Source organism: Cibotium barometz, chromosome 62, assembly GCF_041138505.1.
Source record: "Cibotium barometz isolate CiBa-2024 chromosome 62, ASM4113850v1, whole genome shotgun sequence".
NCBI lineage: Eukaryota > Viridiplantae > Streptophyta > Polypodiopsida > Cyatheales > Cibotiaceae > Cibotium > Cibotium barometz.
In genome coordinates, this window is record NC_141107.1 from 32552453 (window position 1) to 32624541 (window position 72089).

General features: G+C 41.2%; 1 protein-coding gene and 1 long non-coding RNA gene across 6 annotated transcripts; one reads left to right on the plus strand and one right to left on the minus strand.

Moving 5' to 3' along the window:
* Nucleotides 1-17712: 17712 nt before the first annotated feature.
* Nucleotides 17713-30230, plus strand: LOC147604377 (pentatricopeptide repeat-containing protein At3g12770-like). Of its 5 annotated transcripts, XM_086795120.1 has the most exons (5): nucleotides 17713-18135; nucleotides 18209-18288; nucleotides 28049-28350; nucleotides 28495-28590; nucleotides 28702-30230. In XM_086795120.1, the coding sequence occupies exons 1-5, from the start codon at nucleotides 17989-17991 to the stop codon at nucleotides 30201-30203; spliced, it is 2127 nt and encodes a 708-aa protein (XP_086651246.1). In that variant the 5' UTR covers nucleotides 17713-17988; the 3' UTR covers nucleotides 30204-30230. The 5 variants fall into 5 exon arrangements, with proteins under 5 accessions (XP_086651246.1, XP_086651244.1, XP_086651245.1 ...); XM_086795118.1 differs by having other exon boundaries at nucleotides 28049-28590; XM_086795119.1 differs by having other exon boundaries at nucleotides 28495-30230.
* An 18219-nt stretch (nucleotides 30231-48449) lies between these two features.
* LOC147604378 (uncharacterized) lies at nucleotides 48450-50385 on the minus strand. The gene is made up of 3 exons (XR_015265482.1): nucleotides 50285-50385; nucleotides 48594-48863; nucleotides 48450-48516 (listed from the first exon to the last, which is right to left on the minus strand). It is a non-coding gene; the product is annotated as an uncharacterized LOC147604378 (long non-coding RNA).
* Between the last annotated feature and the right edge of the window lie 21704 nt (nucleotides 50386-72089).

Here is a 72089-nt window from a genome sequence, read left to right on the forward strand (position 1 = left end):
ATGCGCTCTAGTGCTCATTGGAAAGCCAACATCGAGCTCTTCAAAATTAGTCTTGAGTGTCCGAGGGCAAAATCCATTGTTTTGGCCTCTGACCCCATCAGCCTCAAAACTCAACCCAAAAATCGAGTCAAAAATTGCCATCAAAGCTCTAAAAATCACCCAACCCGAAAAAGATTGTGAACCATATTCGGGCTACTTTTTTAGTGCCTAAAGGAAAAAATCATGAAAAAACCAAAGAGACAAAGTTGTAGTACTCCAAAAATATTACAACTCTCTAATGCAGACTTCTTCCAAATTCATTTTGGAACACATTAAAAAACGGGCTGTGGAATAGGGAAAAAATTTCTAAAAAACAAATTCATCTTGAGATAGTGATGGAAAATAGATTTTGAGACCTCCTCTTCCATCTGGGATGCTACTGGCATGCACTTTTTCTAGAAAAGTTCATCCTAAGAATGCTCACATGCACTTTTGAGACCTTGGCTTCCATCTGGGACACCAGGGACACGCACTATTTTTAGGAAAAATATCTCGAAGAGGTTGTTCACGTGCATGTAGCATCTAAGCTAATTAGGGCAAACAGACACTTGTTTGACCTAGTGCAGGGTGCGCCAATCCTCTTGAGAATGTAACGGGCTGTAAGAAAACCTAATAAGAAAAAAAAACATATGTGCTTGCTTATTAAGGAGCAATTGGGAACGTTACGATATAGCAACGATAGAGAGATTACTAGGGCTCACACCCAAACTAAACCCAATGGCTGATATTTTCGAGCCATTGAGATCCATGCCCAAATATATCTCCCAATTCCTTTTGCCATGCCAACAACAAGCATGTCATTGAGTTTTACACCCCCTGTCACATCAATCCCTCGAGGATTTGGTCCCTTGCCTTGTACTACCACAAGTCCTAAACCTTTAGGAGGGCTAGGTACCAACCCTTGCAATCCTAGATGCCCACACCATGGACATATTGACTAATCTAGGAAGGGGCGTTGCCCAAGGACTGAGTGAGTCCCTACCCACATTAGCACCCACACACAGCCTTAGTGACTCATACAAAAACACGACTGTACAAATTTCTAAAATTATGGGCAAATACGATGGAACAACTAATCCTATTCAATTCATACAAATGTTTGAACAAAGATACGAAGCCTTTGGAAATCCAAACTGCCCCACCAAGGTACATGCGTTCAACTTATGTTTAGTGGGAAAGGCCAGTCAATGGTACATCATATTGGTGCCGGTGATCAAGATGAACTTCAAGACCTTGAAAACAGTCTTTATCCACCGTGACTTTTCAAGACAAGGTGATTGGTGGAGTGCAACAAAAGAACTCTATTCAATTGAGCGTAAACAAAACAAGGCCATTAGAGCTTTTATCCTTTAGATAAAAATCTTGGACTCACGATGTGAGCCATAAGATAAACTAAATGATGCTCAATTAAAAGATGTTTCATGATGGACATACAATAAAACAGCTTACACAACTTGATCATTGTATCCAATCCAAAAATATTTGATCAATGTTGTAAAGAAGCAATAAAATTTAGATGACAACATGATGGAGGATGATCACGATATAATATGTTTCTCATCTAAAATAAGTGAAGCGATGGCTTATTTTTTTTAAAAAAATCTCGGAATTGTCATTCCTTGAATTCTATACAGCCTTGCTTAAAAGCTTTGAATCGGAATCTCCAAGAGAAAATGAGCCCCCTCAAAACCAAACATCCTTAACGCCTCTCCAGGTGATGGGCGAAACGCCTTATGTTCATTGCCATCACTAAGTCCATCCCAATCCCCAATGTGCGTACAATAGGCCTATCTTTCTCTACTGCTTATATTACAAAGCCTTTGGTGTCACGACACACCCCAATGTCTTGATTCACCTACAGTTACCTCAAAACCTCCATCTCCCATGCCTATCTTTCTGTACTGCTTATATTATAAAGCCTTTGGTGTCATGACACACCCCAATGTCCTAATTCACCTACAGTTACCTCAAAACCTCCATCTCCCATGCCCAAAAAGAAACAATCCAAAGGGTGAAAACTGCTCAAGAAGCGGCTAAGCAAACACTTTAGTGTTTCGATTATCATGGACCACGCAAAGTGGCAGAATGCATAGTTTGGAATACTACCATGCCCACAGTCACTAACACCTTGCAACCCATATGCGAACGCGATGTAGCATCGATCACATATTCCAAGATTGCCCTCGCAGGAAGACAACTCTTAACATCTTGAGAATGCAAAACGGGAAATTGTCCATAGTACCCTTGAATGTGCTTACACGCTTATAAGAAAAGGCATGAGAAAAAGTAAAAAAGAATCCAAAAGAAAACACTTCGAAATGGATAGAAGAGCATGTTTTAAAACAGAAACCAAAAGGTGAACAACAACTTCTAAACCCAAGAAAACCAAGGGGTAACAAACTGTCGACACCAAAGTTGAAATAAAGGACAAGGAAAAGGAGCCTATTGAGGACCTAACCCCAAAAGAGCCAAAAGCTATACATGATGTATCCACCTCAAAGGCTACCACTCAAACCACAAAACCCATGGGTAAGACAGAGAACAAAAAAACAAAAAAGAAAGTTCGTTCTCGTCGTATGGGTAAATCCAATGAAAACCTAACAATCCAAGGAAAGTCAAAAGATGAAACAAGTTCTAGTACGTCACTTAGTGAGAGGATGAAACAAGTTCTAATTTGTCACTTAGTGCACCTCACAGACCAATTTTCTTTTTTGGTGCTTTTTCTTGCTCATATCATCACCTCCTTTGCTCTAATCAATCAAGTGATGAAGTAAATGTTTGTTGCTGATCTTTCTCTTGATTTTGAAGAGATTCCAACCATATGAGATATTCATAAATCTCATTCCCGTCAAGCTTCAACATCAACATCAACTTTCAAGCCTTCAAAGCTTTCAAAGTGTGCTTTTAAGCACTAATTGTGTTGTTTAATACTAATTAAGCTGTTAATCCAACAAAGGGAGGTTATTATAAAGTGTTATTAAACACTAATAGTGTTATTAAACACTAATGGTGAACTAATCACCAAAATAAGTGTTATTTTATACCAAAAATGTGCTTTTTAGCACTAATTATGTTTTATACACACTAATGGTGATATTAATCATCAACCAAAGTGTTGCTTAACACTAAGGTGGTCTTAACCATCAAAGGAGGAGGTCATCTACATTAAGGAGGTTCTTCTTCATCAACATTGGAGGTTGGGCACACACCATAAGTGCCACATTACAAGTCTTCATCGTCAACCGTTTCTTCCAAAGAGAAATGGTGCAACCATGAACCAATTGTCTTCACCTTATGAGTCAAAGAGGTTGAAGAATTCTGGTTTTTTCATCATCAAACTCAGATTTTTGAGTGGTTTTAAAGTTGAACACATGTACACTAAGTGTTCATCTTTAATGTTTATGTGTATTACCCTTGAGGCCCTTGTTTGTAAGAGGCATAGGCAAGCCATAAGCCGTATGCTCTCGTTTCCCAAGCCCAAGGCAAGTCATTCCGCTGCATATTCTGCATTTTCATCGTATAAGATGAGTTGTAAGGTTGAGCATAGAATCCCTAAATGCTCTACGTTGTTGTTTGTCATGATTTTAAACATCTTTTGGCATTGTTTTTGTAAAAGGCATTGGCAACATTATGAGCCATGCCCTCTACTTCTTGTGCCAAGGATGATGAACCTTATTTGTTTGAGTATTTATCTCAACCAATTACTCATTAAGCTTATAACTTCAAACCCTAATGGGTATCATTTAACCAACATGCACAAAAGTTGTTGTAATTGTGGAGTAGACACTGCCCTTGACCAATCCATAAGGCAAGTGGTAAGACCCTCCCTTTCCCTTTCCCATTTAAATCTACCTCATTGCCCATGGAGGAGATATGGTATTCAAGGAAGCATCAAGCATGTTGTAAGAACATCTATAAGCAAACCACTTAAGCAATGGTGGTAGCCTGCTTTTGATCATTGTGTGAGAATGGTCAAGGTGGAAAGCATGTGGTGGAAGCAATGACATCATGTACGTTTAAAGCATGTCATCTACAAGAAGTCAAGCAAACACAAAGAGTGGGGTGCACCATCATTGAGGTGTACATCTTCATCGACAACAAATAAAGACTTAGATGGCAACATTGTACTAGCCTCTAAGGCTCTAGGAACATATTTGTAAATCCTAGATAACCACACCTATATTCCAAACCTTGTACGCCTAAATGTTATAAAGGCATCCTATGTCCAATACCACCTATTCCATTCTTTCATAGTCGGTATTGAGGGGGGGTATTAAGAGACTAAGGTTATGTAGAAGGGGAAGAGGAAGGTGTGAGTGTGAATGGACTTGAGGTCCACTTGCTCCTCACCTATTTAAAGGTGAGGCCATGAGGCATTTTGTATGTGAGCAAGGCCTAGTTGTATTCATAAACAACTTAATAAGCAAGATTTTGTTCTTGTATTTTGTGAGTCTCTCCTCTCCACACACTTGATCTAGCATGAGCACCACGTTTTCTCAACAAATGGTACAACCCATCACTGTTACCATATTATAGTAGTGATGTGTGTGAACACACTTAGGACCGCCGGGGCACTTTTTCCCTCACTAGGAGGTTTTTTTCCCCGTGCATTGTATATACGCCCATTATCTTCTAGGGCTTGTTATCTTTCATTTTTGGCACTCATAATACACTACTGTGTTGTGCTCAAGCTTCCTCATCTTCTTGAAGTTGTGTGTGCATTCCTGCAACCCTAATTCCAACAATTGGTATCAGAGCAGGCTTCCTACTCCCGGGCAGCATCACCGGCACCTGCCGCTTCATCTCCTCCGATTGCGACGAGGTTTCACGAGCGTCTGCAGGTTAGTATATGCCGTGGGAGAGCCCATAGGGCTTGGTCATTTCAGAATTTTGATCTGAGGTCATTTCGCCCTCCGTTTTTGCATTCCAAGTACTGCGCAGGCAAAATCGTCCTACTGTGCAGATTTTCTGTCAAGATTAAAATCTGCAGGACAGGTGCCCATTCGTCTGTTTTGGGCTGTGCTACATAGCACAGGTCGATTTTATACAGGTTTACCTCTTACAGACAGCATTTACATCTAGTAGTACAGTCATTGGCCATGGCTGACAACAATGATGTATTCCGCATGTTGGCTGCTGAGGATAAGTTGGATGGCACCAACTATCCATTGTGGGCATATATGATGCGACATGTATTGGTAGCAAAGGGGTTATGGAACATTGTGCAGGGTATTGATGCACGTCCTATTCTGGCTGGGAATGCTGCAAACACATCAGAAACAGGTACTGTTGATGATGGTGCAGGCACAAGTGCTGTAGCAGCTGTTTGAGAACCACCACTTTCAGCAGAGCAGATTCGTTGGGATGGTAGAGATGCGCAGGCTCATGCCTTGATTGCGCTGTCTGTCAAACGTACCATTATCCCACATATTCGCTCCTGCAGGACTTCTAAGGATGCTTGGGATGTACTTGCCACATTGTATCAGGCAAGAAATGAGGCTCGTGTTGCTTACCTCTGAAAACAGTTGGAGAGTGAGCATATGAACGAAGGTGATTCTATGGATAGCTTTTTGACAAAGATCAAGGATTTCAAAGAGCAGCTCATTTCTGCAGATGAAATCCTGTCAGACAGTTCACTTGTGCAGACTGTTTTGAATGGTCTACCAGATTCTTATCAGGGTTTTGCTTCCACTCTTCGCTTGATGATGAAAGGCAATCCCAATGCCTTATCATTTGAGGAGTTAGTTTCTGTTCTGCTGCAAGAAGACCAGTCAAGGCAAAACAGGAATATTATGCGTGTCGCAGATCAAGCTTTCGTTGCTAGTCAGAGAAGCGGGAAAGGTAAAGCTGGCTTTTCTTCTAGTAAGCAGAAATCTGCAAATGCTGCGCAACCAAAGAAGGAAGACAAAGATGAGAAGAAGGGTGACAAACAGAAGACATTTTGCAAGTACTGTAAGGGAAATGATCATGTCATCAAAGCGTGTCCTAAGCTGGCTGCGAAAGAGGCTAAGAAGAAAGAGGCTGGTATGGCTGTTGTTGCAGATGCCTCTCCTTCTAACAATGAATCTGCTAATGTTGTGCTAGATACAGAATGGGCATTCAATGCGCAGTGCAGTTATGACCCATCTTTGCATGACACATGTATGTCTGCAGTAGATTCAGATGTATGGTACTTTGACAGTGGTGCCACTAAGCATATCACCTCGCAGCGCAGTTTATTCACTTTCCTTGAGTCTGCTCCCACAGGGAATACTGTCACTTGTGCCAATAACTCCTCTTATCCCGTTAAAGGAGTTGGACAGATTGTGCTGAATGTTGCAAATGGCAACACCTTTACACTTTTTGATGCATTGTATGTGCCAGGGATCAAAAAGAATCTGCTGTCAGTCTCCGCATTTGCCAAAACAGGTTTGGTTGTAAAATTTGTGGATGACAGATGTACTGTTCATGATCTCTCTTGTGGTGACATCATTGTAGCATCTGGTTCACTATGTCGAGGGCTGTATAAGCTCAATATGGATGGCAAATGTGTAGAGGATTCAGCATGTGCTATTATGGATACGCAGGCTATTTCAAATGCAAAACTGTGGCATGCACGTTTTGGTCATCTGAATTTTGCAAGTTTGCTGCGCCTGCAGAAATCTGAAATGGTGTCTTCTTTGCCTAAGCTTGAGGCACCTGTCAAGCATGTTTGTGAGGGCTGCATATTGGGTAAAATGCAGCGTGCTTCCTTTCCCAAAGATGGATCAGTGAGAGCTGAACGCAGATTACAGCTTGTTCACAGTGATGTTTGTGGTCCCATGCAAACTCCATCATTTGGAAACTACCTTTACTTCGTGACTTTCATTGATGATTTTACCAGGCATGCATGGGTATATCCTTTGAAGGCAAAGTCCGAAGTGTTTTTGTGCTTCAAACAGTTTTTGGTTATGGCTGAAAATGTGTCAGAAAGTAAGATGGGCACCCTCCGTTCAGATCGAGGGGGGGAGTATATGTCTTCAGAATTTAATGCATTTCTGGCTGAGCGTGGGATAAAACACCAATGTACAGTGCCGTATACACCACAGCAAAATGGTGTGGCTGAGAGAAAAAACAGGTCTCTCATGGAAATGGCAAGATGTATGGTTAAGAGTCAAAGTCTACCACATGGTTTTTGGCTTGAGGCTGTCATGTGTGCCACTTATGTACTAAACAGGTGTCCCACCAAAGCATTACAGGTTGTCACTCCATATGAGGCTTGGCATGGCCGCAAGCCATCTGTTGGCCATTTACGTGTTTTTGGTTGCCTGGCATATGCATTAGTGCCTGTGCAACATCGCAGAAAATTGGATGACAAAGCTGTCAAATGTATTTTTGTTGGATTTAGTGCTGAGAGCAAAGGCTATCGTTTGTATCATCCACAGACAAAGCGCATTTTGGTTAGCCGTGATGTTGTATTTGTGGAAGATGCAGTTCAGCCCTTGGTTTCATGTACTAAGGAGACAGATATCAGCTCACGTGATGTTTATGATACATTGTTGCCTCTTTTCAGTGGTGCACAGTCAAGTGCAATACCTCATGAGGCAGTTTTTCAGCCTATGCAGGTTTTAAATGATGGCACAGATCAGCCTATATCTGATGCAGATGTGCATGATGCACTTGAGGATGAGAGACAAGAGATTGAGGGCTCTAGGAATATGCCTAGATGGCTGGTGCAGACTTTGCGTGACAGCAAGTTGGATGCCCCTTTGTCTAGTCGCACTCGTTCTGGCTCTCATGGTGCCTCTTATGCGTCAGATTGTTATGCATTGGCTGTTTCTAGTATGTGCGATGAAAGTGAGCCTGTTTCATTTGATGAGGCACAAACTTCAGAAAATTGGATGGCTGCTATGCAAGCAGAATACGATGCTATTATGAAGAATGGTACATGGTCTTTATGTGACTTGCCCCCTGGCAAGAAGGCCATTGGCACTAAGTGGGTATACAAATTGAAGCGTAAGCCTGATGGCACAGTGGATCGCCATAAGGCTAGGCTTGTTGCAAAAGGTTATGCTCAAGAGAAGGGCATTGATTTTGATGAGACTTTTGCTCCCACATGTCGTATGACCACTGTTCGTAGCATCTGTGCATTAGCAGCTCATAATGGTTGGAATGTACATCAGCTGGACATAAAGACTGCGTTCTTAAATGGAGATTTGCATGAGGAGGTGTATGTATCGCAGCCTCGTGGTTTTGTTCAAAGAGGGCAGGAAAACAAAGTGTGCAGGTTAAAAAAGGCTTTATATGGTTTAAAGCAAGCTCCACGAGCTTGGTATGAAAAAATACATGCATATTTGACTGCACATGGGTTTCAGAATAGTCCAACAGAAAGCACTTTGTATGCTAAACGTGTGGATGGTGTACATCTAATCATTGCTCTCTATGTCGATGACATGCTGCTCACAGGACCAAATGAGAGTCATATTGCTGATTTTAAGGCTGATTTGAATGCCTCTTTTGAGATGTCATATTTGGGGCATTTGCATCATTATTTGGGGATACAATTTAAGCAGTGTGATGGAGGTATTGCTTTGTGTCAGACAAAGTATATTGAAACATTGTTGCGGAGATTTGGCCTTGAAGACTGCAAGCCTATTGCTACTCCAATGGAGACAGGTTTGAAGTTGAGTCTTCATGATGCTGGAGATCACTTTGATGTCACACTCTATCAGACAGCTGTTGGTTGCCTCATTTATGTATGCATTACGAGGCCAGACATTCAGTTTGCAGTCTCACAGGTGAGCAGATTTATGCATAGCCCAGGCATTAAGCATTGGCAGGCAGTGAAGCGTATCTTTCGCTATTTGAGTGGTACTCGGCATCTTGGGTTGTTTTATCCCAAGGGGGGATCATTGCCGCTAGATTTACATGCTTTTTCAGATTCTGACTGGGCTGGTTGTTATGACACACGCGTGTCCACGAGTGGTTTTTGCTTCATGCTTGGAAGCTCATGCATATCATGGTTGAGCAAGAAGCAGCCTACTGTGGCCACTTCTAGTTGTGAAGCTGAGTACAGGGCAGCTTTCACAGCTACGGTTGAGTGTGTGTGGCTCAGACGCCTTATGGCTGATTTGGGTGTTGGGCAGCCATCTGCCACCACCATCTTCACTGACAGTCAGAGCGCATTGGCAGTTGCGCGGAACCCAGTGTTCCATGCTCGTACGAAGCACATTGAGGTGCACTACCATTATGTCAGGGAGAGACTCTCTGCAGGAGAGATCAGTTTGGCTTATGTGCCAACACAGGATAACCTTGCAGACCTTTTCACAAAGGCTCTGCCTCGTGAGAAGTTCGAAGCTTTTCGCAAAGCTTTGGGCTTACTCCCTTTTGTGGATTCGTCCACATAGCTAGACACTTCCCTATACATGAGTGCTAGCTCTTGTTCACCGCATCACTCCAGGGGGGATTTGTTACCATATTATAGTAGTGATGTGTGTGAACACACTTAGGACCGCCGGGGCACTTTTTCCCTCACTAGGAGGTTTTTTCCCCCGTGCATTGTATATACGCCCATTATCTTCTAGGGCTTGTTATCTTTCATTTTTGGCACTCATAATACACTACTGTGTTGTGCTCAAGCTTCCTCATCTTCTTGAAGTTGTGTGTGCATTCCTGCAACCCTAATTCCAACAATCACCTGGAATCTTCCTTCAAATTGCAAACCTCTCCAAACGAAACTTAAATCTTCATAACACATTGATATCTAATCCTAGGTGAAGATATCTATATTATCGCAAGTCGATGTAATTCTTTCATGCCTTGCCAACAAGGGGTACTTCAACAAGAGCAACTCAATATACGAGTTTATTTGACTTAGTTCATGTACTTCATGTATATTTACTTCATTGAACACTTAAATATACAACCCATCACCTGGAATCTTCCTTCAAATTGCAAACCTCTCCAAACGAAACTTAAATCTTCATAACACATTGATATCTAATCCTAGGTGAAGATATCTATATTATCGCAAGTCGATATAATTCTTTCATGCCTTGCTAACAAGGGGTACTTCAACAAGAGCAACTCAATATACGAGTTTATTTGACTTAGTTCATGTACTTCATGTATATTTACTTAAATATACATAAAAGCATAAAAAGCTCATGGGAAGAAGCATGCAGGAACAGGTCCTACTCAACAACATTTGACAAGAATCTTACCACAAAAAGGGACATCATCGAAGACCAATTTCTTCAAATGATGAATGTCACTTCAATGAATCAGATAAGGAACTAAGAATCACACTCTCATTCTGATGATTTTGTCTACGTTCCTCCGGATCCTTCCTTCTCTTCTCCCCTATTATTAACATCTCTTAGTTTCCCAACTAACACAAATCCCATGTAACTCTGCTTACGATTGCTAAAAATAAAGTGAGCAATTTTTTTTAAAAAGCTCACAAAAATATAAAAATGTAGTCATTCGCAAAAACCCCACCACCCCAACCCATTAGGAATTCTCGCTAATCTCTAACCTTTTCATTTACTAAACTAGCCTTTCTTATTCCTGCTAGTGGAACAAAGACTATTAAACGTCAGTTAACATTAAAAGCCATCAACAAAACTTGTCAACACAAAGGTCTCCAACGCAATCACGAGGATGCAATCAACATCAGGAAGAGGGGAATGTTAACTCATTCATAGGGTTAACAAGAGCTACTACCACTATCTTATATCAAGGAATCAAGCTAGATACACAAAAAGGTCATACATTCAAAGTATGAAGCAATGGTGTCCAAATATGCAACTTGGACGAGCACCTGTAATGGTCCGTTGGAATACTTATGGCAATTCCCGCTTCAAGAGCATGTGGTAGTAAGTTAGGATGAAGTCCCAAGTGATGTACTTCATGGATATATTATGAGAGTAGTCATCGTAGTAACATTAGACCTCTTATGAGCCTAAAGTGGTCGACCAGCCACCACAACTTAAGTGAGTGTGAACGCTTATGGTGGCCATGTATATAAGTGAATATCTCTCATAATACAAAGAGCTCTCCCATTGTGCAATAGAGTCTTGCTCTTGCTAATCTCTCTCTGTAATGCATGCTAGTGAGTGTGTGTGAGTGAAGTGAGGTGAGAGAAGGAATATCTCTCATAATACAAAGAGCTCTCCCATTGTGCAATAGAGTCTTGCTCTTGCTAATCTCTCTCTGTAATGCATGCTAGTGAGTGAAGTGAGGTGAGAGGAGGAACGAGTACATGTAGTGCAACACGGTAGTGTGACAACGCATATTGCATTTGAGTTCCCACATACCATAGGAACATGCTCAAGAATGGACTCCATGGAGCATAAGTATGATCCCCACTGGTGGTCAATGCCACAAACCTCTAACATTGCCTTCCCTATAGTATGTTGAGTATGATCCCCACCACTGGTGGTCAAAGCCACAAACCTCTAACATTGCCTTTCCTAGAGTATATCGGAGAAGCCATTGCCTAGGTAGTTTGAAGTGTCGTAATGAACTTTGCTGGCATTTAAAGAACCACAGGAAGTCAAATACATCACATTTTATTGGAAGCATGCAAAGGCACCAACCACTAGAGAGGAGTGTAGCAATGCGTCTGGAAAGCTCCTTTTCCATTATTGCTCAGTTCCGGTGATGTGCATTACTACATGCAATTGCTACATTTATTATGTGATGCCCTTCGACGAGACGATGAGTAGATTAATGAAACACATTGGCTTCCATCAACATAATGTACATGCAAGCACATCAAAGGCACTAACTGATAGAACAATGCAAATGGTGTCCAGGGTGCTAGGGGTGGATCACAATGCAAGGTACAAATGTGTGTTGCCAAAGAAATTGTAATGGCAGTACTAGTGTGCAAGAAGGTGGTTCCTCACATTTCATTGGGGAACAAGAGTTCATCAACATTGCAAAGGAGATGGAAGTACTAGTAGCAAGCGTGCTATGCTGTTTTCAGCTTGTGGAGAGGCTCATTTCTTTTTTTAAAAAAAAGATTTGGTTAAAGATTTTAAAAGGTCTGATTAAAGCTTTAAAATTGGCTGTCTGAAACTTTATCTCTTCTTTCGAAAGCTTTAGATTAAGGTCTGATTAAAGCTTTAAAACTGGCTGCCCGGAACTTTATCTCTTCTTTATTTTTGTCTACTCTTGGTGTTTTCATTTTGACCAAAGCAAGCTATATTAGCTAAGTGCTAATAATATGGCTATTTCTAGCTATTAAATCTATTCTTCTAGAGTTATAAATTTAAAAAGCTTTGTTTATTTAAACCATTTCAAAAGCTTTTAGTCTTGTTCAAATTTAAAGCTTATGTAGTAAAACTTTAAGTGGCCTACAACCTTGAGCATAAATTTTATGCAAGGGTTTTGAAAGCTTATGTATAGGTATACCTTTATTTCCTTTGTGTGAAAGTATGAATCAAGACCTTCTATAAACCAGGAGATCAGAGAAACAATTAGCAAAAACTTCTATCATGTGACCTTAAGGGTAAAGCTATTAAAGACTTCTTTTTAGATTTGTATGTTAATAAAAAACAATAATAATGAGCTCTTCAAGATTGAGGGATCCATGCCTTATGTACCTTATCAAGGTACTTATACAAGACTCAAGCCATAGATTTTGTCCATTGCTAGAAGGAAGCACATGTAGAAGTTTGTTTGTTTGACTTAGTTTGGATTATAGAGTTAAAACTTAAGAAGATGTGTTAGAAATTTTATCCTATCCTCTTTGTGTATATGTGAGTTTGCATGGAACTCCACTAACACAAGTGCATGACACTCTTTCATTGAAAGGATGTATAAGCCTTAAGTCGTATTTAAATTTGGAGGTCTTCTTTATGACCTTAAGAGATCACATATGACCTATACCCAATAATGTCTTTTAACATAAACTCGCCTATGACTGGAACTTTTTACTTTGATTCTTAAAGAGAGAGCTACAGTGAAATAGATAAAACACATGTTTTCATTTTATCAATAAAAGTTGTTAGAATTGCTGCTAGACATTCATTATGTTCATGTTTATATTTGTGCTTAAATTTTGGATGTATTGAAAAGTCAATTCTATCTTATTTTTATTTAAAATCTCACTCTTTCAAACAACTTTCCAACTCAAGGTTATTATCTACTATCTTTATATCCAAAACCAATTTATCTTTTATTCTTATGATGTTATATTTCTCTTGAATTATGTTTAATAACTTTATATTAACTATCCATAGAAAACATAATGATTCACATCTCTTTAAAGTGTTAAATTATTTTTTGACACATAATTTCAACCACACTATAAATGATGGAGGTATGTATGTATTTACTTCTTTTTGCAAACTTTTTACATTTGTTTTTGTAAAATTTTAAAGCATTTCTATAATATTTTTTACAACCTAAAAACCTAATTAGTAAACCATAGATTAAACATTAATATCACCTCAAATTTCTAAACCTCAAGAAAAGATAAAGGAAATTTGTGTTAGAATTTAAGTTGCAGAGGGAACTGGCCACTCCGTCTCAAATTTCTATTCTAAAGGAGCAATATGTGGAATTAATCTGGTGGTATGGGACATCAGATTTGTTTCATGTACTTACTCTAGACACATTTATGTTTTCTATCTTTTACCATCTGTGTGTATGTGGAATGCACCTTTGTGGTACGGGACACTTAGACTCATTTCACATATGTTCATGTGATTGGTTCATTGCATATTTACATTATGTGTTGATCTAGTCTTCCACACCCAATCATGAAGCCATCCTCTCATGGATTTACGAAACTAAAGACAATTGCAACCCCAGCAAGAGGGAATGATATGAGAATTACTCTTGTTTACTGGGAATTATATTTCTTATTTTATATTGGGGACGCTCGTGTGTGCCATGCATGCTGTTAGTATATATATTTTAATTTTATGGTTGCCTATATCTCATGAGATGACGTTGGGATTAATTGATGTGTTCAATTAATTGTTTAACTAACGTGGATTACGTCCATGAGTATAGGTACCCAGAGATATGGAGTACAGGATGAGGTGTTACACCATATGAGGGTACCGAATGAGGTGTCACACCATATGAAGGTACCGATTAAGGTGTCGTATATGGATGGTGGATTGAGCGATGGCATGAAGATAGAGATCATTTTGCTAATCATGTATTAGAATTTTGTGTCATATAGCCTTCATGTTGCAAGGTTATTTTGTGTATATTAAGATGAGTGCAAGGAATCACCAATGTAGGTGTCGCACAAGTTTTATTGTTGCACTTCATGTTCACCTGAGCCTCTTAGCTGCCTCGGTGCCTCTGAGCCATGCTCGGACCTCTAAGATTACCTTGCAGGTTATGACATTGATAACTATGAGCATGATGTTGTTGTTGTAGCAATTTCCTCTACACAACTAAGGACAATTGTTTCCTCAAACAGGAGGACTTTACATATATATATTTTATCATATTTTTTATGCATAATATCGTAGAAAAATATGCTTGATTTAATGTGTGCAAAAATCAGCTTAATGGAATGTGCGAATGTGCATAAGGCTATTATGAGGCGATTACATGCATATTTTATCATATTTTTTATGCATAATAATCGTAGAAAAATATGCTTGATTTAATGTGTGCAAAAATCAGCTTAATGGAATGTGCGAATGTGCATAAGGCTATTATATGTGTGAATGAGCACAAGGTTATTTTATGAGTTATTTTTGTTGGCCATGTGCCAAATGTTTGTAAAAATTGTTTATGCATGCTTGTGCATGGCGTTGCTATATTCCTAGCACAAATGTTAGAAGAGTTTTGATTATTTACACTCAGTGTGTGAACAAGCTCTAGTGCTTGAGCTATTTTTGTAAAAAGTGGAAAAGCAAAGCCCAATTTTGTATGCACAACTATTAATAGCTCCTCGGGATATTTATTGAATAGAATTCTCAAAATACTCATGTCGTGGAAGTGGAGCTACACGCATGAGGGGGGATATTGGACCCAATCTTGTCTTGATGGTGATGTCTCTCTCTTGTTTATGCTATGTTATGCTCTTCCATATCAATTTGATGTAAGTCTAATCTTTGATGTATTTGTGAGTTTTTAATTATTTCTTCAAGAAGTACAAAAGGTCCTGTGACGGTAATATCAATTTGATGCAAGTCTATGCTTTAATCTTTGATGTATTTGTGAGTTTTTTTATTATTTCTTCAAGAAGTACGAAAGGTCCCGTGACGATAACATATATGTTGTGTTTTTAACTCTGAATCAACCACCTCTTCTCCACCTTGTAGCTATGTGTTTTGTTGTCGCTGATTTAGTTCACCATAGCCATCATGGATTGCATTTTCAAGTCTACAGACTAGCCCGCATAGCCACCTTTATGCATCACTTAGCATGCTTTTCCCTTTGCTATGACCAGTCCATATCAGCCTGCCACACATGTGCTGTGGTTCTAGCCCTATTATATCAACTATCTAATCAGTGTTTTATAACTAGCATACAAACAATGTTTTTCATCATGAGGGACCACTATCATGCTACACAAAGATGACATGAACTTGCAGCATGACAATCCATTTAGAGGGGTCTTCTACAAGAGATATGAAGCCTAAAGGTATAGAAGAGCAAGATACCATGAAGAGGACAAAACAACTTCTTCTACTTTATCAACATGTACAATACCTTTTTGGATGGTTCTTTAGTAAGAGATTCAATGGATTAATCTTTCTTTCACCGTTTTGCTTCCTTCAAGTAGGAGGCAAGGGATGCACCAAGTGCTTTAATCTATGATGGTGAGACCACCACAAGGTCTATATCCTATGCTTCTTCCATGGAGTTGTGGGATCTTTCAGCATTGATGCTTGTCTCAAGGCATATGTGTTCTGCATCAAAATTCACATCTTTATCAAACACATCTACATTGAGGTGCTCTACTTTGGCCCATGAGCCTAAAAGGATAACCCAAGTATCCATTGTAGGGAAACATTACCAAAAGTTTCTTCATCAGCATCAAGGGGGGATTCTTCCTCAATTTCTAGTCATAATTTATGTTTGAGTCAAGGGTTCTATGCCAAGATTGTTCCCCAAAATCTGAAAATTTTAGATGTTTTTTGGAGTTGTTATGATTCCTTGATACTATAAAAGGTAAAGATGTATTCTTATCCCAATTAGGAGTCAGGGGGTGACTAAGCAATAATTTGGGCTTTGGTCATAAGTTGACTGAGGGAATAGCATGGCACGAGAGGTGTGCATGGCTATAGCATAATGATAAGAAGAGAAGAGAGTTTAGCAAAACGCTCATATGATAATCCATTAGATAGAGGGCCTTTATATAGGTTTGAGTACATCTCCATTAGCCACCAATTGTGGCTCCTAAGCTCAATTAGGCCATCCCCTAATCTTGCCTAGATTTGAGGACCACCTCTCTTGACATGAGCATCCACTTGGGTCATTTCTCACCATTCTTCTAGGCGCCTTCTTTTGGGTTCTATTTAGGCTAGATGTTCCACATATACCTTCACTTTTGGGTTTCCTTTGAGCCTTTGAACCGTAGTCTTTAACTTATGCAACTTATACATTAATTGAGGTCAACAATTCAACCATTATAAATTGACACACATTCAAGTTTGGGTTTCTGAAATGATTGCTAATGTGATGTTAATGAAGATGGCGTGTCTTAAATTATTACACCTAGCCATTATGGTTTGACTACATTCTAGGACCTACAAGAATAGTAGGGCCCATGTCCCACATGTCACTGAGTCACTAGAGCATCACTAGTGCTGTAGTTATTGTGTAGGGAGTTTGTGGACTATTGAGGAGCCCATCTCCTCCTTCTGATTTTGTTTACTAACCTTGGGTCAAGTTCACCATAAGCCCCCTAAAAGCCCATTTCCTCCCTTTTTGATTGCTTGAATGGTGAGCATCTTAACTAACCCAATAATATCATCCACCTTCACGAAATTTGATAAGGTTGACTTATATTCACTTCTTATATGAGCCATGGTGAAAAAATTAGACACATTAATGAGCAAATTAGAGCTAAACTTGAGAGATCATACACAAACATACCCTTGAGAAATGCAGTAAAAGAATCTCAATAATAGTTAATGTATGATAGTAGAAGGTTGAAACTCTCAAATGTACTCCTATAAGTATGATTGATGTATCCACATTACCAATTTTGATTTTTTTATTTTCGTATTATCAAATTTCCCTTGAGTGTTGAAAAGTGAAACTTTTTGCATAATTGCACCTTCTTGAAGAGTTGATATCTCCTCCATATGTTTTGGCTAAAAATTGTGAGCCAACAGGGCACAATGTACTTTTATAACTTTACAAAAGCACATTTTACCAAAGTTTGCAATGATTTGCGACGGTAAGCTCTATTTTTGATACCCCAAAATTGTAGCAACTATTGTAAAGCATCGTTCTCACTAATCGTGAGGAATTCCAGGCCAAACATTTATGGAGAGCTTAGCAATGTTATAAAGAATGTCATCTCTCATAAGTTTAAAGATTTATTTTTAAATTGGGAGAAATTACATTTTCATTTGAGGCTATACAAAAGGTTGGTAAGAGAATCTAGACTAACACACATGCTTAGAAAGAGATTTTTGTGAGACCAAGTGAAATTTCATAGTGGATGAACATAGTAATATAATAAGATAAAGATATAAATAGTTACAACAAGGAACACATATTAAAGCTTTAAATAGCTTTTACAAAATCCATGGGCAACAATTTTTCTATAATCCTCTTAATTACTGGCACAAGGGTTGAGACTGCAGAAGCATTTAGAGTGTTTACAGACATGACCTCGTTGCATTCTCCTCTCCATCTCTTGCAAGGAGCGCCCTTCGCGGTGCTCGATTCGAATCTATCTGTAAAAATTGAAGACATCGGATGCAAATCGCGCTTTTCCCACTGCATTGGCAATACGCAGAATCCCATGGCTTAACATCATGTTCTGATTAATTAATGGATCGACATGGAGCCCTCCACGATGCGTGCGCGATCAGAGACAGGTTTTGCTCGAGCGATTCCTTGGGCTTCCACACAGCTGGACAAAACTCCAAGCTGTTAAGGAAAACATGCAGCTTTGCGCTGCTGGCTTCAGAAACCAAGGTGAGTCATTTTGCTCCAGTTCTTCTGTGCTTAATTCACATGATGCTTTCAACACATCCTTGGCGTCCTGCAGGCATGGCACTGGCTAAATGGGAATGGTGTGAGAACCCTATCAGAGAATTCTACAAGTTATAAATTGATAGACCCATCCAGGTAAGCCCTAGATCTATCATTCTTTGTCAATCGATTAATAAACACATACAGACAGAACATTAAAGGCAACCGTGGAGGGCATTGGGCAAGAGGAGGATTGCTTATTTTTCGTGCGGAGACGCAGCGAGGATTGCTCAAAGAAGTAGTTAGTGATCGAGATTGAAAGTTCATTGTAGGGTATTGACGAGTTATATTTGCCAAGCTAGTAACAAAGCTAAGTATGTCTTCCTGGGACCATCCAGAGTGATGGTTAGACTGAGTGGACGAATCAGACATTGGAAGATATGCTACGGGCTTATGTATCTAAGAGGCAATTGGAGTGGGAAAGGTATCTTTCATTGTTAGAATTAGCATACAATAGCAATAAGCATTTAGCTATGGGATATACGGTTTTCAATCCTGGTCACTGATTGCTATTGGATTAAGTAAATTCCAAAACCAACAAGCTTGTGATTTCATGCAAGATATGTAGGAAATGCTCAAGTTAGCTAAGGAAAGTGTAAGGACGGCTCAAGGGAGATCCCAAACTTATGCTAACCAACGAAGATCTCCGAGGGTGCATGTGGGTGTTTCTGAGGATACCAAAGGATTTCAATGTTATGTGTACATGATAACATTACAAGTCATCTTCAGGTTTTGTGGACCATTTAGAGTCACAAGGAAGATTAGTGATGTTGCGTACTGCTTGGAACTTCCCCTGGGTGTAACGGTTTATTTGTCTTTCATATCAATTGGCTGAAAGAAAATCTGCGTGACTTGGGCAAAGTTGTTCCTTTGGAAGAACTAGCTTGAGAAGAGTGGACAATGTATACCTAGAGAGCTAGAATCAGTTCTAGATCAGTGTACTAGGCATTCAAGATGGAGTACCTATGATGAATACTTGATCAAGTGGAGGGGAAGACTCGATAGGTAGGCTACATGGGAATTTGAAGGCCCAATTTCCCGAGTTCATTGTGGGAGGACATTAATGGTCCTTAAGGGGGGAAATATGTTATGTCTAGGAAAGGTTCATAATAGGTGCCTAGGCCAGAGGCCAAGTGTAGTAGGTGCTAAGGAGGAGATAATCCACCAATTCATACGAGAGGAGGCTTATACGTCGAGGCATAGTTATTAAAGATTATAGGGTTATTAGCTAATTATACTATACAGCCAACTATAGAGCCCAGTGTCCTATATAAGCATAACCCAGAATCAGTTGTTATTATGATGGTCGAGTCTAACTCATAGCGCATGGCCTATCCGGGGTGCTCACAGCGATCATTGATGACACCTCTAGGGTGTGTAGCTTGGTGGTATGAGACGCCAAGTCTTACTGTGGGGGAGCTCTGTCGAGGATGTAGCTATGGTCTCCATCTCAGGGGTGAGTTGTAACATTGGGGCGCGTGAAAGTGACAAAATTGGTGAACTACTTGTAACAAACCCACTTAATCAATAATCACAAATATGAAAGAAAGTAGGATTCATAGAAAAGAGAAATGAGACCTCATTGAGAGGGGAACATGTCCCTCCCCCTTTGAAGGAATTTATTGAATCAAACCATGGGCACAAAGTGCCTGAACCTTTACAATAGATGAGAAGTGCCTGGACCTTTACAATAGATGAGAAGTGCCTTTCCAAATGAAGAGGGAGTGCTCCAATTTATAGGTTTGAGGCTACAATGATCTAGAATGGAAAGAGTAAGCTCCAAATGACAAGTGGCTACTTTAATTGAGAAGTGTTAAGCTAAATTGACAAGTGTAAGGTGAAATGACAAGTGTAGGGACGCTTGTCTCATTCTAGATGTGGCAGCTCCAAATGACAAGTGGCTACTTTAGTTGACAAGTATTAAGCTAAATTGACAAGTGTAAGGTGAAATGACAAGTGTAGGGACACTAGGCTCATTCTAGATGCCACATATCTTAATTTAAGAGATGATTCTTCCATAATCTTCTATGCTAAAAATATCCCTACTCGTAAAGAATTTGACAAAGGTGCTTCAGCAAGTCTTGATCCTTGCGAAAATCTGGAGGTTTTGACACAAATGGAATTTCCATCAGTCTGCCAAAAATAGCAACTCTCCTAGATTCTAGGAGTTGCATGCTTTGGGTCCAAGAAGGCTTTGTTTGTAAAGATTCATCTGTTCATGGTTTGTTCAAATGATTTCAGCATTTGGTTTTGCCTTCGAAACCACTTATCACTCATCTGGGCGTTCTGGTTGATTTGACCACCGAAGTACTAATTCTAGTCATCTGGGCATCTGGTCTATGACGACCTGACTGAAAACTTTGGGCATTCTGGCCAATGGCTACCCATAACTAGAAATGAGCATTCTAGCTTTATTAGCTACTCAAAAGATATGTAAATCACAAATCATGCTCCATGAGCTATGTAGTAATTACCAACTCACGTATGGAACAATTTTGAGCAAGACAATGATCAATTTTGAAGAACAAACTAGGAGGTTGGTTACATCCCTCCCCCTTAGAGTCTGTCTTGGCCTCAAGACAATGAATGAAGTGCTTTTGGTTCGACACCTTCTTCATAAGGTGTGAGTATTTCAGGATAGTCCTTGAAATACTCCACTGGCATCCATTTAGCATCCATGTGAGAATGATTTTGGAACTTCAAGCGGAATTTTCTGGTGATGTTCTTGAAAGAAAGTGAAGCAAATAGAAAACACAGATGTAGGCCCAGGTACTAGACCTGTAAATGCTGGAAATTGATGTTTATTGCTGAAAACTGAGCACGAGGGATGCTCGTAGGTGCTGTACAATGGTAAGAAGCAGAAAAATGACCTAAATTGAATGTTGAAAAATGAGATGAAATGGGGGAAAGGGAGTCAGTCCCAAAGGGGCGGTCCAATACTAGCATGTTGAAGTAACACCTCCATAGTAGCTCTCGGAAGTGGTTTGGTGAAGAGATCAGCCACATTGTCCTTGGTAGAATAGCAGGCCAGTCGAAGAAGGCCCAACTCTATCCAGTCGCGTACAAAATTATAATGCACTTTAATATGCTTGGATCGTCCTCGTATCACAGGATTCTGTGCTAGAGCAATAGCACTCTAAGAATCCGAGAAAATAGTAACCGAGGAAGTGTCGGCACAGCGCAAATGCTCCAGAATCTGATGAATCCAAAGTGCCTCAATGGAGGAGATAAGGTAGGATTTATACTCAGCCTCGGTGGAAGAAGCAGAAACAGTCCTCTGCTTTTGAGACTTCCAAGAAACCAATCCAGTACCAAGCATGAAAGCAATATCTAGATGTAGACCTCCGAGTATCAATGTAGCCTGCCTAATCAGAATCTGTGAAGCCAACCAAATCAGCACCACTGGAGTAGGTGATGCTATAATTTGAAGTACCTTGAAGATAACGAGTGTTGTTCTTCTCGATGGCGTCAAGTTCCACCTGCATGGCTTCCCTCCAAGTATCCTGTGAAAGGGCTTCCTTTACGGAAGTGGGCTCTTTATCCCGCATGATACGAGACATAAGAGCATAGTTCACCTGAAGAAGCTCTGTCGTGTTGCTTTTATCTCGAACTCGATGTGATCTTCGAGGGCCATCCTCTGTGGTCTACTCGGAGGGTAACTCCGTGACACCTGACTCCCGAAGGGTGTCCATCAACCACCTAGGTACTCGAACAGATCGTGGAGCCTCCTGTGATCGCGGGGGCTCAACTCCAGCTGCGGGCTCAACCTCCTGTGATGACTGAGGTGGATCAACTGGAGTGGTAGACTGGGAATCATCATCAGACTCTGGATCTCCAAGAAGTGGCGGCTCCTCGACAGTGGATGCTGGAACATGCTCGTCAAAGATCACATCCCGGCTGACAACAATCTCGTTCCTCTCTGGATCATACAACTTGTATCCCTTGGAAAGAGAGTTATACCCCACAAATACCAGCTTGCGGGACTTGGAGTCAAGCTTCCCCCTCTGCTTCTTCGGAATATGTACATACGCGTCACTCCCAAAGACACGGAAGTGCGAGACATCGGGTTTCCTGCCAAAATATGCCTCAAATGGAGTCATGTGGGTTACAGAAGTCGTCGGAGAGCGGTTAATGGTATGGACAGCTGTTGCCACAGCCTCACCCCAAAGTGGACGAGGAAGATTACGATGCTCCAGCATAGTCCTCGCCATCTCCACCACAGTCCTGTTCTTACGTTCAACAACTCCATTCTCCGAAGGCGATCCGGTATTGGCCAATTCCCTCTTGATGCCATGATCTGCACAAAACCGAAAGAATACAGTCGAGGAGAATTCCCCTCCTTTGTCAGCCCTGAGAGTCTTGACCTGAAATCCAGACTCTTTCTCCACCATCACGTGCCAATCCTTGAACCGAGCAAAAGCCTGGTCCTTCTGTGAAAGAAAGTAGACCCACGTGAATCTGGTACAATCATCAACAAGCAGCATGAAGTAGAGAGATCCTCCCAAGGACGGTATCTGCTGTGGTCCACACAAGTCAGTGTGAATCAACTCCAAAGGTTTCGAAGCCCGCCTGGAAGCCTGCTTCGGAAAGGATTCCCTGTGGTGCTTACCACGTATGCAAGAACTGCAGCGTCCTTGCCTACTACCAACATCTGGCAAGCCAACCACCATCTGGTCCCGGAAGGCGCGCCGCAAAGCATCCACATTTAAGTGGCCAAAACGAAAGTGCCACAAATCTCCGACCTGAGAGCCTGTCAGTGAGGAGAGTGCAGAGAGCTTGTAGATGCCGTTCTCCACACCGCCTTCCCAAACAACTTTGCCTGTCTCACGGTCCCTTAGAGCAACTGAATGCTCCTCAAATTCCACCCGAAAGCCAGTCTTGCATACCTCATGCACTGACAAAAGATGAAAGCCCAGAGCAGGGACATAAAGAACACGGGAAGCATGCTTGCCCCCCTTGCCGTCGGGAATGATCTCCATCCGGCCCTCACTATGAATCGGAATAGTGGAGTTATCGCCAATAAAGATACGACCTGATTGCCGTTTCAGATCCAGGAAGAAGTCACGGGATGGAGTCATGTGCCTGGAAGCACCACTGTCGAGAATCCATTCCCGAGTATCCTTTGCGGTGAAGCCAACTGCCTCCTCGCTCGAAGACGATGAATCATCGGAGTCCACCATCTCCGAGTGCACAAATGCCGGAGTCTTCGCAGCTGAGGCTGAGGACTCAGCACTCTTCCCTGTCCACTTAGGGCACTTCCTCCCGTAGTGGCCTTTCTCGCCACAATCATTACACGATCTTTCGGCCTTCAGCTTCTCTCGTTCTGGATCAGGCTTCTTCTCGGAAGACTTATCTGGTGAAGCCTTCTCTTTGCCCTTGTTGGTATTACGGCCTTTCGACCGTTGGCCAGTTAAGGCCTCCGAACCTCCGCCGTGAGGAGGGTTCCTGAAACGTTCCTCCTGGTCCAGGACCATTGGCACAAGCTCCTCCCAAGTAATGGTGCTGAGCCTGCCACTAGTGATCAACGAGGAATAGAAAGCGGAATACTGACCAGGCAAGTGGGAAAGTAACGTGATGGCCATATCTTCAGATGATATCTCTTTCCCAGCTTGAAGGACTTCCTGCTGAAGGGCCTGCAGCTTGTTAATGTGTTCCCGCATCGTCGAAGACTTTGCAGGGTTCATAACCCGCATCTGCACTTCCAAGGATATCCGCTTCATGGGTGACACCCTGTTGTACAAAGAAGCCAAGTGCTCCCATATGCCTCTCGCCAGCGTCATGTGCTTCACATGGTTGATCACCTGTGGTGTGCAATTGAGGAATATAAACGACCGGACCCTGGCGTTGACACGGTCCCACATTTGTGCCTGTGCCTCTCGGTCCTTCCTCGTCGATAATAACTCCCCTTCCTCAGCTTCCGGCCTTGGCACCCCTTTGATAATAAAATCAGCAAGATCATATGACTCCAAAACTGACTCCATCTTGACCTTCCAGATGCCATAATTGGACCCGTCCAACTGCCGATCCACTGGGAACGTGGGAAGAGTCGGAATCTTCACGTGCTTCTCTGCCATCTCGAGTAAATCTGCCATCTCGGAGAGTAACCTGAAAGGGTGGGTGGGTGGGAAAAATTTGAAAATCAGAAAATATGCAAGTGGCTGTCCAGCCCCTCTGCCCGCCTTCCTCTTGCACCTTCACTTCCCGTTCAGCCCGAAACAGTCCACCGATCAGCAACCTGTTGCTCCCCCTCTTGCTCAGAAAAACGCCCAAGATCTCCTAGAGCCTAGGGCTCTGATACCATGTCAGAATATGCAGCGGAAATGATATCCAAACTTGGGTAGACAAGAGCAAGTAGACTGCAGAAAATAATCAGCACAAGAAACACAGAGAGATGTGTGTAAACTCTTCTCTATACACAAGATCCCGAAGATACTGAATGAGAAAGTGGAGGAGGATGGGGGGCAATATATACAAGCCCATGAGGGCAGTCGGCCAGCTCTAGAAGAGGCCCACGACTGGACAAAATCCCACGACTGCTGAATATAGCAGTCGGCCAGCATCTGATGCCCCACGCCTGGACAGAACAAGTCGGCCAGCACTCCTACAGCCCACGACTGATACAGATGCAGTCGGCCAGCCTCAGAGTGCTCCTGGCATCAACTGGCAGCCCTCCAGCCACTAGAAAAAAATGGGAAAAATAGGGAAAAAATACGGGGAGTGTGGAAAAATGATATACGGGCGGGCACACCCACAACAGAGGCCGTGGTGTATACAAATAGACAGGAGATGACTTCTAACACTTCATAGAAGAGTGATGAGGGTGGAGAGGATGAAGTGGATGACTTACTTGCTCCATCAAAAGAAAGGGAAATTGCATGGAGTGATAACAACAATGTGTGTACAAACTTGACCCTTGCAAAGTATAGCAGCATACTAGATAAGCCTAAAACCCAATAAAACCTAAACGTGTGAAGCTCAATCTCAAATCTTAAAAGCATTTACACAGATAGCAGTGATAAAGGACAAGTTGTCGAGCTGAATATTCAGGACCAATGTAAAAGAGTTGGTGGGATTCCAGAGCCAACAAATTGGTAGAGAGGTACGAGATCTAGATCAAAACAAGAATTGGAGCATCAAATCAAGACTGGTTGCTTCCCATTACCTCAAAATGTCGGGAGATCGACGAGACTCCAACAGAACCAGTAGGTGGACAAGACTGCTATGCTGAGCTGGTAGGAGACAGAAACCAGCAGATTGCTTCTTTGTAAGCTTCACCATCCATGGAGCTAAACAAGAGCCGCCAAGCCAAACTGAACTGCTGTAGAACCAAATTTACTTGATTGGAACCTCAAGGTTGCAAGCAAAGAGGATAGATGTGTAGGGCTACTATAGAAATACACTGGAAGCACAAAGACAAGCTGGATTGCCCAAAGATGGATTGGCAAGCTGAGAATAAGAAATTTGGTGAATTGAGATGAGAGACAAAAAGAGGTCACAAGCAGGAGCCTTCAAGTGGGTCGAAGAGCACAGAGAGTGAAACCCTAGTAGTAGCAAGACTGACAGTGTGCACAGAGCGACTACAAGAAGACCTCTAGAGTAAAGCAGTGTGTACTGACAAGAGACATCCAAAACACAAGAGGCAAGATTGCTTCTTTCAGGCAGAGAGCGGGAATAGGACATAAGCCCTCTGTGTGCCAGGCAGGATTGGGACTGCGGGCAGGGCAGTGCGCATGTGGAGAGCACCAACAAACGGAAGGCACAGGTGCGCAGGATCTAGCTACACAAGAGCACCAGCGAACGGGCGGGAGCAAGGCTAGGTCCGCGAGGACACAACATTGTAGGGCGGCACAAAAAGCAACGATGAACAGAAGGCAACAAGGCCGACATGGGGACGGAACTGGGCCGTGATGCCCAATGTGTTACCCCCCAAAGGGTCGAGCGGGGCGAATGCGGGGCCCTTCGCCTCTCCCGATGACGATAGGCTGAGCCGCTTGACACGGACGAATTTCGTACAACCCTTTTTTTTTGCCCCAATCGGACTCCCGCCTCTGGGTGACGTCGTTGGGGTTGGTCGGACCTACACACGAAGTTGGGTGCCAGGGTTAGGCAGTGCCGTCCAGGGCCCGCATCGATGTGACCACCTCCAACAGTGGGCGGTGCAGATCTAGACCTCCACATGGTTGAAGCAACGTGGTTGAGCTGATGGGCTGCTGATGGCGGGGACACGAACTGGGCAGTGTTGTGACAAGAGAAAAGAGGGTTACCAAAACCAGACAGGAAGGCTCTGATACCAATTATTGACATTAGGGTTTGGGCATAAACCATAAAAAGAAGCATAAATGACTTGATAATAATAATCCTAATCTAATAGAATGAGAATGCACAAGAGGCTACATCTTGCTTAATATGTTCTATTAAACATAAAATGATAGTCCTTTTATAGGAGACAATCCCTTTACATATTCTAAAGCATATGCTGCCACCACATATGCCTTATGCCAAATATGATGCCAAGTGTCCTCAATAGGTGTCACATGCTCACATTATATCTTAAGGGGTTGTTCCCACACACAAAGGAACCTACACAATAAATATCTTTACAAGGGGTTGTTCCCACAGAACACATACTTTATACAAACTCCTTTAACATTGACTTTCCCTAACAATGACAACCTTGGTAGCGAATATATTGGTGAGTGAGTGAGTGGATATGGAGCAGAGCCAACAAATGGACTAGGGTAGATGTGGAACAAAGATGCATCATGTGTCCCAGTGCTCCACATTTAGCAGGAGGGGATGTTATGTGCACACGTTAATCCTGTGTGACACTATCCTTTAGTAAGACACTAGGTTCAGCCCTAGACAGGATAGTCCTGATTCAGCACATTATTGTACTCATTGTTATATGTAGCACTAAAAGCAAATACACCATACATAGTGGGACCCTTCAGTGGGTTATCGAGACCCAATCTGGTGAATTGTGCAATATCTCTACCAGTATTTCTCTCTCTCTCTTCATTTCTTTGCATAAGAGTGATTTAAGTGTTCTATCTGCTAACTAACAAGAAGTACGAAGACTCTTGCGTGCATGTAACATTGGTATCAGAGCTTTGACCTTGTGAGTAGTGCAAAGAAGAACTGGAGATACTTTTTTCCTTGGTAGATGGTTTATTGAGTTCCGGGCAAAAAAGTAGGAGCCGCGTACTACTTTCTTTTGTGGATGGTTTATTTGTACTCTGCGTTAGTTCTTGCCATCTTAGTATTTAGCACATCTAGAAGACGAGTTTTATGGTGTGCGACATAATTTGCCTTTTGTGCTCCAATCTTCTTTCCACACTTCTTGTGACACACCTCACCTATGGTACATGTGGACAACCAGTAGGAGCAATTGGGATATGTGCGCATGCAGTTGGGCAGGCTTCTGGCCATCGCTGGTGCCACGTGGCAGTCACCCATTGTACAACAAGCTGATAGCAAATAAATTGGCCAACCAGCACTAATGGTGCATATTTATACAAGTATGGGAAATTGTCATTTCTATCTGCACTTCTCAATGCTAGGTGTCTACATACAGAGCGTTTCTCTGCATAAGGGTTAGCCACGGAGGTTCTGCAGAAGAGCGTGAATGTGTTCTTCATTCACAGGCGTCACTTGAACTTGAAGTACAGTTATAACGAAGTGGAGAGAATATCGCCTCCTCCCTTGTATCGGCTCTCTCCCAGGAGACCCCCTGTGGGCGCCCTCGAGTTATGGGCCACCTGATGGGTGTGAAATAGGTCTTAAGGTAATCTCTTTCATAGTATGCATGCTATCGTTTAATCTCACAACTTGCGTTTTGTATTTACATGCCTTGCAGGGTAGGAGGCATTGGTGGCTTTTGTGGGTATGTTGAGGGCTTGGAAAAACTTTATGATGTAGGGCATATTGATCAGGCATCGTATGTTGTTTATCCTAAGCATGAACAAGGATTTAATGCAGCGGTTCAAATACTCAATCAACTCCTGCAGAGGTGTATCCATCCTGAAGACCTAAAAGCTGGTAGGGATGTGCATTGCCATGTTGTGGATAGCGGATTGGAGGCAGATGCCGTTTTGGGAAGTTATCTTATCCGCATGTATGGTCTGTGTGAGAGTTTGTCGGAAGCCATCCAAGTTTTTAGTAAGCTGACTGAACCAAATGTGTATGCTTGGAGTGCTATCATTTCTGCACATGCTAAGCTTGGAGAAGATAAGCTAGCCATTGCACTATACCACCAAATGCAGTTGTCAAGTCTAGTACCTGATGGACATGTTTTTGTCGCAGTCCTTCAAGCATGCACCAATATAATGGCTCTCGTGCAAGGCCAGCTGATTCATGCCCAAATCATAGAAAATGGCTTCAATTCAAATATCTTTATTTGTAACAAACTCCTCCATTTTTACCTCAAGTGTGGTATCTTTGAGGATGCATGCAGGGTTTTTGATAGCTTGATAAAGCGAGATGTCGTAACGTGGAGTGCTATGATTGCAGGTCTGGTCCAGCATGGGCATAGCCAGGAAGCCCTGCAGTTGTTTCAAAAAATGGAGCACAGTGACATTGAACAAGACAAGGTCAGTTTTTTAGGCATCTTGAAAGCATGTGTGGGGACAGCATCCTTGAATCAAGGCCTTGCAATTCATGCACAGCTGATTGAAAGTGGGTTTGAATCTGACATGTCCATCAGTAACACCCTCATAGACATGTATGCAAACTGTGAAAGCCTTTCAGATAGTGTAAGAGTGTTTCACAGATTGCAAGGGCAGAATGTGGTCACTTGGAGTGCATTGCTGGGCGCACTAGCCCAACATGGCAATGGGCGGGTGGCCCTTGAATGCTTTCAGAAAATGCAGCAAGCAGGCCTGGAGCCAGATAATGTCACTTATGTTATCATCCTCAAGGCATGTTCCGGCACAGCAGCTCTCAATCAGGGCATGGTGGTCCATGCCCATCTTCTTGAATTTGGTTTTGAATCCGATTTAGTCGCTAGTAGTGCCATTATTGACATGTACGCTAAATGTGGGAGCCTAGATGATGCAGTTAGATTATTTGTCAAATTGCCCAGGCGGAATGTGGTGAGTTGGAATGCAATGATTGCTGGGTTTTCCCTGCATAATGATTACACCTTGGCATTGCAGTATTTTGAGAGCATGAAGCGAGACGGCTTGCGACCGGATAGTGTCACATTTATTTCTGTTCTCTCTGCATGCAGTCACTCTGGTTTGATAGACCAAGGTTATGATTATTTTGAGACCATGGAAGAATTCCATGGCATCGCACCCAAAGTGCAACATTTTAATGCTTTAGTTGACATTTTTGGCCGTGCTGGGCGATTGCATGATGCAGAAATGTTGCTTGAAACTATGCCTTTTCAAACCAATATTATTGGGTGGATATCTTTGCTCAATAATTGCAGAACCCATGGGAGTGTAGAGCTTGGAAGGAGATGCTATGAGCAAATCATTAGGTTTGATAAAAAGATCTCTGGTGTCTATGTCCTCATGTCAGACATCTACTCTTGTGCTGGCATGTTGGAGGAGGCAGCCAAAGTTGAACAGCAAAGGAGAGCCGCAAATGCTTGGAGGAAACCTGGAAAGGCTTTTATTGAGGTTGATAGTAGGATACACGAGTTCATGGTTGGAGATAAGAGCCACCCACAAAGTGACCGCATAGATGAAGTGTTGAGGAGATTGAGTGTGCAGATGAAGGAAGAAGGATATGCACCTAAGTTAGACTCAGTGCTGCAGTCAACATCAGATGTGGATAAGGAACGAGCCTCTTGTGGGCACTGTGAGATGCTGGCAGTAGCTTTTGGTTTGATCTGTGCATGTGAAGGCAATACTATTCGAGTGACAAAGGATCTCAGAATGTGTCTTGACTGTCATGATGCCACCAAGATCATCTCCAAGATCACGAGGTGTGAAATCTTTGTCATAGATTCATATCGTGCACATCATTTCAAGCAGGGGACATGTTCCTGTAAGGAATACTTTTGAAGGAATTAGAGTTGCCCCCCAACCACACATGGATGCGCATCACTTGTTATTAAGTATATTATCTATAACTGGCTATTTTCTTTTTCCTGGTTATGCCTCAACTTCTTAGTTGTTCAAGGTACCCTCCTTGGTCACATCATCTCTGGTGCCTATTTTCAAACAAGATCGTGGCTATCCTCCGGCTTCCATCTCCCAAGGGCACCGAGGTCGATCTAGCCTGCAATCTCTGGAGTCCAGCTAATCTCTAATTGGCTACTGAGTGAAATATTGGCGACAAGTGAATGCCATTCACTCAGGCCATGGAATGGGAGAGAGATGACAGAGGAAGATGAGTATGGAAGCAACATGAGGCATGTATGGCTGAACAAGTGTTTCCGAGTGTGCACGAGAGGGGCAAGGCTTGTATTTTGGCAACATGGCGATCTAAATTGAAGAGAAGGCCTGGCATGATGGACATATCAAGCGTTGGGCTGCCTAACTGTGTGATCTACTCCTCTTTTTATCTGACAGGCCAATGAGATGGTATTTTAAGCTGCGAAGGGTTGGTCCCTACAAGGTGAGTTACATGCGTTCCAATGCACGATGGAGCTCAATGGCCCGTTTGCCATGGGTGTTTGCTCGAACCGGCCATTTTTCTGCCAGCCATCAGTTTTGATGCAAGCTTCTCCCTTAGTTGCTTCAAATACTTGACCAGGCTTCCTGTAGGGATCACTAAGGGGCCTTCTTGAGCATGTTGGATCTGTCTTGTCTCAGTAATGGGTTTTAGGAGACCCTGAAAGCGATGGCGTGGAAATGGTCCTTCAGTCAAGATAGAAGTTGCTTTATGTCTCAAGGAAGTGAACAGATACTGCCGTGGTTCTTAGGGGCCAGCCTCGCCTGGTTCCGGCACCGGATTTCTCGTCCGCCAGCTGGACACAGGAGTGGGATCTACGATGGGAGCTCCTCAGCAGCCTCACCATCTGGTTCACCTGGAGGGCCCGGTGCTTTACGGCCTTTGAGGGGAGATTGGAGCCACCAGCAGAGACTGTACGGGGGATTTGGCAGGAGCTGATCCACACCCTGCGAGGACAGTACGACCGCATCCGGGGAGACTCGGATGAGGCGATCTTGCGGCGCCAGGCCTTTCACACCACTTGGCGTTGTGGCCCCTTCTACACCTTACACACGGGATCCCCCCGTTGGCACTACAGGCCACCTGTTTGGCTCTTCCCCCCCCCTATTGTATGATTTAGCCTCTCAGTTCCTTGTACTGATGCTTGTATTTTGCAGCACCTAGGGAGAGTCTCCCGGGCTGCCATGCTGTATTCACTGCTCTGTTTCTCGTATGAGCAGGAGAGATCTTTTGTAGCCCTACGGGCGTTTTTATTATATAACTAATGAAAGGATCTTTTCTCGGAAAAAAAAGATACTGCCGTGGTTCGTGAAAAACATGAGGATTTTGAGGCTCCAGATCTTGAGAGTTCCCTCGCTGTGCCAATTTTAGAGAGGCTAGACTCCATGGCTTTCCCCTCTTGGAGGGAGGTTACATATGCTAGGGTTGGGGAAGGTGACACATTGGGGGATGTAGTGTGGAGTGATCCCATCCTCACCTCCATACAAGCTGCAAGGGCTTTACATGCATAGAAAGCTGCCTGTAGCTTGTGGTGAAGTGGTATACTATGTCCTGCAAGGCCTCCATTATCTCATCAACTAGTAAATCATCAGGATTGTCACTAGAACAAAACATGTGGCGTTTTTTTCAATGCTTTTGAAACGTTAACAAGCGTTTGTATAAATGGTGTTGTATTAATACACTAGGACATATACTAGCACATATATTAGCAAATAGGGCACCAAAATGTTGTTTTGTATTTCCATTAAATATATTTTGTGAGTTTTTCAAGAATAAGAGTGTTTTTCTAAGGTTTCATTTTAGCATTGTGGCAGTGATACAAAAGATTGAAAACATAATATATAAAATCTATGCTTTTTTTTTGATGAGGATAAAATTTGAGGTACATATATAATCATAAATTGGTTTGCAGATACATAACTTTAGATTAAACTAAATCTTACCAGTATTTTTATCAAATATTTACAATATAGACAACCATGGTACTATATATAGATAGGTTTGGCAGTCTCCTTTGTTATATTGAGATCATCAATTGATAAGAAGTGACAAGTTGAAAAGGAAGACAGGGTGGAAGACTTTGAAGAGGAATGGCTATTTTGATGAACAACGATTAGACATAATTTAATGAAAGATGTAGAGCTTAGCCCACTCAACGATGTTGAATATAGACTACAACCTATTGCTGGACTTAAACCATTTCTATCTATGAATATCAAAGTTCCATTTGCTACTCTACTTCATTGTAATGCAAACTTGTGGATTTGAAGACTCGAGGGAAGGGAGACTACATACAGTTGTAGAGGAAAGCATGAAACTTAAGTAATAAAACCAAACGAGAAAACTCCTACGAGCGATAGAAAAGAAAAGTTACCTAAGGTGCATGTTTACAAATTGGGACATTACTATGCAAGTGATGAGACCAATGTAGTGATGTGAATGGGTATATAAGAATGAAGGGGACAGTTACAATTACTTTAGATGGTGGTGTTGGTGTCAACATTGTTGGGGAAAGCCGTCCATCAAGGAAACTAACTTGGTAGTGAAGCGAAACCACAACAAAGCCTTCTTGGTACTTTGTGAGGATTGGCCTATTTTTGTGGTGATGATTTTTCAGAACAACTCGAATTCTATGATGTGATCCTAAGGTGACCTTACATGTGAGAAGCGAGATTGGTTCATGATTGTTGGGTATTTCGGAGTCTAGTAGTGTGTCCATTGGTGTGAGCATCCCTTATTAAGGTCTAGGTCAAAAGATGAGGCTTGATGCCTACAAAAGCAATGTACATGGTGGAAGTATTATCATAATTCATTCATCATTGTGTTGTGCTGCCTGTCTCTTTCCCTCTCTCCATTGTGCTTCCTCCCTTCCCCCTGCCTCTCTCTCACCCCTGCCTCTCTCTCTCTCTCTCTCTCTCTCTCTCTCTCTCTCTCTCTCTCGAAAAGTGTGAAACTTAAGAAATAAAACCAAATGAGGAAACTCCTATGAGAGATGGAAAAGGAAAGTTACCTAAGGTGCATGTTTACAGACATTACTATGCAAGTGACGAGACCAATGTAGTGATGTGAGTGGGTATATAAGAATGAAGGGGTCACTCATAATTACTTTAGATGGTGGTGTTGGTGTTAGCATTGTCACTAAACATTACTAGGGACTTTGAGGAAAGCTATCCATGGAGGAAACTAACTTGGTAGTGAAGCTAGCAAATGGGAACCATAACAAAGCCTCTTGGTACTTTGTGAGAGCTGGCCTATTTTTGTGGTGATGAACTTTCAGAACTTCTCGAATTCTATGATGTGATCGTAAGGCGGCCTTACATGCGAGAAGCCATACTAGTTTATGATTGTTGGGTATTTCGGAGTCTAGTAGTGTGTCCATTGGTATGAACACCCCCTGAGGGTGTGAGCATCTCCTATTAAGGTCTAGGTCAAAAGACGATGCTTGACACTTATAAAAGCAATGTACATGGTGGAAGTATTATCATAATTCATTCATCATTGTGTCGTGCAATCTCTCTCCATTGTGCACCATTTCTCTCTCTCTCTCTCTCTCTCTCTCTCTCTCTCTCTCTCTCTCTCTCTCTCTCTCACTTACACACACACAGACACCCCCCCCTCTGAAGTACCATGTAATCTCACCATGGTATTAGAGCCACCCTACCCACTTCTCACTTGCGTTCTCCATCCCATGTTTGGGTAACCCTTTTCTCAACGCTATCATGCTCATCTACTTTTTTTTTTGCGTTTTTAGGGTATTTGTATTTTTTAAATGGTTTTTATGATTTTAGGGTTTCTATATTTTTAGGGGGTTTTGTATTTGTAAAATTTTAAGCATTTATACATTTTCAGGGTTAATGCATTTTTAGGATTTTTGCGTTTCATTTTGTACCTTATTGGTTGCTCATTGTGCTTCCATCATCACCAGGGTTGTGTTTTTTTATCCACACTGATTCTGTGCATTTTTTTTTGTACCCTATTGGACTGCCTACTTTGGTGATACGATTATTGCATCTAGCACCTTGTGGGCTGTATAGGCTCATATCTTATGACAAGTGTGTGGAAGATTCAGCAAATGCACTTTCTGATGATGAAAAGGCAGTTTCAGATGCAAAACTATGGCATGCTCGTTTTGGTCATCTGAACTTTGCTAGTTTGCTGCGTTTGCAGAAATTTGATATGGTTGCTTCATTACCCCCTCTTGAGGCACCATTGAAACATGTTTGTGAAGGCTGTATTTTGGGCAAAATGCAGCGTTCTGCATTTTCAAAGGATGGTTCTGTGCGGGCCACTCGCAAATTGCAACTTGTACATAGTGATGTATGTGGGCCTATGCAAACTCCGTCATTTGGTAAACACTTGTACATAGTGATGTATGTGGGCCTATGCAAACTCCGTCATTTGGTAAACACTTGTACTTCGTGACTTTCATCGATGATTACTCAAGGCATGCATGGTATATCCACTAAAGGCAAAGTCCGAAGTGTTTTTGTGCTTCAAACAATTTTTGCTTATGGGCTGAAAATGTATCCAATTGTACTGTGGGTACCCTCCGTTCTGATCGAGGGAGGGAGTACATGTCTAAAGAGTTTGATGCATTTCTGGCTAGTCGTGGGATAGAATACCAATGTACATTGCCGTATACCCCTCAGCAAAATGGTGTTGCTGAGAGGAAAAACAGGTCACTTTGGAGATGGCACGATGTATGGTCAAGAGCCAAGCTTTGCCACATGCGTTTTGGCTTGAGGCTGTCATGTGTGCTGCATTTGTACTCAACAGGTATCCCACTAAGGCCTTGTAGTCTGTTACTCCATACGAAGCTTGGCATGGCAGGAAGCCTTCTATTGGTCACTTGCGTGTCTTTGGTTGCTTGGCCTATGCTTTAGTGCCTGCGCAACAACGTAGAAAATTGGATGATAAGGCTGTCAAATGCATTTTTGTTGGTTACAGTGCTGAGAGCAAGGGTTACAGATTGTATCATCCGCAGTTAAAGCGTATCTTGATTAGTCGAGATGTTGTTTTTGTGGAAGATGCTGTGCAATCTTTGTTATCATGTACCAAAGAGATAGGTGTGAGCTCACGGGATGTATTTGATATGTTGTTGTCTTTGTTTACAGGTGGGAATTCAAATGTAAGTCCTAATGAGGTAAATATTTAGCTTACGCAGATTTCAAACGACATCATAGATCAGCCTATTTCTGATGTAGATTTACAGGATGTAATTTATGAGGATAGGGCTAAAAATGAGCAGGCTAGAGGTATGCCTAAATGGCTGGTGCAAACCTTGCGTGATAGTAAAATTGATGCACCTATTTCTAGTCGTACTCGTTCAGGTTTTCAGCATGCCTCTTATGCATCAGATTGTTATGCTTTGGCTATGTCTAATATGTGTGAAGAGGAAGAACCTCTTTCATTTGATGAGGCACAAAAAGCAGAAAATTGGTTGGCTGCAATGCAAAGTGAATATGATGCTATAATGAAGAATGGTACATGGTCTTTGTGTGATTTGCCTAGGTAAAAAGGTCATTGGATGTAAGTGGGTTTTTAAGTTGAAACGAAAGCCAGATGGCAGTGTTGACAGCTATAAGGCTAGACTTGTTGCAAAGGGTTATGCTCAAGAAAAGGGCATTGATTTTGATGAGACCTTTACTCCCACTTGTCGTATGACTACCATTCGTAGCATTTGTGCATTGTCAGCTCATAATGGTTGGAATGTACATCAGTTGGACATAAAGACTGCGTTCTTGAATGGAGATTTGCATGAGGAGGTGTATGTATCGCAGCCTCGTGGTTTTGTTCAAAGAGGACATGAAAACAAAGTGTGCAGGTTGAAAAAGGCTTTATATGGTTTAAAGCAAGCTCCACGAACTTGGTATGAAAAGATACATGCATATTTGACTGCACATGGTTTTCAGAATAGTCCAACAGAAAGCACTTTGTATATTAAACGTGTGGATGATGTACATCTAATCATTGCTCTCTATGTCGATGACATGCTGCTCACAGGACCAAATGAGAGTCATATTGCTGATTTTACGGCTCGTTTGAATGCCTCTTTTGAGATGTCAGATTTGGGGCATTTGCATCAGTATTTGGGGATACAATTTAAGCAGTGTGATGGAGGTATTGCTTTGTGTCGTTCGACAAAGTATGTTGAGATATTGTTGCGGAGATTTGGTCTTGAAGACTGCAAGCCTATTGCTACTCCAATGGAGACAGGTTTGAAGTTGAGTCTTCATGATGCTGGAGATCACTTTGATGTCACACTCTATCAGACAGCTGTTGGTTGCCTCATTTATGTATGCATTACGAGGCCGGACATTCAATTTGCAGTCTCACAGGTGAGTAGGTTTATGCATAGCCCAGGGTCTCAGCATTGGAAGGCAGTTAAACGCATATTTCGCTACTTGAGTGGCACCATACATCTTGGGCTGTTTTATCCCAAGGGGGGATCGTTGCCGCCAGATTTACATGCTTTTTCGGACTCAGATTGGGCTGGTTGCTATGACACAAGAGTGTCCACAAGTGGTTTTTGTTTCATGCTCGGTAGCTCATGCATATCTTGGTTGAGCAAGAAGCAACCTACTGTGGCCACTTCTAGTTGTGAAGTTGAGTACAGGGCAGCTTTCACAGCTACGGTTGAGTGTGTGTGGCTCAGAGGGCTTACGGTGGCTGACTTGGGTGTTGGACAAGAGTCTGCCACCTCTATCTACACTGACAGTCAGAGTGCATTGGCAATTGCGAGAAACCCAGTTTTTCATGCTCGCACAAAGCACATTGAGGTGCATTATCACTATGTCAGGAGAGACTCTCAGCAGGAGAGATCAGCTTGGCATATGTGCCAACACAGGACAACCTCACCGATCTTTTCACAAAGGTGCTTTCTCGTGAGAAGTTTGAAGCTTTTCGCAAAGCTTTGGGCTTGCTCCCCTTTGTGGACTGATCTACTTCTCTCATGGCACTTCCCTATATATGAGTGCCAGCTTTCGTTCACACCATCACTCCCAGGGGGGATTTGTTGCCATATATATAGGCAGTGATGTGTGTGAACACACTTAGGACCACCGGGGCACTTTTTCCCTCTTTAGGAGGTTTTTTCCCCCCGGCTTGTATATACGCCCATTATTCTAGGGCTAACTTATCTTTGTACATTGACACAATCTAATACACTGTGTGTTGTGTGTATTCTTGCTTCTTCTTCTCCAAGCTTTGTGTGTATTCTTGCTTCTTCTTCTCCAAGCTTTGTGTGCTTTTCTTCTGTAACCCTAATTCCAACAAGTCAAGGCTCTGCACTTAGGATGTCCCCCAAAATCTTCATTGTGGTATCGAGGGGAGACTGTTCTTCCTTAATTTCTAGTCCTTTTTTATTTGAGTCAAGGGTGTCCCCCAAAATTTGAATATGTTGTAGTCATGAGTTCTCTGCCTAGGATGTATCCCAAAATATTTGAATAATTTGGGTTCCTTTTTGTAATTCTCCATCATTCCCTCTTTACCTTGCTTAGAGCGAGGGGGGGTTGCTTTTGTATGCTGTCTTTGTCTCTCGAGAGGCAGGACCTGACCTCCTCTAACCCATTTGTAAGCCTATGAGCCATGCTTGTCATGCTTACTAGCCTCTAAGTTTGAAGTGAGTACCATGTCTTATTTCTTTGCTAGTGTTGGGGTACAAGGACTATTGAAGGCTATCCAGACATTACCTCCATAAAAAACGAAGGGGGGTTTGTTGGGTATTTCTAGGTCTAGTAGTGTTTCCATTGGTTTGAACAACCCTTAGGGTGTGAACAGCCCCCCTTAGTAAGGTCTAGGTCAAAAGATGAGGCTTGATGCCTATAAAGCCATGTACATGGTGGAAGTATTATCATAATTCATTCATCATTGTGTTGTGTAATTTCTCTCCATTGCTCTCTCTCTCTCTCTCTCTCTCTCTCTCTCTCTCTCTCTCTCTCTCTCTAGCACTACTCACCATGGAGGACATTGAGGATATCCGCCACCATCGACCGATGAGAGACATCTTCGGATAGTGATGTGTATGATGCTTACCTTTGTTGCTGGAGTTTTCCTCCCAGATGAGAGACATCTTCGGATAGTGATGTGTATGATGCTTACCTTTGTTGCTGGAGTTTTCCTCCCAGATGTTATCCATTAGGAGCTCCTAGTACCGTACTTTTCCTCATAGTTGTTTCAGTTTCAGTTAGTTGTTTAGTTGTTTTTAGCTTTCCTTACACAGACATTGTATCAGATCCACCAATTGTTGTAACCTTTTTGGTCTCGTAGGTCATTTTGGCCTTCTGAAGACGTTAATATATCATTTCATTTCATTTCATTTCTCTCTCTAGCACTACTCATCAACAATGATTGTAATCTTAACAATGATTGAGTATAGACCATAATTACCTTAGAAAGAAGGGCCATACGACAAAGGTGAATTGAAGTACGTGGAAGGCTTACTTGATGAGTGGTTGATTTCTAGTAAAATAATCAGACACCATCATTGCTAGAACCACTTTTGCCCAACATGCCACCACACCTTGGAAGATGAACTTATGGAGTCAGAGTACACATTGTTACTAGATTTTGAGGATTCAAAAAGTTGGATACATCTCTTGGCTATAATTTATGTACGGCCAAAGTTAAGAGGAACGATCTATGAGACCAATTCTCAAGGCTAGAGCTAGCACTACTATGCATGCTTGCAGTGGTTGACCTCTTTGAGTCATTGTGAGCATCTCGTGATATAGAAGACTCCTCTCAAACATATAAAGAAAAACTAGCTTCATCTAGAGATCTAATTAGATTTCACAAATGTACATTTAAGAAGTCTACTGCACCACCAAGTGTATTTTTTAGTGATTTGCATTGGCTGCATTATGTGGAAACTATGGATACACATGAAGCTTATCGCTTCCAATGAGAACATGTATTTGAATAACGTTTCTATTCCTATTGGATTGGTAATAATTGACTAGGAAATGAGATTGAACATGCAAGCAATTGTTTTAAGTCATTATGGTCCACCTACGTAGACGCAATAAAGAGAAAGCCCAAGCTAAGTGTTAGGTGAAGAACATCGCTAAAAGAGAGGATAAATATTTACTATAGGTTATAAAGTGGTTTAAATCATTTACTATTAATGACTATTATGTCTTCTTTGAAAGAGATTAGAGAAGTGTAGAAGAAGGAGAACATGTCATATCTAATAAAGGTCTAATAGAAGTAAAATAAGTTTGTGTTCATTATGGATCATCAAGCTTGATTATATTTAATTAGCAAACCTTGTGCAATCAAAAGGATTACACGATGGATGTTAATTTATTTGGATTTTAATTTCATTGTGCTTGCCCACAAGGGGTCACAACATGTACATGCTTGTCTGCAAGGGGACACAACATGTACATGGTTGTTGATTCATTTGGAGTTTAATTTCAATGTGGTTGTTTGCAAGGGGTCACAACATGCATATCATTTATCAAGAGTGTTCACCAAATTGGGAACTCGTGTGCCTTACAAGGGGAAGAAGGGAAGAATGCAAGGGTCTTAACCTGTTTGTGATCATTCAAGATTGAACAACCCTTTCTCGTGGAGAACCTAGGATCCTAAACCTTGCCTTCATTGGTGTCGCCCCTATGAAGCTATGCAAATGGGTAAAGGGAGAAAGAGCTATAGAAAGCTCAATCTCAACCCTAATGCCTATCTACATACAATGTGTATGAGGGAGATGGAGAGGAAAAAAGAAAGGGAGATGGAGAAGAAAAAAGAAAGGGAGAGAAGTAAGCAAGTAATCACACCATGCACATATCTCAATGCATAAGCATGCAATCATCAATAAGAAGGGGTAAGAAATGCAAGCTAATAATCATCCAAGAGCTCAAGAAGGCTCAAGGTCAATTGTGATTAATGGGATTTTCCCTTTTCTCATTATTATATAGATAACAACCATTATGTGGATACTTAATTTGCTTTCAAGCTTGGGATCTACATAGCCTCCACAATGGTGGTTACTAGCTCCACATTGTGCATACTTTTGTCTTTGGGGGCTAGCGGATATGCCTCTAGGCTATGGGGTCAAAAGGTGTGACCTACCTCAAAACCTTGAACATTATCTTGGGCTTTAGGAGAGGATTACGTCTTCATATATTCTACCACAAGAACCTCTTACAAAACATCATTAGAATCATAAAGTACATGATTTATAGGCCCAAAGGTTCTTCTCCTGACATCATCGCTTATGTCACATCACCCATAAATATCTAGATATTATATTATGACTCCTCTAAGAGGTGGTTTGTAGACACATACACAAACACCTAAGTGACCCCTCTAAGAGGTGGTTCACATGCATAGGTAAGACCTTGATTCCCAAGATTCTCCCCTTAAGGTATTACCTCATACTGTGTCCAGGATAAATCTAGGCTCATGGTTTCTCATGCCAAGTTTCTTGCTCAAGGATAAATCACATGACTCTAGTTTCATAGGCCAATTATGGTGGGGGGACAACACAAAGGGTAGAGTACACATAGGATCAAGTCACACACAATAGACAACACAACTGAAAACAACACAAACTTGGACTTTTAAAAAGCCCATTTGTCATTACAATAGTTTGCTTGCTCTATGGAAATTTCCATCTCCTCAATGATGTTGGCATCTTCCTTTTTGTGAAAGGAGTACTTTTCATTGTCATTGTTTTTCCCACAATGTTTGCACGGTTTATTTGAGTATCAGTCCTTCTTTGCATGGTTGTTTTTACCACAAAGGAAACACTTAATACTTTTGGAGTTCTTCTTGGTAAAGGAGTTGTACCCCCCTACTTCTATGTTCCTCATTTCTTCTCCTGTTCCTTGGAGGTTATGAGTCCTTCCAAGATTGGGTGGGAGGGCATGTTCTTCAAGGTGGTGAGTGATAAGGTTCCCATAAAGCTTGTTTGGCATTCAACTTTATCAGCACAGCTACAGCCACATCTTCCTCCACTTTTGCTTTAAGTGCAGTAAGTTGGTTCATGAGGGACTTCATTTTTTTCAGATGAGTGTCGAAGCTCTCATGTGGTTGTAAAATGAGTCCATATGTCACGGTTTGTCCGTCCATCTTTTTGTGGTTAATTGGGGATGCCTAATTACCATTATGTTTGTAGCATGGCACTTGAGTGATTCTAAATATTCCATGTGTAGGACATGAAATTAGGGATAGCTGGAACTAAGTATTGGATTTATTACTTATGTGTTGTCGTTGACTTTTAGCATGTGTTGCTAACTTGTAGTTTGAATGGACAACCTTGTGTAGGTTGGTGAGATTGAATTTTTCAATTGCCATGCTGGCTTTGTTGGTCTCCATGATGCTTTACTTGAAAAAGTACCCAAATGCTATAAATGCTGAAGTGGGTAACTAGAGATATGTCACCTGATCTGTGGGAAGTCCCAAAAAAATATTGAACTCCATGACTGTGGCACTTGGGGCAATAGACGTCACCTCCAGAACTCGCAGCAGCAACTGCTTTCTCGACGTTGGAGCATGAGGAGGAAGCACCAAATTGGGCTGTGTAGATGGCGTACTGGAAGACCAGTCGGCAGCGATGGCGGGCTTTGTGCTCGTAAGCCGGAATGGATGGGACATGATGGTGGAAGGGTTTTCTCAGGCCACACACTGGACGACACTTGTTTTCTCGAGAAAGGGGCATTGATCTGATGTGTTTGATCACCCTCTAGGGTCATGGGGATACCCATGGCTTAGATAAAATTGGACTTGAGTACGGGTTAGTACTCATGATTGCTGTCGGTGTTAATAGTTGTTGTGAGCTGCTAACATTGTGTGATGGTGGACAACTAGTATAGTTGGAGAGAGTGTGAGCATGTGTTGTTCATTAGCTAGGGTGAATATGGCATGAATATAAGACAATGGATTGAGATGGTTGATATCTTAACAACAATATCGGGCTTTTGGTATGATGGGTATGCTTCTTATCACAACTGTTATTATTTTTTGAAGAAAAAAAGAAATATATTTAACAACATGCATACTTTGTTATTGATGGTTTTGGTAGGACTTGCCAAACACATTTTATTGGTAAAGTATGATCTAATGTACCATGTGTACAACCCTACTAGTTTGTTGGACTTTTTTTTTGGGTCAAATTTCTAGGCCAGGTTTTGCAAGCTACGCAACTGAGGGAGCATAAGTGTGATGTGTAAAGTGAACACTCAAGAAACTATAGAGTTTCTTTATGACAGTGAAATTGCACAATTTGGATCCTTGTTAGAATCAATTAGTGATTATGAATCTCATTTTAGTGTAGACTTTTTTATGACGAGATTCCTTATAGATTCCTTATAGTGTAAATCAACACCTTACTACTCTCATAAGCAAATGGCTAAGTAAAAAGCACCAACAAGATGCAATGTGCTATCTTTGCACAGATGGTAAAATTAAATCAGAACGATGGGAGAGAAATCTTATAATGACTATGTGGGCCTACTACATGGCTTATAAGGTCATAATAAACAACACCCCATTGAATTTTTCATTTGGACTCAAAGTGCTCATGGAATACATTACTCAAAGTCTTAATGAAAGAGATTATGATGGGTACTGCCTTAGCTAAATGCTTAATTGAGCTTGAAAAATTAGACAATAATTGCCTAAGAGAATTCAAAGGGATGATGTTGAAAAAGTACATGTATTGTATCAAGGGTCCAAGCATGTATTGTATCAAGAGTCCATAATAGTCCATAGTAGAGAATGTATTTGATCAAGGATCCAAGCACGTATTGCAATAGCAAGGGTCCATAGAAGAGCATGTATTGTATCAACTAGTAGCACTTGAGCTTATTTGTATCAAGGGTCCATAGTCCATGTTAGCACTTGATATATGTATTTCATCTCACCTCTATTAGGTCTCAAGAGCACTATGCCTAGAGGTGTAATTTTTGAGATTTGTCTCTTATCATTTTTTACACTATACAAGCATAAGATCCCATTGCTTTCCAACGATTAAGAGAGAAATATTCCTCTTTTCTCAACTAGAGAAAAATGACGATGAAGAGTATGATGGTGATAACATGAATGAATTTTTAGATGATTGGCTTCAAAGTGATCCTCATGAAGTAGATCCTCATGAAGACTACCTTTGAAAGGAAGCAAACACACAAATCTTGAAGGTTCTTCAATGACAAGGCTATCAATCACATTTCTCCTTTTCAACTTAAAAGATCAATTTTCTTGGACCAATGCATCCGTTTCAGCATTATTAATGTAAGTACGAATCACATAGATGTTCAATAATCCTTTTTTGATTTTTTTTTTGTCGAATGTAATTATTGCATCTATTGGTCAGGTTATTTTCAAGTAAGATTCTACCACCCGATAACAAGATCCTAAAAACATATACTGAAGCGAGAAAGATCATGACCAATCTTGGCCTTGATTATGAGACAATCCATGCACGCATCAATTATTATATTTTATTTCGGGGAGAGCATAAGGATGCAATTGTTTGTCCTAAATGTCATACCTCGTGAGATCTAAAGAGGCGATGACACTTGTTCCTTAGAAAGTTCTAAGAATTTTCCATTATCTACACATGTGAAATACATATTTCGAAGCGTAGAGTTAGCAAAGCTTATGGATTGGGCATCAACCAATAAGAGCACATATGGATTCCTACGAGTCCCATTTGATTGTGAAGCTTTCAAACACATTGATAGAACCTGGCTAGATTTTAGAGAAGAACCTCGTCACTTAAAGCTCAGTGTTGGACTTGATGGAATCAATCCATTCTCAAATCAGTCCACAATATGGTTAGCTAGGCGAGTAGTTCTTATCAACTATAACCTACCACCATTCTTATCCCTAAAAAAATAGCACTTGATATTAAGCTTGATAATTCCAAGTATATGTGTTATTTAGTGTTTTTCTATTTCACTCTTTATGTATATTTCCTAGTGCTTGATAAAGGACACGTATAAATTCAGGAAAACGACAAGTAAAAGATATCAATGTATACTTGGCTCTGCTCATTGATGATATGTAAGATCTATGGAAATGAATAAATGTGCTTGACATGTATAAGCCCAAAGGCAAACACAACTTTATAGTACGAGGCATTCTTACATGGACAATTCATGATTTTCGTGCTTATGGATGTTGTTCAGGTATTAACAACCACCACATCTCATTTCTTCATACATTTAACAATAAAAAGAGTTGATTGAATAACTCCTGCGTAATCACTTCGTCCACTTGCAGGTCTATCAACAAAGGGATATAAGGCATGTCCACCTTGCGGTGATTAGTTATTACGATCAAAGCATAGAAAGAACTTGAAGAAGAACATATATCGGCATAAAATATTTCTACCCAAGGGACACATATTAAGATCGTTGCAACAAGCAAGACGTTTTAATGGAAAGGTTGAGACAGGGATGTGTTCGAATGGATGACTCCTGTGGATTGGTATAGAGAATGGATGTTTGGTCCTATTATAGATCCCAATTCAGAGTTGACAAGTGATGAAAGAAGACAACAAATCTCACACAGATAGAGAGAAAAGATCAATGGCACCAAATATTTCTATTTGGTATAATAAATCTCACACAGATAGAGAGAAAAGATCAATGGCACCAAATATTTCTATTTGGTATTAACTAGAGTATTGGAAGGACTTAAAAATTACGCATCTTCTTGATCCGATGCATATCTTTAAAAATGTTGGACACTCACTATGGAAACATCACGTGGGACTTAAAGATATTGAAGTTGCGAGAGTGGATTTGAAAGAACAAAGAGTCAAACCATTTTTATGGCCTATTGTAGATAAAATTACAATAAAGACAACATAGCGTGCAGCACCTTGGGTGCTTACAAAGGAAGAGATAAACACTATTAATTCTAGGATGAGATTAATCCGTACACCTATAGACTATGGCTCTTCCCTTCGAAACATGTTTACTATGGATGATAATCCTTTGTCTGGATTAAAGACGCATGATTGGCATAACTTTCTTAAGGTAAGCATTCTCTATTATGATATTCAACACTTTTAAAGACGCATGATTGGCATAACTTTCTTAAGGTAAGCATTCTCTATTATGATATTCAACACTTTTAAATTTTGTATATATACTAATATGTATTATGATTATGTTATAGCACATATTACCCCTTGTCATCATTGATGGATGCTTAACCGAGACCATTCGAGATATAATATATCATCTAGGTTCATTTATTAGGTAAGTCCCTATGCTTATGTATTTTCATTTATCGCCTTTTTATTTATTTTTTCTTTATATTCCTTAACCAATTTACCAATTATCATTGACTAGATGGATCACATCAAAGGAGATAGACACCCACGAGATATCATGAAGAAAATTGGAGTGTATAGAGCTCGTATGTCTAATGGAAATAGAATTGCCTATGTCGTTTTTCAATATCCAAGTTCATTTGCTTATCCATCTCGTTGTTGAAGAGGTAGAGATTGGGGGCGTTTTTAGCACACGATGGATGTTTTGGGTAGAAAGGTTTATGGGTGTCTTAAAAGGATTTGTGTGTTAAAGAGCAAGGTCCGAAGGCTCTATGCCAGAGGAATGGATACAAAACAAATGCATGTATGATCTCTATGAATACTTATAAATGGATGAGGAAGCACCCATTGCTTGGACAATGAATGAGTTAGTCCAATTATTAGACAAGTTATTATGTGGCAAGGGTCTCCCACTATGTCTCTCACATGAGAAGCGAGAGAACTTAAGTGTCTTCGTGATTTACAATTCTGAGTGCATGTAAAGTGGATTAAAGAGTACAACACAAAATGGGAACTAAGGATGTGAAAAAGATCAAAGAGGCAACGTGTGACCCCCAACATGTCACTGAAATGGATACAAGAGTGGATAAAAAAGGCACACGTTGAATTCGAATAAGTCACCCGTCCTTGCGAGGAGTCGAGATGAGCCTCGGATGTGATAAGGAGGTACTACATACTAAGAGTATACATTTAAAATTTAGTAGATAATCATATTATCTTAACATCTAACATGTCTTGTGATTATAGGTTCGCACATATAGTAGCATGTGGGCCTATGGCCAACATCTTCGCGTCAAGATAATAGATGATACTAGAGTTACTCATGACTCGTGTATTATTGCGAAATTCCAACAACTGTCTCGTGCAAGTGCTCGTGACACAAACCTCGTCGAGGATGACCTCGGCTATGTTGGAGAACTAGAGAGGATTTATGAAGTAAACTATTGTTGCATGAAGCAGGTATTAATCAACTAAGAATTGAATCAATTTTATTAATGACATATGAGAAACTTGTTTAATAACATACTTTTCTCATTACAGATCATTTTAAAAGTTCATTGGGGTTTCGTGCAATATACAAAGGTAGAGATGCTACCATGAGAAAAGAATGCATAGGTTTTTGGTCTATCGACTCAACAAGGTTATTTTGGAACACCAAAGAACCCTATGTTCATTTAGAGCACTGTCAACAAGCATTTTTTTTCAAGGATCCAAATGGAAATCCATGGTGGAAAATAGTGCATGTGAATCCATGTGGTCGATAAATTTTTGACGACACTACCTTCTTATTGTCAGATATTGTAGTAGATGAGGATTCAAGTGCAAATTCTAGAGTCGAGGCACATGTAATATCACACGAGGAAGATCAAGTAAAAGAAGAAAATGAACAAGATGAATTTGAAGAAGGATACGAAGAAGAAGATATATTCGAAGAGCATGAGAGAGATGAAGATATATTGAACAGTGGCTTTAGAGTAGCTAGTAATATCTATGCCTATCCCACCTGACATAGAGCTCACAATAGAGGAAGTACAAGAAGCCACATGAGACAACGATGACTTTGTCTTGTTCATTGACTTGCCTATAGAGAATAGTCCTTGAAACCAAGGTAAAAGTATCTATGAATTAACTTCTAATCGATAACAGATTTTATGTTTGGATGATATAATGACTTCAAAAATATCTTTTGGATTTTATTCAAAAATAGGTTGGCATCTAATGCAACCAAAAGTTGATATGACATCTAACAGGTTGGTAAGTGATTTTTAAAAGTTTTTTTATATATGCTTGCTTTTTATCGAGAAATTTATTAGCATGGACCTTAGGGTTCTGCGAATCTCTTGGTGATCTAGCCATATTGGCTATGTATTGGGGTTCAATTCCCATAGACTCTATTCTTTTTTGATACAATGTGTACAGATGAACGGGAAAACTACATGCAAAGTTTACTCGGCCAAAGTTTGCTTAAATATCTACATACAAAAAAGGTACACTACTATTCTAGGGCCATAGTTTTTTTCCATATGTTTTGAACCACAAACATTAAAGAATCACAAAATATGTATATGTCTGTATCCAACCAAAAATAGTATTATCTTACTGTGCATTATCGCGTCGATGTCTCAATAACATAGCAATATTTGAAAGGTGCCCCTTGCGGCTTGATCCCACTCCAAACCCTCTCTCCAACTGTGCATTATCGCGTCGATGTCTCAATAACATAGCAATATTTGAAAGGTGCCCCTTGCGGCTTGATCCCACTCCAAACCCTCTCTCCAACTGGGTGATCACGTATCTCATCCTGATCACTGGAATTTAAACATAAACTATGTTTATTAATCACATTATTAAAAATATGATCATCATCTAAAGAGAACAAGTCAAATTCACTTATGCCCATAATATGTGTATACGTGGCATGTAGAGATCTACAAGATCTCTCTTCGCGAACGAGACGAAAGTCTCTGCCGCCCCCTGAGGCCACGATGCTACCATCGTCATGATGATGCACTCTACGTGTAGGTCGCCTATACAGTCGTGGAGGTACGCCTACCGGAGGAGTGGGCATGATCGATGGAGTCTCCATGGTGGTGCAACAACAACCATGCACACTAGAACTACAATGCATATTGTATGCAATTAAAAATTATACTAAGAGAATCCCTAAATATTAATGAATACCAAACAAAGTTAATCAAGTTTCATGCCTCTCTCTATGTCGCATCTCTCTAGATGGCTGATCGTTAGGGGGATCCCATGTATCCTTGCAAAATAGATCATAGAAAATTAAATAACCGACATTGATAAATATTATCATCAATCTATGGTGAATATATGAAAAATACCTTCTCTCAGATTGCATGTCCCTGCATGGCTATGTCTCTGGTGCAATGGCAACATCATGTGTAGCTCTACAAAACAAGTGACAGGAAATTAACTCTCTGACATTGATAAAAATTATCTTAAATGGTGAAGAAACAAAAGATACCTGTCAACATCGTGAGCTATCTCATGTCTTGATTCAGCACCCTGTGCATGGTGACTCGATGTACCCTTGCGAGAGGATGGACTAGACGTACTGCAATCACGAGGCGACCTATTGTCGCCTCCAACTCGGATGTACTTAACTGTGCATACTCCACCAAATCCTCTTCTATCTCCTCCCTTGAGTGGCATAATGATCCTAATATCCTCTTGATAGCTATCAAGAGGCCATTCTTCCCTGGGTCTGCCATGGGTACATAGGGAAGTGGAAGAACTGCACCCATAGTCCATGGTGAGAGAGAAATCAAACACAAGTAAACTTGATTGAACTCTATTTATCAATGTAACCAAAATTCTCAACCTAGCTTGCCATGAATATGCACTAGTTCTTAACCCATTGAAGGAATGCATTTGAGATGAACCTCCACTTCCTTGTTTACAGACAGGCTCATAGCTTTTTATCTATGTTCCACTTTTAGATTTGTTGAGAGGTAGTGATTGTTGAGAGGTAGTGATTGCAGTTGTTGAGACTATGGAGTCTTCGATTGATGGGTGATGGGTGAGTTGTGGAACACCTCGAGGTGTTGAGACTATGGAGTCTTCGGTGTCAAAAAACAAGAAAGCTGCCAAGAAGATTTGAGAAGGTATTTTGGTGTTTTTGTCTCTAATTTAGTGTTTGAGCATGGAAGAATGCTCTATGAAGGGTTGCCATGTTGGGATTTGTGTATCCCATGAATCTTATGTGGAGGTGCATGCTTGTCAAATGGTGGCAAGCAAAATGTGAACTCAAGGGGGATGTGTGTGCATTGAGAAGAAGATTTGCAGTAAAATGCTCATGGAAGATGGGCATGTTTGGGTGGAAGCCATGAGAGCTTTCACACATATTTGGCACCTCAATGGTTTCTTGTGAGAAACCTAGGAAGAGCACCCTTTGAAGATGCCTGTTTTTCAAGGAAAGGTAGCATGCAAATGGAACTTATGAAGAGCTCACTGGCCAAATTGATGGTCTCATTGAAGATCTTAACTTGGAGGTTTTGGAGAGGAAAATTATGGTTAGGTAGTCATGTTGCAGGTGGAAGAAGAGTGCTAATGATGACATAGCACACAATTAAAGAAGACCTGCAGGAGGTTAGTCATCAAGGAGAAGATTTGAAAGAGGAGCATTGCAGTTAGCTTTGAGGGCAAGTAGCAAGGCTGCAGACATAGCAACAGACGCATAGCAAGAAGGCACTTGGAGCATTACAAGGGCTGGCACATAGAAAGGTGGGCGCTATTGGGCCTAGTACTCGGGTTGGCAAAAAGGATACAAAGAGGCTACAGTGGCAAGCAAGGCTAGCCAAGAAGTTGCACAAGGTAAGGCACATGACAACAAGGTGGCACGAACAAGGGGTCACACAAGGACTGGCCACCAAACAAAGCAACGGGCAGCAAATCAAATAAAGGGCAACTAGGCATGGCTATGGACCAAAGCACAGAAAGTGTTGCCAAGACCATAACAAGGAAAAGAAGCTTGAAAGCTTCAAATTGTGGCTATGGCAGAGGGATTGAAGTAGCAACGAGATTAGCAGAACATTGAAGACGATGGAAGCTGCAGAGAAAGCGGGCAACATCAGTAGCATCACAACCTTGTGTGCATATGGTGACAACAATAAAGAGCTCTTTATGAACTATAGTAATCTCGATGAAGAGAGAAACCTGCAGAGTATTAAGGGAGGCAATAGAAGGAGCGCATCAGAGTGCGTTTGAGGAGTTGTAGGCTCATGAAGCAAGCCATCATTGGTAGGAAAGAAGGTGGAGTTTTGTAAGGTTGCCATGGAAGTTGTTTGGAGAAGATGATGTCAAAATTGAAATCCGACCCTTCGACTGCAACGTGCATTGCAGGCGCCAGCTACCCTACAATGTAACGCATGGCTTCCAAAGTAAAGAAATTAAAATTTCTTTTGTTTGGTTCTATAAACCCTTAAGTGATTTAAGGGTACATTCACACACATCCTATATGTTAAGCATCAAAGGCCTTGTATATATGGTATTAACCTTGAATTATCCAAAGGAAGATAATGTTTTCCCACAAACATGGATCCGCTACTCGGCTTTGCCCAAAAGACTTTGTAATTTTTATTCTTACCCATAATTTATGATGGGCAAATCGTCCCCGAGCTTGCGTGCTCAAAACAAAAAATTTTGTAATCACCCATTGGTATAAGGGTTGCCCTACCCGAGCTTATCGAGAAGCTTAAAATGGTTGCCGTGATGTGTGCATGAGCGATGCATGTTGTGTGAGGTGCATGCGCATGGGATGGTTCCCACCCGAACTTCTATGTTCAAATTGGACTTAGTGGTTCCTGTGCATGAGTCGGCTAAGATGGTAAACATGCGCACACATGTTCCTGGACTTGGTGTCTAAGATGGTAGACACGTGCACACATGTTTGTTTGATGGATACTCCAATGTATCATTGAAGGGGAGTGTTGAGAGGTAGCGATTGTGGTTGTGTAATGCTACATTGATGGGTGAGTTATGGAACACCTCGATTAAGAGGGGGTGTTGAGAGATGTAATCGCGGTGATGTGTGTATGTGGGAAAGCACCCTCGAGGTGAGTAATAATATAAAAGTTATAGGCAATTTACTCACATTTAGTGTAGCTGTCCAAACTTGCGACAGGGCCTATATACAATTTTGGTTCCCAAAGAAAAGGAGCTTTGCAATCATTGGATATTCGATTAGATTATAGTTTTACTTGCCCAACTTTATACGTGATGTTTGTACGTGATGTTTCATTAGAAGACCTTGAAGTGAAACTCCTTGGCTAACTAGGAGAGATTGGCTATTCTTCTTGAAAATTTGTCTGTTTTCATGCTAAACCCAAGGGCACCCACTAAACAAAACTAGATAACCTCATCTTGCAACTACCCTAAAATAGTTAAGCATATATGGGTTGCAGAATGTTTTCATATTAAACCAAAGATATAGAGAACTTGGGAAAATCTTTAAAATTTTCTATCTTATATGGTAGTGTATAGTGTACAAGTTTTGGCTAATTTGTCTTTAAAATCACTTAAACTCCTCCTTAAAAAAAGTACTTGAATGCTATGGCTATTTATGTAGGTTAGTTCTCCTAAGAATCATCGCCAACAATGGGAACCACTTTCGAGCCTATTGCTCTTTACGTCTAGTAGATTGATAGGTAGATGTAGAATAATGGGCATCATCTCAAAAAGCAAAATTTTCAAGAATCACGTAAATTAAGATAAGGCCCTATCAATGGGCATCAACTCAACAAGCATATCTCTATAATCCTTCTACATTCTTCTTTACTTCTTTTTGGAGACATAATTCATTAATTTCTTTGAAGAATGAGAGGAAGAAGAGGAGTGGGAGGATTAAGACATCACATTTCTTCTTCTTCTTCTTCTTGTTGGCATGCAGAAGCATCCATGCTTCTTCATCATCATCACATGCATGAAAAATAGAATTTGTGCATTTGGTATTCACTTCTCCTCATGCAGCAACAATCCTCCACTTTGCAAGATGCAAGATGTCCACAGTAAACCAATAAGCCCCATTGTCTCTCTATCTATCTACCTCTCACACTCTCTCTCTAATAAGCAAAGGAGAGAATTCCATTTGTTTTTTTTATAAAAGAATTAGAGAAAGAAGAGGTGGTAGAGGATTGAGCCATATTTTTTGTTCTTCTTCTTCATTGCAAGTAAGTGAAGAAGAAGAAGAATCCATGCTTCTTTTTCTTATCGGACGTCGTACATACATAATAATCTTGACAAAGAAAAAGACCAATCTCACCCTTGACATTGTTGGGTATGATTGAATGCTAGAAGCAAGGAACGTTTTACCTCATGCTATATAGCATTGAGAACATTAGAAATTAAACTCAAATGAATAAACAGATTTTAAGCTTAATTATGGACAGACGTGACATAATTTTCCTTGGATAGTTGCTTTAGATTAGGCACATGTATAGCAAAAACTTACAAACGCACTCTTAATTTAATACTTAAATTCGTAGCTCACTTAGAGCCCACATTACATCCTAAAGGAAATAAATACTGGCAAACACTAGCCAAGGATGGTGCGAGTTCAAATCGCCTTCTCCCCTCCTTCAAAAAATGGAGTGGTGTGAGTAATGTCTTTTCAAGAGGGGGACTTCATTCAAGGTGGCCGAAGAAGGCATAAAAGATATACCTATAGTTAAAGGAAGAGACGATTTCTCTCATTGAAATCAAGGGTGAAATAAATAATTACTATCATTAGGGTAGGGTTTTTTGAGCTATCATTAGGGTAGGGTTTTTTGAGCTAATAGTGTTGCACAAATGCAATGAGCTTGAGGTCACACATTGAGGAAGCGCAATATACATTGGGGGAGAGGAGCTACACATATGGATTGTTTAATCTACTACTTCTTCTTTAGGTGGCCTTCTGGGATGAGGAAGCCGTTGACCTGCACTTGGCGCTTGGCATCGAAGCCATGCACGCGGATGTAAGCATCCGGGGAGGCCTTCTTGCACTCGTCTTCTTCTTTGACGAGGAATCCTTTAGTGCCATGTTTGCAACAACAAACAAAGTACAAAGTAAAGCCACATGCCACAACAACATACCCACACATACAAAAACAAAGCTTCATGAAAAGCATAAATGGCTGCTGATTTAGTGGGGGAGACGGGCGTGTCAAGAGAATTCGTGAGACAGGTAGTGTAGACTAGGGTTTTGTTGTTGTGCCCCCTTGTACTGGCCTAAGCACATTCTTTCCCTTTTCTTGTGGTCTCTTCTTTTGTAGACAAGTGTTTTGGTGATGAGCTTCCATAGGTGGAGCACATATTTTCCCTTTCTTATGGCCTCTTCTTTTGACCATGAAGAGTTGCATGCCATATTTTAGTAAACCCGACCAAAAATCAAATCGATGGGGTCACGAGATTGCCTCCAAATCCATGCCCAAGCTTCTGCACTGTCGATCTAGATGCCATGGCTTTATTCAAGACCCCGTGGCATATAGTGGGGAGGAACAACACCAGATTGCATGACTATTCCGCCTTACAAATTACACGTGCATAAATTGTGGGCTTTTGTTTGCCGTTACAGCCGATCTCTCAAGTGCAACATAGCTCACATGAGATTTTTTAATGCATAATTAGAGGGGTGCAAGGTACGAGTTCTACCGTAATTTGTTTGAACTCTCTTGGGCTAGGAAACTATGTGGTATGAAGGGGAAATAATTGGGCTTAATCCATGCAATGAAAAGTTGAAGTGAAAATTCAGTAAAAACTTGCATATTTATGAGGTTGAGTGGGATGATCTCAACCAATAAAAGTTTTGTGTTCTATAAATCACTCCCACTCTTCCATGTTCTGACAATTTTTGTACGTATTAAAGGAAAAAGGACTGTCTTCCAGTTTGAATTATTGTGCAACAAATTGGGAAGAGGGAAAACTTCTAAAGCACATGATGCAAATGTGAATAAGGCGGCAAATGCATTTGCCCAAACTCTCTCTGTGAGATCACAGGAACAATTACTTCTTTACCCCTCTGTCAGCAGTCGAGGAATTTGGCTTCGTGTGCAAAGGTTAGTTGAAGCTGCCTTGGTTGACCATGGTTTTGTCCGTGTGGTTCTTCAGAGTTGATGGATTCTCTGCCTTCCTAGTCTCCAGAAGGGCGGTAAGAGATTATGTAGTTCAGGGAGTGCCTCACCACATTGGATTGACATCTACCAAGTTTTTACCTTCAGAGAGATGGCATATCAAAGCTTTATAATAATAGTGTGCTTACCACTCTTCTGCAGTTCTAATGATGGGAACTCTGTCTAGTTTCCTTAGCACTGTGGTAAATGGGCTGGACTCACTAGTCATCTGCTTACTCAGTAATCCCCACGCGACCATCAGAGCGCCTGGTTCTGCTATGGAGCAGTGTGATGGGTGGTTGCCTAGTGCTTTAAGACCTTAAATAAAAAGAACATAGGTGAATTTATGCAAATAGAAAGGGCAAGGAGGGTCATTATTTATTTCTTTGACTTTTTCAAGCATTAATTAATCATTACATACTAAAATAAAACCTTTTAAAAACACTTTTATTCTTGAAAAACTCGTAGAATCTCTACAGTATTATTCTCACTATTCTTGCCCTTGCCAAAGTACTCACCACGTGTCACTCTATGTGCCATCATGTGGTAGGAGTGTACAAGAGGGGGCAGTCTGATGTGTAGCCTAGCAAGCGGGTCCCCACACTAGTATATTTAATGAAAATGCGAAACAACATTTTGGTGCCCTATTTATGATAAGAAGATAAGGAGACATGTTGTTGCTAGAACATGATGAGGATTAGTGGGATGACCCCTAGGGTTAGGATGGATAAGGAAAATTCTACCAAAATAGGCCAAATCTTCTTCCCCACATTCATTAGGGAAAATTTGGACTCACTTTTGGGCCTTTTAAGCTCTTTGAGATTCTAGGGAATATTCCATAAGGACCAATGAGGGTGAGGCTTCCGTTACGGAAAATCAAAATTTATGGGAGGTTGGTGCGTTAGAATCCTCTTATCAAGATCTTTCTAATGATATGTTACATGATATAGTTTTGAGGTACTATGGATAGAGTTATCCACGATCCCCCTTTTCGTAATAGAATGATGACTTGGCATTTCTTAGAGGGCCCAAAAATGAGTCCACATTTTCCCTAATGTGAGGAAGTGGAAGTGGACTTGAAGGTGGTTGAAGCAGCAGAGTGACAATTACGAGGGCTACTGAGCTTAAAAAGGCAAGAGCTCTACATGCGAAGAATAATGGTAAAATAGAGAGAAATGGATAATTTGAATCTGTTTTGACCACATGGCAAGGATATAGAAACATCTAGAAATGCCACTGATACCACATGGATGGGGATGATAGGAGTGATACTAGCTCTAGAATCCATTAATGATGAGGAACCAAAGGCTGATGAAAGCCTTGAAACACAAGAAGAGGTGGACAATCTACCTAGGGAATTCGTAGGAGGAGAGGATTGGCTCTACACAAGAGAGGATATACAAGAAGAGGTAGGGAATTCGTAGGAGGAGAGGATTGGCTCTACACAAGAGAGGATTGGCTCTACACAAGAGAGGATATACAAGAAGAGGTAGGGAATTCGTAGGAGGAGAGGATTGGCTCTACACAAGAGAGGATATACAAGAGATGGTCAATGATCCCACATTCTTGTAGAGCATGGAACTTTTAATCCAACAAGGGTGGGTTGAGGCCGCTACTAATAATGAGCCACGTGATGAGGATTTACCCGGACCGAGCCATAGAACCGAGTTGAATAGAAGAACCAATGCAGGAAGATGACGAGGTCTAGGTAGGGGGTAGCTACTCGAAGGCCAATTGTGGATCTTAACACAGATCTAAATGCGGTCACAAGGGCGAATCTATTGAATATGGCTGTAGAAATGGGCAGAGGCCTGGTTAGGGAACTAGGCACTACCCTTGAATCTAGACCATCTCACATGACGCCACACATCATTTCAAAGCTGGTACAAAAGTTTTTAGGAGATGGGGACCCTATCCAACACATAGAGGTCTTTGAGTCAACCTGTGAAACATGTGGGCCGATGAGTGATGTAACCATGATACATGTTTTTCTCTAACTTTAGAAGGGAAATCCTACCAATGGTATCAAACCCTAAAGCTTGAGGATAAAGTCAATTTCCCTCGGCTTAAGAATGTGTTCATACTGAGATTTACTTGAAGTGGTGATAGGTGGAGTCCTGTGGCATAGCTCCATGACATTATGCAAAAAGACAATGAGTCCATGCAAGATTATGTTTCTCAGCTCAAAAACTTGAACTCAAGATGTAAAGTGAGGAAAAGGCTAACTGATGAGATCAGTTATTGCCCTACTTCCGGAGAGGAGTCCAAGATCATAAGGTGCATGATTATTTGGTATTAGCCCGACCGACCACTCTAGATACGTGTTGTAAGTTGGTGATTGAATATGACGATAACATGCTTGAGCTGCCACAACCAAAAGATGCCAAGGTAACTTCGGTCAAGGAACTTATTAATGCCATCTTAGAGTAGTCAAAGGTTAGGTATGGGAAAGAATCCTCAGGGAATGCCCACCTCTACCCCCAGAGAAAGTTGATTTGGTGCTCTATTTAGACAAAATCACATGAGCATTGAATGCCCTCACCTAAGAGACCAAGGTAATTACTTTATTGTGCTCACTGTTAGAGACGGGAACTGTGAGATCCCTGCCCCCTCTGTGCATCCCCTCTGCGCATCGAACTCTGGAGTGCTAGCAGCGGAAGTAGCAACCTTGCACGTAAGGCAAAGCTTCCCACTTGGGGCCTCGCCCACAAATGTCCGGACAAGAGACTAATCCGGTGGTTCTTCCAAAACCAAACCCGAAAAAAACTTCCCTCGTCTCCTAGAAAGCATAGGCGATTCCTCCAGGAAATCTTCTAACGTAGTCAAGGGCCTTAACTATCTTTTGTATTTCGACCGAACCCGTGGTTCACATGGCCGGATCAAGAGAGGAGCTTGCACTTGGTTCATAGAGACCAACGCTTTTTTTCCCATCAAAAGAGGCACATTCGTTGATTCTTTTTCATAGAACAAGGATTATCATGTGACTTACTTCAACTATCGTAACTTGAACAGAATTTAATTTTATTATAGGAATCCATCGATCCAACCTAACCCCATCCACCAATCCCATGGGTTGGCCAACCTCCCAACCACTATATCGATAGGATCCATTATAAAAATTTGGTTATGTTTTGTCCCGGGCGGGTACCAAGGAGGAAAAGAGTTCCTAGGTCCCCTAGCAGGCTCTCATGCAAAAATTAGATAGACACACCACTTACGCACCCAATATAAAATTGTCTTTTCTTAGACCCAACTATTTCCAAAACAGCTTTGCAATAAAACCATAGTGTTTCCATCAATAGTCCTCAATGTTCCAGTTCCAAGTCCAATTTTCAATCATTCCTTTCCTCGGCGTACCTATGGCATCATTGGCAACCAGAACGCTCACCACCTGCTCACTCAGGGGCCTTTTCAATAGTTCCTAGCCCATAGTACCCAAGAATATAATCAAGATTTTTTCATAAAATCCATATTCCATTCATTCCTTCCTCAGCGTACCTATGGCATCCAACAAGATCCATGTAAAAGAGCCACATGAACTCATCCATTGAAGACCAGCAAGGCCAATCAGCTAGATCCATGCCAGTGTTCAGAAAACAACTCCAACTCATTTTCTATGAAATGATAATGCTTAAAATTTTACTTTTAGTATAAAAGTTATTATGTATAAATTTATTTTCTAATGATATAAATTTTGCCATAGCTTCCCCACATTTTCTATAAATTGAGAATGCTTAAAACTCCACTTTTAGCATAAAAATTAATTATGCATATAATTTATTTTTTTAATGATAAAAATTTTACCATAGTTTTTTCGCATTTTCTATAAAATGAGATTACTCAAAATTCTACTTTTAGCATAAAAATTAATTATGCATACAATTTATTTTTTTAATGATAAAAATTTTACCATAGTTTTTTCGTATTTTCTATAAATTAAAAATAGTTAAAATTTCACTTTTAATAAAAAGATTAGTTTATGCATAAACCTAAGCTCAAACATAAACATTAATTCATCATAAATAAAGAAAAACATGGTTTTAAGAGAAAAACCACAAAATAAAATGCTTCCCAAGCATGAGGGATGTTGGGAGAAGATTACCATTGAAGAAGAGAGTAAAACACCATTGTTTTAGGCTTACCCTTGGTTTTTGGCTTGATTCTTTTAGAGAGAAGAGAAGCCCACAAGAGAAATCTTGGCCACCAAGGAGAAGAGGGTAATCTCCAAGAGAAAAAGAGGATTAGTGACGCTCCAAAGCTTCACAATGGAGGCCCAATGAAGAGGGAAGAGGAAAATACACTTAATTAAATTACACTAGCATAGAGTTACTCTAATATGAAAAGGATGTACATATGTGACTCATCAAGACGTTGATGACTCCCTATGTTGATATGGGTAACTCGACACGCCGATAATTCCCTGTGCAGATGTGGGTACATTGGGTTGCCGATGGATCCCTGGTTTCTATCGTTAATGCCACTACTTTATTCCGAATGGTTTACAACGAGGAAACTACTTTGAGTATGAGTTCCTCTCATCACCCGCAGTGTGATGGGAAAACAGAGCGTGTGAATTAGATTGTAGAGGATATGCTTAGTACATATGTCTCTGGAAAACCATCAAGTTGGAAAAAATATCTTCTAATGATGGAATTTGCCTATAAAACAGTTCTAAATATACGGCTACTCGTTTTAGTCCGTTCATGCTTATGTATGGGTATCAACCCAGGGCACCTATTGAAGTTGGTCTTAAGGACATTGAGCTTGATGCATCGAGAGATTTCTTGCGTGATATGTAGGAAATGCTGACCGAAGCTCGGGATTCTATCAAGAGTACTAAGGATAAGGCATGGTTTTATGCTGATAGAGGACGCTCATCTCGGTCTTTTGAATCAGGAGCGTTGGTTTATTTAAAAGTTTCTAAAGACTCTCAAACTTTATCAACAGGAAAATGCTCGAAATTATCTCCTAGATATTGTGGTCCATTTCAAGTTATATGTCAGATTGGCACGGTTACATATGGACTAAAACTACCTCCACATGTTAGAGTTCATCCAGTCTTTCATGTCAGTAGATTGAAAGTGAAACTGGGAGGTGAGGATAACATAGTTACTCCTCAAGAACTCTTTGAAGTCGAAGATTTATCATATGTCGGATTGGCACAGTTACGTATGAACTAAAACTACCTCCACATGTTAGAGTTCATCCAGTCTTTCATGTCAGTAGATTGAAAGAGAAACTGGGGGGTGAGGATAACATAGTTACTCCTCAAGAACTCTGTGAAGTTGAAGATTTATCATATGTTCCACATGAACCTAAAAAGGTACTTGAATTGAGGGAAAGGAAACTTCGTAGTCGTCTAATCCCTGAGGTTAAAATTATGTGAAAAGATAGGGAAATAGAGGATTCGACTTGGGAGTCGGTTGAGAATGTTCAGTGCAGATTTTCTTCTTTTCATTGCAAGAGTGCAATGTTTTGAGAGACAGGGGAAGTATGTTATGTGCACATTATATGTGCATATACTAGGAGGCTAACCCACATTAGGCTTGTGAGCATGGGAGCATGGGAACAAGCTCTAGTGGAGCATGGGTTAGGGCTAACCTTGAGGGTTGAGGTTAGGGTCAGGCATCCAAGGGTCACACATGGGAAATAGAGAGTCAAGAGTCACTTGAGGGCCCTTCTATATAATAGGGGCATGGGGCGTACTCAAGGGATGTTCTCTTGTGTAGAGGATTGTATCTACATTCTTACCCTTTCACACTAGAGCTATGTGCTGCTAGAATGATGTCATATCTCTTGGTGGTATGGGACACCAAGGTAAGGTATGTGGTACTTCATTGTATTTATGTATGCACCCTTAGGCTCGGGGGTGGTCGGGTGGATGAGTTTATGCATGGTTATTAACTAGAGAGATCTTAGGGTTTTAACACATGGCCATACTCTCATGCGCATAGTAATCTATATGGAAACATTCGGAGGAGGCATGGCCATACTCTCACGCACAGAGTACTCTGCATATGGGAGGAGGAGATACTGGCACTCGGGGGATAGGATCCTTAGCATCTTCCACAGTAGTTTGGGCACAGCCCTGGGAGCCTATGCTTCTCATGGTCTGATAAGAGGAGCACCGACCCTAACCTCATTTTTGCATTTTATTCATGTGTAGTTACCCTTTCTATTAGGTTTTCTAAAGTAACATTTTAGAGATATCTTTCTCTCTACTATCTTGATCTTCTGGTAGATTGTCATCTCATTTGGATAAAATTTGAATGAGTTCTTGTTGATTTGTCATAACATCCACCATGAGTTTTAATTCTTATAAATTCTTAGTTCTTAATGCCCCTTTGTATTTAGAATTTTTATGTTGCATATTGTGCTTCTAATGCATTTTTGTTGATTATGTTTTAGGTTGCATTGAATAAGAGCATTGCATTATTTTAGGGTTGGTAAGAGTTTAAAAAAATTCCATTACATTGTTATGTTAAGATTTTAATGTTTGTAGATATGCTTTTATTATTATGTTGGTTTCTAAAACATTGTTGATTATGTTGTAGGTTGGTTGAGAGCATTTCATTAGTTTAGGGTTGGTAACATGTGGTAAAATTTTCCATTTTGTTGTTATGTTGGGATTTTTCAGTTTATAGATAAATTTGTTGTTATAGCACATTGTTATTGATTATGTTGTTGGATGTGTTCAATCAATAGGTAATTAAAGTTTCCATTGATAGAATTTTACTTTTTATAGATGTTTAGTTACAAATTGTGTTGAATCTAAATAGTATTGCATTAGTTTAGGGTTGTTAATAGGTAATAAAAGGGTATATTTTTTGGCGAGCATTTTTTAGCGCTTTTTGGTGTTTAAGCGAGCGGTTTCTCTCTCTACACTTCCTTCCCTCTATTAGCTCTCTATGGTCTCGCACATTACAACTCATGGTGACAGTAGAGGAGAGGATCGGATGGATACAACAGCACTATACACATTGCAACTCATTTACAACTATCAATGCATATCAAGTTATAACTACCATTGCAACTCGTTTACAAAGTCACCATATTATGATCTTAAACTTTTAGTTTATATTCCTTAACAAACTTACAAGGCCACATCATTACATGGCAAACATCTATGATATGACACGATCATTTGTACTTCTTTACAAAGATACCATATGAAAGCATTTTGGGCCTCAACTATTATCTTCGCCTTTTTCATCTACCTAACTTGTGAATGGAGGTGGAAACTTCAACTCTTAGAGGATCCTCCTTTGCCTCTTTAATGATCCTGAAAGCTCTCCATATCCCAATGATTGAAGCTGCTTTCACCTCTAGCATGTTCTTGTCTGTAAGGTCTATTGCTTGGCATGTTTTCAGCTTCTTGTTTAGCTCATTTACTTCAGACGTTGTTGTCCATGCCTCCAAAATGGCATCTGATTTGGGTTCCTTTTCTTTGAGTTGCATGAAAGATTAAAGAGTTTTACTTAAGATGGTTGCAAACATTGTAGTATTAGAGAGATTACTAGATGAAGCCATAACCATAGAGTTGACAAGGACTCTATTGCAATATGAAGATATAAGGGGAGAGTGGTATGGGATGTGTCTAGAAGAACATGGCAATCTCTACTGTTTTATAACTTCAAAAGAAATAAAAAATTACTTTTTCGAGCACTAGAACTCTTATTTTAAGCATAAGAAAAAATACTTTAATCACAATTGTTATTGTTTTAATGTCTCCATCATACGCTCTCTCTCTCTCTCTCTCTCTCTCTCATGTTGTTGAGATCTCACTCCAATTGCATCATCTCTCTCAAAAATCTAAGCCATGAAAGAAGCAAAAAACATGGCCATTGTCATAATATGAGTGAATAACAATAATTTCTAAAACCACTATATTTCAAACATTACAAGCTACTGAAATACATCAGTACGGACGTCGGACTCCCCGGTGGAAGAAGGAAGGTGGTATGGGGTAGGGACCTCTAAAACCAAATGGTGCATGTGCGGATGGAAAAAGTGGCCTTGTAAAATCAGGCCTTGGTGCCCATGAGGGAACTGCAAATGAAGCTACGAGGGATGTATGTGGCAAGACGCGTCGATATTGGGGCTCCATTGGAACATCAGGTGGCCATGACAAAGCACTAGACTGTGTTGGGCTCATGGGTATAGGGAGGACTGGATGATATGGTGTCCCCACGTACATCTGCTGTTCTCGTCAAACAATCTCATTGACCTCACCCTTGAAAAACTGGTTACCCAAATCTTCGTGCACAGCGGGGCAAGTGGTCGTAGACATGAACTAAGGCACACCTTGTGTCGCTGATGCATTGTCATTGTTGCAGTGTCATGCATTATGCTCTAGCCATTGACCCAGTACTAGCAAAGAAATCTAGGACAGCATCCCCGCGATCAACGAGACGTCCCGGGTAACCACTTGCCATAGTAGAAGCCCACAATTACCATATGTACAAATGGACGATAATGTCTAAGACATTGATTATATAATGATTTCACTACTTGAATTGTGCACATGATTACCTTGGGAAAGGCTCGCTGCGCTTAACAGTATATCGGATGGGATCCTCGTCTGCATCCAATTGGTACAGGGAGGTTTTCTCTTGCACTTTCGGCTCCAAGAAGATATCATCGTCAACCTCAAAACCTCTGCAATCTGCAGCTACCTTGCCTCCCTACCTATCATACTTTGGATGAGTGGACGTACTCTCACTGGGATGCATGAAGATAGCGATGTGACCAAAGTAGAGACCTACTTGCACACACTAGTAAGTACTTTAGGGAGGGAAATCATTGAGCTTGACTTTCACAAAAACCAAAGAATCCTGCACTCACCTCTTCTTGGCCATCTTCTGACATGATATAGAGATATCGCAGAGGACATGCAAGAACAAAGTCCTTTGCAATGTGAAGTTCCAAGTTCCTACCTCCCGCGTAACAATCCCCAAGTGCTCCGCACGTAGAGTGCACACCAGTGCAATCGTGACACTACTGGTGGCCACACGATTGTCGGCAACCATTGAAGAACCAATTTCCATAGTCAACTGCTGCAATTGTGAGGTGTTCTCACCTTGCTTGATGTGGCCACTTGTGATATTCCCACATCTTGCGAGAGAACGATCTCATCTTGCGATTCGGTGAACCCTTTTGATTGCAAACGAGTCCATGGAGGCATTTTGTCTTGAATACGCATCCATATTACCATCAATACTTCTTAAATTATTCTTTTGTCATTCAACATGTGATGCAATTATCTTAAATTAGTATTTAAACTGCATTAATTTTTTATTCCAATTACATGTGATGCTATTGGAATTTTTATGCTATCCATATGAAGTCTACATGGAGAAGTTTGATGATTGAGAACTCTTCCTTCGACGTTCAGGGCAAGTGAGGACTATTATTTCTTGAGGGAGTTCCAATCGTTGAGGTGCGCTTGTTGAGAGAGAAAAGACGTCTCTTTATGGTGGGAGAGAGAGATCTCGGCTTTGTGGGAGGAGTTGAGAGAGATAGATACGATGGCTGTTGAGGGGTTAAGAGAGAGAGGGGAAGCAAGGGGAAGAGGAGGGCGAGCGAGAGAGAGGGGCAAGAGGGGGATCGAGGGAGAGAGAGAGGGCGAGTGAGGGGGAGAAGAGGGGGAGCGAGGGAGAGAGAGAGGCTGTTGTGTGGGGAAGAGGGGGAGCGAGAGAGAGAGGCTGTTGTGTGGGGAAGAGGGAGAGAGAGAGAGAGAGAGGGTGAGAGAGAGAGAGGTTGTTGTGTGGGGAAGAGGGGGAGCGAGAGAGAGAGGCTGTCGAGGGCTCTTTTGTGAGCCCTCAAGAGTTGCTGTGCAACGGCTTAATAGCCGTTGCATAGCCACCCACGTGGCCATGCAAGGTGGCCTGCGTGGCCTATGTGGCCTTTGCTACCTAGGCCAGATGCAAAGGCCACGCGATCGCCGCTGTGTGTAATGCCCGGGGCCACGTGGCCATGCGACTGGCCTGCATGGTGTGTGTGGCCTTTGTTGCATGCCACACATGCGGCAAAGGCCACATGCCTTGTGGCCTTTGCCATGCACGTGGCAAAGGACATGCGGTTGTTGCGTGTGTACATGCAACAGACACGCCCTGTGTAATGCTCGAGCATTACACGTGCATCACCACATGGACAATCCATGTGGACTATTTAGTCCACATGGACTAGCCAAGTGTAATGCCTGAGCATGTGGCATTACACTTGGCCATGCCACGTGGACTAAATAGCCCACGTGGGCTATTTTGTCCACGTGGCTATGCCATGTGTAATGCCCACACTCGGGCATTACACGTGGAGCTGAGCCATGTATACTAAGTCCATGTGGACTGTTTAGTCCACATGACGTGGCCACATGGCTCACCGTGCATTTATGTGGTGATGCCACATGGACTATTTAGTCCACGTGGCAACGCCACATGTAATGCCCACGCTTGGGCATTACACATGGCAGTGCCACATGTAATGCCCGATCTCGAACATTACACGTGGCAGTTCCATGTGGACTGTCCAAACCACGTGGCATAGTATGGTGTGCCATGTGGCTTACAAAGCACACGTGGCGCCATGTAATTGGCACCACATGTGCCAAGCATGGCACCCACGTGGATTGGGCCACCGCACAATCCATGTGGTAGCCACATGTAGTGCGTCGTGCACAGGGCACCACATGCACGATGCACTACAAGTGGTTGGCCCACGATAATGGGCCTCACACATGGCAGCCACGTGTGAGACCCATGATATTGGGCCTAACAAGTGGTAGCCATGTGTGGCGTGGTCATGCATGGCTATTTCGAGTCCTCTCGAGCCCTCTCGAGCCCTCTCGAGCCCTTCTACCGACCTTCCTCTCGTGCCCTCCACTCCACCTCCTCTCGCGCCCTCCTTAAGTGTCCCCTCCACCCTGAACCTCTATCAAGCGCTCCCTCTTCAAGCGCCCCTTCCTCAAGTGCCTCCTCATCCCATGCCTTCCTCAAGCGCCTTCTCAGCTCCTCCCAAGTGCCCACTTCTGTGTTTATTTACGTGTCACCACGCTATCGTTAGAGGAGCTTCCCATGGAGTGTATCATCTTGTAAGGATACATGGCGCTTGATGAGATATACAAGAATGGCTCAATCTTGTACCAAGCTACAGAGATTTCGGGGAGTTTATTATTGGAAAATTGAAGCAAATAATCAAAGAAAAGGAGAATGACCTGGCAACGAATGATATGTTTAAGCTCAGAATATCAAGTACAATTGGTTATTGGAGGACATAGAGAGTCATTAACGATGAGAACGAGTAGTTAATTAGGAATACAGCCCAATCAATGGTTTCTTGTCATAGAAACTTATGAATGTGTTTCCTACTAAGTTTTGAGGTTTGTAATAATGTTGGCATTAGAACGAGTAGTTAATTAGGAATACAGTCCAATCAATGGTTTCTTGTCATAGAAACTTATGAATGTGTTTCCTACTAAGTTTTGAGGCTTGTAATAATGTTGGCATTACTTCATAATGCAACTTCTTTAATGTAGAAACTTCATAATGCAACTTCATAGTGCCAACTTCTTTAATGTATTTATCGAGTTTTTTAGATGGTTATGTTTTTTGATGCTCATCTTGTAAACCATGATGAAGGAGAGTAGTACGGAGAGAAAAAGGAGAGAGATAACTGGATGCTAATTTCGAAAAAAAGAATAAAAATTTAATATATATTTATTTTTTTAGATTTTTTTAAAATAATAAAAATATAACTAAATTATAACGGTCTAATTAAAAACGGCCAACTTTTTTAAGGGTCTTAATCACCATTCAGTACTTGTGTACTCCCTACCTATTGTACCATTATTTTTTGTTCTTGTGTACATTTTTTCTTCTCTTTATAAATGAGTTGCACAATCACATTCCTATCTTCTAAGAAAGAACTGAGTTTCATCAATGGACGGGTTGTAGTGAGTGTAAAGTTTTTACATGAGTTGCACAATCACATTCCCATCTTCTAAGAAAGAACGGAGTTTCATCAATGGACGGGTTGTAGTGAGTGTAAAGTTTTTACATGAGCAAGAGCTTTGAAGTGTGTTAATGAACTTTGCTCGCGTTTAACGAACCACAGGATGTCAAATACATCACATTTTACTGGAAGCATGCTAAAGGCACCAACAACTACAGAGGAGTGCAGCAATGCACCAAGCTTGTTGAATTGAGGACTTACCTACTTGTGGGATTGAAAACTTAGACTTGCCTATACCAACTTCCAAACTCATCAGCTTACATTCTTAGATCTTTCCTAGGCAATAGGAGGCTTGAGCATGTGGGCTTACTGACTTACTGACTTGGGGACAAGCAAGCAAGTGGGCAAGAAAGGGAGTATGATCTAAGGTCTTTGATGTCAGGCCATACACCTATATTAGTTGCACCAACAACTACAGAGGAGTGCAGCAATGCACCAAGCTTGTTGAATTGAGGACTTACCTACTTGTGGGATTGAAAACTTAGACTTGCCTATGCCAACTTCCAAACTCATCAGCTTACATTCTTAGATCTTTCCTAGGCAATAGGAGGCTTGAGCATGTGGGCTTACTGACTTACTGACTTGGGGACAAGCAAGCAAGTGGGCAAGAAAGGGAGTATGATCTAAGGTCTTTGATGTCAGGCCATAAACCTATATTAGTTGCCATATATGTTGCAACATGCGGACTAGACATACCTGTTGTTACACATGTGATTAGCTATCTATGATCTCCTAGTGACATCATTGAATTTAGATATATGTTTTGACATGCAAAATATTACTTTAATTAAATGATGCAAAATAGAGTATGGGATGAAGTAATTGGTAGATGATTCATTGTTGCTCGAAGGAAACAAAGACGACATGCTAGCTTGCTCAATGGCATTGATGCTTACATAAGTATCCAGATCATTAAATGGTCAATGAATCATTCTAATCAAAGAAAGAAAGCTAACTTTTGTGATTAATGTTGAAATTTGAGCAAAAATGATGAGCTATGGTGGATCAAACACTAGAATCAGCATAATTAACAAAGTGATTAGCAAGTGATTAAGACGTAATTAGTGAATAATTAGCACATAGATTAATGTAGGCATGGATACTCAAAAACCAGCAAATTCTCATTAGGGCTATGCCTCAATTTATAGAGTTTTACATCAAGCATCAAATCCCCTTGATTTCTCCATGATTCACTCCCTGAATATCTCCACCTCTTGCCTGATTCTCTCCACCTCTTCTCTTTTCCCTGAATATCTCCCAGAATATCTCCACACTCCTAAATTCCCTCATGCTACCCATTATTCTCTCCCAGTAGATTCTTCTAACCTTTTCACAGGTTCTTTCACAATTACATCTCCTCTTTTACAGCCTCTATCCAAGAGCTTGTTCCCACACACACCCTATTCACTTGTATATTTCAACACCTCCCCTCAAGTGAATAATCCTAACACACCTGGACCCTGTATCAAGTTTCCCTCTTACTTGATAGCCCGCGACCAGTGCCTCAAGTCCCTAAACTCCATAGTCCTTGACACTCTCTCTCTCTATGTGTCCAAGGCTACTATAAGTGCCCGCGACCTTGACTAAAGTGCTCACACATACATCTACCACTTGGCCTACATCATCGGTGGCTCAGAGGTGGTTTTACTTTATTGGGGCAGGTTACATTGGGTTGTGGGTTCTCTCTCTCTCTCTCTCTCAGAAAAGATGATCCGACTCCACTTCCCTTGGAGCCTCCATGAAGTTTGCCGATGTCGTTCCTTCTTCACTGGGTTTGCTGTAGCAGTCTCTCGCCATGTGTCCTGGCTTTCCACATTTGTGGCAAGTGAAGGTCCTCCCTCCTACTCTGCCTCTTCCTCGTCCTCGTCCTCGAGAGAATCCTCCTCGGGTGAAGAATGCTTTTTCCTCTCCTGCTGTTGAGTCGAGCCCTTTCTTCTCTTTGCCTCTGCTCTCTTGCTCTAGTAGAGCTGCTTCTATCTCGTGTATCTTCAGTTCAGGTACATTCTTTAGTGTTGCTACAATGTTTTCATAATCTCCTTTGTCCACACTTTTCAAAAGTACAGCTAATGCTTCATCATCTTCTACCTTTTTGCCAATAGCTGCCAGCTGTTGCTTAATGCTTTTATATTTGTTCAAGTGTGTGATTAAAGGTTCACTTTCCTTCATGTCCAGTTTGTAGAATTGCATTAATAGATTTATCTTGGAATTTTTTGCTTGTGTACCAAATAATTTATTGAGTTCATCCCATGCATCTTTTGCCCACTGTATCCCTGTGATATGATGAATGATCTCATCATTTAAACTCAGTGCAATAAGCCCCAATGCTTTTTCATTCCTACTCTTCCACTCATTTTCCCCTCTCTCTGGGCATTCATCTCTCCCTTCAACTAATCCCCACAGATTTTTCCTCATCAGCAAATACATGGTTTTTGTTTGCCATGTATAAAACTGTTCTCCATTAAATTTGGCTATTTCCTGTGCTGAATTCATGGTGATGTGAAGGGGGTCTTACCTCTTGATCCAAATTCAAGATTCAAGGGCAGTGTCTACCCTTTTACAACTCAATCTGGTGTTTAATAGATGATTACAACAATTTTATCAGCATAAAATCACCAGAAATTACATTAAATTGAGAGTAACCAATTTGTACGGGATGGTTGGAGTATCAAACCAACTCCGATTTGCAATCTGAAGCTTTAGGGATCTGTATCAGATACCTAATGGTTAATTTGAACCCTCAATCGCACCAAAGTACAGTGATTAGCACTGATTAATCACTGATTAGCAAATTAATGCTCTGGTTTGTGTGCAGAAAACAGAGTATGCGGGGAGCTCAGATCTGGTGCCTTCCACTTCAAATGAGCTCAAATGCTTTCAAAGGCATCAATAGCAATGAGTCTAGTAGAGGATTAAGCCAAGAAACACAAGATTTGACCAAATAATGAAAGCTTAATCTCTGTTTTACCAAAGTCACCTGCAGATTTGATGAAGAGCTTGGATCTCACTGTAGACTTGATGAAACTCAATTCTGACTTCACCAGCTTGTAGAGCATGCTTGATTACCCCTTGGGCTAAGAGGAATTAGAGAGCTTTGACCTGTGGAAGTTGCAATGTCACAAACATCTCAGAAAATAAGCGCCGGCGAAAATCGCGATTTCTCCTAATTCCTTTGGCGGTTTGCTGCGCCGTTTCGATGGGCTGGTAGCCAGGGGCGTTGGCTAGCTTAAGCTAGAAGCTCATGACCTAATTTGAAGTGTGCTAAGTGCTAGAGACCCTCCACTGGCTGGGGGTGAAGGGGAAGAGTGAAAGCTTACTAAAAAATTGATTTTTTGCTAATTATTTTACTAATCCTAATTAATTCACTAATGGGCTCATAAATCTGGTTGATTCTAGGCATGGCTCTGATACCATGTTGAAATTTGAGCAAAAATGATGAGCTATGGTGGATCAAACACTAGAATCAGCATAATTAACAAAGTGATTAGCAAGTGATTAAGACGTAATTAGTGAATAATTAGCACATAGATTAATGTAGGCATGGATACTCAAAAACCAGCAAATTCTCATTAGGGCTATGCCTCAATTTATAGAGTTTTACATCAAGCATCAAATCCCCTTGATTTCTCCATGATTCACTCCCTGAATATCTCCACCTCTTGCCTGATTCTCTCCACCTCTTCTCTTTTCCCTGAATATCTCCCAGAATATCTCCACACTCCTAAATTCCCTCATGCTACCCATTATTCTCTCCCAGTAGATTCTTCTAACCTTTTCACAGGTTCTTTCACAATTACATCTCCTCTTTTACAGCCTCTATCCAAGAGCTTGTTCCCACACACACCCTATTCACTTGTATATTTCAACACCTCCCCTCAAGTGAATAATCCTAACACACCTGGACCCTGTATCAAGTTTCCCTCTTACTTGATAGCCCGCGACCAGTGCCTCAAGTCCCTAAACTCCATAGTCCTTGACACTCTCTCTCTCTATGTGTCCAAGGCTACTATAAGTGCCCGCGACCTTGACTAAAGTGCTCACACATACATCTACCACTTGGCCTACATCATCGGTGGCTCAGAGGTGGTTTTACTTTATTGGGGCAGGTTACATTGGGTTGTGGGTTCTCTCTCTCTCTCTCTCTCTCTCAGAAAAGATGATCCGACTCCACTTCCCTTGGAGCCTCCATGAAGTTTGCCGATGTCGTTCCTTCTTCACTGGGTTTGCTGTAGCAGTCTCTCGCCATGTGTCCTGGCTTTCCACATTTGTGGCAAGTGAAGGTCCTCCCTCCTACTCTGCCTCTTCCTCGTCCTCGTCCTCGAGAGAATCCTCCTCGGGTGAAGAATGCTTTTTCCTCTCCTGCTGTTGAGTCGAGCCCTTTCTTCTCTTTGCCTCTGCTCTCTTGCTCTAGTAGAGCTGCTTCTATCTCGTGTATCTTCAGTTCAGGTACATTCTTTAGTGTTGCTACAATGTTTTCATAATCTCCTTTGTCCACACTTTTCAAAAGTACAGCTAATGCTTCATCATCTTCTACCTTTTTGCCAATAGCTGCCAGCTGTTGCTTAATGCTTTTATATTTGTTCAAGTGTGTGATTAAAGGTTCACTTTCCTTCATGTCCAGTTTGTAGAATTGCATTAATAGATTTATCTTGGAATTTTTTGCTTGTGTACCAAATAATTTATTGAGTTCATCCCATGCATCTTTTGCCCACTGTATCCCTGTGATATGATGAATGATCTCATCATTTAAACTCAGTGCAATAAGCCCCAATGCTTTTTCATTCCTACTCTTCCACTCATTTTTCCCTCTCTCTGGGCATTCATCTCTCCCTTCAACTAATCCCCACAGATTTTTCCTCATCAGCAAATACATGGTTTTTGTTTGCCATGTATAAAACTGTTCTCCATTAAATTTGGCTATTTCCTGTGCTGAATTCATGGTGATGTGAAGGGGGTCTTACCTCTTGATCCAAATTCAAGATTCAAGGGCAGTGTCTACCCTTTTACAACTCAATCTGGTGTTTAATAGATGATTACAACAATTTTATCAGCATAAAATCACCAGAAATTACATTAAATTGAGAGTAACCAATTTGTACGGGATGGTTGGAGTATCAAACCAACTCCGATTTGCAATCTGAAGCTTTAGGGATCTGTATCAGATACCTAATGGTTAATTTGAACCCTCAATTGCACCAAAGTACAGTGATTAGCACTGATTAATCACTGATTAGCAAATTAATGCTCTGGTTTGTGTGCAGAAAACAGAGTATGCGGGGAGCTCAGATCTGGTGCCTTCCACTTCAAATGAGCTCAAATGCTTTCAAAGGCATCAATAGCAATGAGTCTAGTAGAGGATTAAGCCAAGAAACACAAGATTTGACCAAATAATGAAAGCTTAATCTCTGTTTTACCAAAGTCACCTGCAGATTTGATGAAGAGCTTGGATCTCACTGTAGACTTGATGAAACTCAATTCTGACTTCACCAGCTTGTAGAGCATGCTTGATTACCCCTTGGGCTAAGAGGAATTAGAGAGCTTTGACCTGTGGAAGTTGCAATGTCACAAACATCTCAGAAAATAAGCGCCGGCGAAAATCGCAATTTCTCCTAATTCCTTTGGCGGTTTGCTGCGCCGTTTCGATGGGCTGGTAGCCAGGGGCGTTGGCTAGCTTAAGCTAGAAGCTCATGACCTAATTTGAAGTGTGCTAAGTGCTAGAGACCCTCCACTGGCTGGGGGTGAAGGGGAAGAGTGAAAGCTTACTAAAAAATTGATTTTTTGCTAATTATTTTACTAATCCTAATTAATTCACTAATGGGCTCATAAATCTGGTTGATTCTAGGCATGGCTCTGATACCATGTTGAAA

What these genes read in the sequence shown, in the direction of transcription:
- LOC147604377 (XM_086795117.1), top strand. Translation starts at nt 17,989, where the DNA reads ATGGATCGACATGGAGCCCTCCACGATGCGTGCGCGATCAGAGACAGG. An exon ending in TGCTGGCTTCAGAAACCAAG is followed by an intron (nt 18,136 to 18,208) that starts GTGAGTCATTTT and finishes GGCGTCCTGCAG; the next exon opens with GCATGGCACTGGCTAAATGG. An exon ending in AAATTGATAGACCCATCCAG is followed by an intron (nt 18,289 to 28,048) that starts GTAAGCCCTAGA and finishes CATGCCTTGCAG; the next exon opens with GGTAGGAGGCATTGGTGGCT.